The 72,089-nt window shown below is 33.4% G+C and overlaps 3 protein-coding genes across 3 annotated transcripts; all 3 read right to left on the reverse strand.

The window, feature by feature from the left end:
* Nucleotides 1-24,681: 24,681 nt before the first annotated feature.
* LOC120283984 lies at nt 24,682-26,778 on the reverse strand. Its single transcript, XM_039290809.1, has one exon. The coding sequence runs from the start codon at nt 26,776-26,778 to the stop codon at nt 24,682-24,684; it is 2,097 nt and encodes a 698-aa protein (XP_039146743.1).
* A 1,072-nt stretch (nt 26,779-27,850) lies between these two features.
* On the reverse strand, nt 27,851-30,363 carry LOC120283863 (cytochrome P450 71A1-like). The gene is made up of 3 exons (XM_039290631.1): nt 29,875-30,363; nt 29,353-29,783; nt 27,851-28,572 (listed from the first exon to the last, which is right to left on the reverse strand). The coding sequence occupies exons 1-3, from the start codon at nt 30,170-30,172 to the stop codon at nt 27,967-27,969; spliced, it is 1,335 nt and encodes a 444-aa protein (XP_039146565.1). The 5' UTR covers nt 30,173-30,363; the 3' UTR covers nt 27,851-27,966.
* A 13,277-nt stretch (nt 30,364-43,640) lies between these two features.
* On the reverse strand, nt 43,641-52,755 carry LOC120250552 (mRNA cap guanine-N7 methyltransferase 1). Its single transcript, XM_039259379.1, has 13 exons — nt 52,621-52,755; nt 52,326-52,441; nt 49,953-50,021; nt 49,328-49,399; nt 48,259-48,357; nt 46,909-46,965; nt 46,057-46,195; nt 45,478-45,542; nt 45,355-45,405; nt 44,938-45,000; nt 44,250-44,373; nt 44,107-44,168; nt 43,641-44,023 (listed from the first exon to the last, which is right to left on the reverse strand). The coding sequence occupies exons 1-13, from the start codon at nt 52,691-52,693 to the stop codon at nt 43,925-43,927; spliced, it is 1,089 nt and encodes a 362-aa protein (XP_039115313.1). The 5' UTR covers nt 52,694-52,755; the 3' UTR covers nt 43,641-43,924.
* Nucleotides 52,756-72,089: the final 19,334 nt, after the last annotated feature.

The following is a 72,089-nucleotide window of genomic DNA, read 5'->3' on the forward strand; positions in this document are numbered from 1 at the left end:
ATAGTATGAAGGGGTCTACAAGCAAGACTAGCACAATTCCACCATTAGTGGTAACAACAAAGATGTGAGACATGAACATGGAGAAGTAGAATGAATAGCAATATTTAAGAACAGAATGTGAGAGAAATGAAGAGAGAATTACATCTCTTAGCAGAAACGGCAGGTTAAAGCATGCATGTGTGCATAAAAAGCACATGTATGTGGCTGCAGAACTAACCTATATGTATATATATATACTACATTTAGAAGGCTGCAAAGGTCAATATGCAGGCATATATATACTATGTTTACTGGTTGTAGAATCTAAGCAAGACACACTAGAATCTTCAACCATAAGAATGGCAAAATATGAAGTATTATGGGCCTTATTTGAGAAGCACTTTGATATCTAAACATTGGACTACAACTTAGAGGTTTCCAATATTTTGATTTCCATGAAACCCATGCACTTAAGTAAAGCTCAGGAAAGGCAACAAGACCAACATGGCAAACAAAGTGTGTAATATAATCAGTCAACAATAAACTAGTTATGCTAAATAAAGGTTCAAGCCATCTTAACAATCTGTAAACTAAAACAAAAGGCAAGAACAAAACCTTATGTTCACAAACTCTCTACAACCGTATGTGTAGGTACAAGCATGTGAAACCCTTTACAAGGGTGTCTACCCATGCAGGCTTGGATCTTTAAAACATAAATGTATAAATATATGGGTGGTTCCATGAGTAAAACTTTAATGTAGTTTGGAGGCCAAAAAATAATGATATTCAAAAGAAACAAGAGTGCTCTAGCATGCATAAAGGGATGGTTTTCATGCAAGGATAAGCACAACAATAAAAAAAAAAATAGAGCAATCTCATGCAAATATAAGCACAAGCTAACAACAACCATGCATGAAAAAGGGAGTTAGCTTCCGAACACGGTGAACAACCTTTAGCAATTACCTCTAGGTTGCTGACGAGTTGAAGAGCTCCTCCCCAGCTTGATCGTCGCCGTTACAACGCTCTGGTAAAGCTCTACACTCTTGAGGCTTCAGTGGAGAGGAAAATGAGATTAAAGGGTGGAAGGCAGCAAGGGAGGGATAGAGATAAGACAAAGAGATGAGGCATTATTGACAGCCGACAAGGATGGGATGGAATCCGGGAATCCCTCCACAATTTCCTCACTTCGCAAGCTCTTCATAGTAAGAAGCCAAAATAAGGGATTAAAGGGATTATTTACTTGTTTAGTAACTTAAACAGGCTCCAGATTTGGGTGGGGTCCACACTACTATACATCAGCGATAATCAAATACATATTAAATCAGGCTAGAGTTCTCCACAGTTCACATTTTGTCCCAATCATAATATGGTAGCTATGTCATAGTTTTCAATGTTCAAATTAAGACTCATATAGTATAAAAATAACATAATGAGTTAGTTAAATCACCAAAAATAGATTTTATATTTTTCTTTTTCCTTTTTAGTGTCCGCATTTGGATTTTGGTATGGAAAAATTAAGTTTAAAATATAACAGAAGATCATGTGCATTTTTCTTGACATGGTTTTTTCATTAAAATATTATTAAAAATTAATAAAATAATAATAATAAAAGTTGAGTTCGGAATTCAAATCTAGCTTCTAGATCCGAACCGAATCTCACAACACCACTTCTCCACCTCCTTCTCTTCCATACAGCTTTGTTGAAGACCTAAGTCTTTGTGCTCATATTCTGAGAACCTGGCACCATCCTCCTTCTCCATGCATCCCAACCGAAACCTTGAGTCTTTATGCCTGTTTTAATTGAAAGATTGGATTCTTTGTTTTTTTTAGTGGCGAAATGGAGGATTTCAAATAGTGTAGCATTGGAAAAATATAATCTGATTGAACCACCAGAAACTCAAGAAAGAGAAACTGGTCTGATGTTGGAGTAGCTCCTATGACTTGGATGATATGGGTTATAGTAGGGTTAGCTTTGTTGCTGTGTAGTGACAAATTCATAAATCTTTACATCAAGAGCTTCAATTTGAATGGACAAAATTATAATTGGATTAATCATCCTTCAAGTTCTTTGCACGAAAGAGTATTAAAAAGTCTGAAGGCTAACAGCTCAATATAGAGCTTGATTTAATATCTCACATAGTTAGTAAAAAGAATATATATATATATATATATTCTAACTTCCAATAAATAAAATGAGGTAAAATAAAAGAAAACGATGGCTAATGGGACGGAAAACATGAAGTGTTCCTAATATATCGAACTTCCCAGGCAACGGCGCTAAAAACTTGATAGGGACGCAAGTGTACATGCTAATCGTGTAATAAAGTGTGCGTGAAAGCAGGATATCGGTCCACAAGGAAGAATAAAATTACTAGTAGTAACCCTATTCTGAAAATTAGCCTAGACAATCGAGTGATTTGTGTGAACAAAAGAAAGTAAAAGCAAGAAATACGAAATAAAGCAGGAGGTAAACCAGGAGAAGAAAAGATATCCGGGCATAGCATTCCTCCAGGGTTTGATAAAGTGCAGGACAGAAGTTGTATAGGTATGCAATCCTATTAGAACCGAGAGGTTTCCTAAATCATACTGAACTCATCGGTAGAGGGTGAAGAGTAACTTAATCGGTGCAGAGCTAATACAGTTATTCACACAATCACATTAACACTTGATGAAATCTCATTGTGAGCTAATGAGAATCTCTTAAGTAGATAATCTCTCTTATGAGAAAAGATTACCCCTAATCCGAATACAAAGTAGAGATATGATTTCTCTTAAAATCTACTTCACATGATTGCAAAAAGCACGGAGATGCTCATTAGCTCACTCAGGAGAATTGAGCGAGACAGGATTTTCAAAGTACTCTATGTCTAGGCTTAGTCATAATTTCCTCTAATCACGGCATGTATATGGTAGGCGGGAATTTATTCTCGTCACAAAGCACAACAAGTATGATAACTAAGGCTTTTGTTACAATAAAGGTCAAGCATTCAAACACAAATTTAGATTCAAATAGAATGGATTGCAATGAAGAAAACAAGTAAATCACATGAATCTAACAACCAATGTCAAAAGATAAATCCTAGAGTTTACTATTCCTAAACATTTAACTAATTAGCCCTCCATTAAAGAAGAGCAACAATCCAATCCAAATGAAATAAAATACATGAAGAGAATATTAAAACTCTCTCAAAGCTTGCAATCTCTTTGGATGGATGAAGTTCTTCGAAGATTCTTCAATATCAAAGCCAAGATCTCTCCACGAACGGCTTCTTTGAAGCTTTGAACCTTTGTCTAATATCTCCACCTTTGTTTTCTTCACTCCAGACAAGATATGTAATGAAAACCACCCAAATCGCCGTCCAAAGGGTGGCCAGAGAATAGAGAAGAAGATCCCTCCCAAATGCCATAATTTTTGGCTTTCATAATTCAGGAATCGGGGGTTCTTACGGCAGTAAAAGGTATGGCCCGAAGCTTATGACAGTAACAATGCCCGTAAGGTTCTTGGGTTAGGGCTTACGACCGTAGCAATGCCCATAAATAGTAAGTTGCTACAATAACATGACCAGTGCACTATTACAGAAAACGCCCATAATAACACCCTTAAGCTCGCCCGTAACTTAGTCTAAAATCTCTATTTTTCTTCCAAAATTAGCTCAAATCGCCTTAAACTTGTTCCTCTTGATCTGTATGTCTTCATTTTAGCATAAATACAAAATAGAAGTGAATTAAGCACCAAATTCAATCATATATTTACAATTACATACAATTGCTATAAATATTAATAATAATATATATTCATTAAAACACTTATCAAATTCCCATACTCTTAAACTTTTATTTGTCCTCAAGTAAAAAGAAAATATTACAAACCAAGAGGGAAAAGTGCAAGACTTTGGGTGCTAAAGAATTGGGGAGTTTTAAAAATCATCAGGTTTTAACAATACAAGGATGCTAAAAATCTCAAGTTCCAACAATAGTTAACATTCTATTCAAGGTTATCGAATTTAGGAGAAGCTGTGTGCTCTAATTAGATAAATAACCAAAAATAGTCAACAATGTGTGTAAAATAGGTTTAATTACCAGATTGGTCCCTCTATTATAGTGAAAGTTCTCTTTTAATCCCTCTAATATTTTTTGTCCTCAGGGGGTCCCTCTATTGTTTATTTTGGGTAAAACCAGTCCCTCACACTGACGGCCATTCTATTCTCTGTCTTCCCATCTGACGTAGCATGGAATGTGATTAAAATATTAATAAAATATTGCAAAAAATTCTATAAAAAACCCATTAGTCAACTAACAAGTTAATTACGCTATCGGGTTCGGATCCTAAATAACTAAGGTTACAAACCCGAAAGCTAAACCATTCTCCATCTCTTCTAATCCCTTCTCCCCCTCTCCACTCCATGATGATAACAAGGCCGAACAACGCTGCAACCATTCTCCATCTCATCTAATCCCTTCTCCCCTTCTCCACCGCATCCTACGCCTCCCAACGAAGAATTCTTACAACCAGGAGTGAATGAGGTCATTCCCGACGCCACCATCGCCATCGATGACCCAATTTCTAGGGCAACGTCTTCTCTACCCGATAGTCCCTCCAACGCAAAAGTAGTTTATCTCCGTCTTCAATCGGCTAGATTAGGTAACTGTTGTTGATTTTATTAGTAGGATTTAGTCCTCTTGTCATGTCTTTGGTGGGTGAATTTGATTGGGTCTACACTTGTTCCTCTCTATTTAGGGTGTCAAAGTATGTCTGGCAGTTTCGAATACATTGTAAGGTACCATCATGGAGGGAAATTGAAAAAGGAAGAGTACCCAGAATATGAAGATGGGATTGTTGATGAATTTGGAGTGGATCCTGATAAGATTTGCATTTGGGACTTGCTTGGGGATATCAAGATACTGGGTTATGATATTAACAATGCTGTGGATATGTTTTTTGTGGATGGGGATGGAACATTGAAGCAAATTTCTGATGATGCTGGGATGGTAGGTCTAGCAGAACAACTAAGAAACCATACATCAGTGGATGTATTTGTTGAGTCAAGACTTGCTAGCAAAAACATTATTTTGCCAGAAATTTTAAGACCCGGTGTGCAAGAGAAGGTTTTTGCATAATTGTTATCAGCTGATACAAGTGCTACCCATAAGAAGACATTGCCAGATGTGCCCGTGACTAACTTAGTGGGTGAAAGTGATAGCTCAGATGAAAAGCAGAACAATGAGAGTGATAACGAAAGCAAGAAGAATGATTCATGTTCTGTCTCATGGAGTGAAATCCAAGATGAAGTGCAGGACAAGGACACAAACAAAGAAGTGTTAGTGATTGCTTCAGGAGGGTTGGATAATGATCAGGTACTGGAGACAAATTCAGTAAAGTTGGTGACTGATGAGCAAGTCAAAGAAGGGATAAATTCAGGAGTAAACTTGATTGCTTTGAGTAGTGAAAGCACAAATGATGATCATGCAAAAGACAGTGACAATGACTCCAATAGGGATGATGAAGAATTACTGGTTCAAATGTCATTTGCTGAGTATAACTCAGATGAAGATGCTGAAAGAGATGGAGCTAGAGACAAGATGCTAAAATATATTGTGTTGAAGAAAAGCCTACAGCAAGATGGCCAGAATGATGTTGGTGAAAGACCAAATGACAATGTCAGTTATGATGGAGAGGATAGGATCAATGTCAGGAATGGTGTAGGATATGGCAAGGTTAGGGGATATGAAAGTGAATACATCTCATCATCAGATCCAGGGAGCTATGAAGACACTAGTGAAGGCTTAGCAGCAGAAGATGCACAGAGGCACAAGTCTACAAGGAAAGTGTATGACCCTAATATTCATGTGTGAAACATTTAATGGGGTCATCCTAGATGCTAGGAGTAGGCCAATTATAACTATGTTGGAAGACATAAGACAGTATGTAATGACTAGAATAGTTGTTAAGAGAGAGTATGTGAATAAGTGGAGATGTGATTGTGGACCGAATATTATTGCCAAGGTTGAAAAGCCAATGAAAAAGAGTGGAAAATGGCAAGTTGAGTCTAATGGGGGCTCAAGACATGAAGTGTTCTGTGACAACTTGGTTTTACATGTGAGGGAGGCCTATGTGGTTGTGTTAGCAGACCATGTATGTTCTTGTGGAAAATGGGATAAATCTGGAATTCCATGTCAGCATGCAATGGCTTCCATTGCCTTTAGTGGTGCAGACCTACTGAATTATGTATCTGAATGGTTCAGAAAAGACAAGTACCTTAAAGCCTACCAATCTCTTATGAATCCAATAAAGGCAGGGAATTTTGGCCCACAAGTGAGGAGGGTCCTTTGTTGCCTCCAATAGCTAGGAGGATGCCAAGAAGACCTGCTAAAAAAAGGAGGGAACCAATGGAGGGCAAAAACAAGCACAGTACAAAGCTATCAAGAGCAGGGAGAGTCTTTAAGTGCAGGGTCTGTTTGGTTGAAGGTCACAACAGACTTACATGTCCTAAAAGAAAAAAAACAAGTGTAAGTTATTTTACTGCATTGTGTAACTTTATCAATACCGTGTTATTTTTGTTTGTCCTAATAATACCATCTTATTTGTAGGAGAGCACTATAAACCCCCAAGACGATGGAATTCCAGGAATAGAACCCACTGATCACATTGCTAATGAAGGTCAAGTACCACCAGCAAAGAAGAAACCTAAAAGGACTGCACACAAAAAGAAGCAAACATCACCTGTAGGTAGTACTGATCATGTTGAAAATATTACAGTTAGTCAGACAAGAGATGAAGATGAAGCCACACCAAAGGGTAAACAACAAAAGACTACAAGTGCACTCAAATGCAAGAAGAAATTACCTCCTTCCAAAAAATGTCCTATCAAAATTTTCAAGGGAAAGCACACTGGAGGGTTAATAATTAGAAGGGACACTTCCAACTTCTCATCATTTATCACTGCTGCTGAATTGAAGGTATTTATTCATCATCTTACCCCATGCAATCCTATGGCTGACTGACTTTTATATGAAATGGCACAGGAAAGAAGGGACAGCAGGGCTTCGGTAAGAGATTCAAGGCAAAAAGAATTTGTGGATACCATGGAAAGCATCACAGCTGACTCTGAAGCTCCAGAATTTGGCACACAATAGAGCATGACATGTGTTGCAGTTAAAGAGAAGCCACAAGTCTGAAACAATGATGATCTTAGTTAGGAGTTGATATGTGGATAGTCTATAGAATTATGTTTGTATCTGCTACTTATTTGCAACAGTTTTGAGGATGACTATGTTGCATTTTTGTATATTTTCACCATATCAATGCAATTAAAGTATATATCAGCAGTCTACATAATTGTGAATTATAGTTTTGAATAATAATTGTTACCTTTGTATATTGAGCAGAGCAGATATTACAGTTTTTTTTAAAGAGTTTTGAAGAATAATTGTGGTGAATGTTGTGTCTAAAATTATACACCGAAATTCCAGGATGTATATGGTTGTTGCCTTTGTATATTGAGGTGGATGTTTTCAGGATGTTGTCAGGATGTCTAAAATTACAGTTTTGAATAATAGTTGTTGCCTTTGTATATTGAGTAGATATTATAGTTTTTTGTGAAAGAGTTTTGAAGAATAATTGGGGTGGATGTTGTCAGGATGTCTAAAATTATACACCAAAATTTCATGATGTATACTATGGTAAAATTATAGCACTGAATTGGGTAATCATGGAGGAATTTCAGGGAAAGTCTGAGAATAAGGAAGATGAGAGGTTGAGAAAGAAGGATGCCGAGAGAGATAGAAGGAAAGAAAAGATATTTCAGGCCAAAGATGTCTTTCTCCATTCGTCATTCATCTGTTTATATGGAATTATTACAATACTAACAAACTTTGCCACTCTGGCATTTCAATAAGCACCTGTTGTGCCAGGACAGCTAACAATGTAATCACAACCATTCCGAATATTCTACTCCTAATTACATCAATATGCAATCCCAAACAACCATCAATATGCAACCTTTGTAAAATTATACACCGAAATTAAGTGTTCTATTGTTTTTGTTGTTGTTGTTGTTGTTGGGCGCTAGTCAGTAGTGTCGATGGTGATGGTGGCATCGGGAATGACCTCGTTCACTCCTGGTTGTAAGAATTCTTCGTCGGGAGACGTAGGATGCGGTGGAGAGGGGGAGAAGGGATTAGATGAGATGGAGAATGGTTGCAGCATTGTTCGGCCTTGTTATCATCATGGAGTGGAGAGACGGAGAAGGGATTAGAAGAGATGGAGAATGGTTTAGCTTTCGGGTTTGGATCCTTAGTTATTTAGGATCCAAACCCAATAGCGTAATTAACTTGTTAGTTGACTAATGGGTTTTTTATAGAATTTTTTGCAATATTTTATTAATATTTTAATCAAATTCCATGCCACGTCAGATGGGAAGACGGAGAATAGAACGGCCATCAGTGTGAGGGACTGGTTTTACCCAAAATAAACAATAGAGGGATCCCCTGAGGACAAAAAATATTAGAGGGATTAAAAGGGCCCTTTCACTATAATAGAGGGACCAATCTGGTTATTAAACGTGTAAAATATAATGAATCCTAAACCCCTCCCCCACACTTAAATCATACATTGTCCTCAATGTGTGTAAAATATAAATATGCAAGACACTGTAAGCAATGATAGGAGGGGAGTGGAAAATGAGTACTTCCCAGGTTCATATTTGATGATACTTTGAATAATTTAACATCAAGTCTAGTCGTGGGTAACCTTATTCACCCACTCTATAAAGCATAGGTCAAACTTCAACATTTTAGACCAGTCGTCTAATTAAAAGAACTTCATCAATCATCTTTTATTAAAGTTTTACAAGATAAAAGGGATTATTATAGCTCCATAAAAATAAAAAACAAACTACAAAAATAAAAATAAAAAAATAAAGAATTGATAAAAGGAAACTAAGGTGATGATCGCTTGCGCTTCAGGCTACAATGTCCTCGTTCAAAGTATGTTGGTGGTTTTATTTGCTTTTCATGTAGATTTTCTATCGTCGTGACTTGAACATTGTTGTAATAATGTCTATTCAATTTTTGGCCGAGTGCTACATTACTTGCTACATTGAATTTTGAATAGTGTGCTACTACAGTGCTTACAGCGTAAGCCTGCCCGTAAAACCTGGAATTTCCTTACTTATGAGGTTATGGGCCATAAAAGTGCCTATATGATGTTCTGTAATGTATTATGGTCTCTCTTATGACTATAAGGACACTCGTAAGCCCTTCTGTCTTCTTATTATGGCCTCTATTACGAGCATAAGGGTGCCTGTAAACTCCAATTTTCCTATAAATATGCAAAACACACTCCCCTTCCGACATTCTACTGAAATATACACCATGTGTACTCAAAATTAGAGGCTAAACATGCAACAAATCTATCAAATCATAGAGGAACAAAAATGGTAGACACAAGATGATCATCAATTTATTCAAATGAACCTAAACTAAAACTATAACGACCAAAACTAAACTAAGAAGAAAAAGATCAAACAAACATTTGGGTTGCCTACCAAGAAGCATTTATATATATGGAGGCTTGAAAAGGGTGTGCTCCTCCCGACTATAGCTTACATAGCTACTTCCCATAAACACAATTTTATCTTGCCGAGGGTGCACATTTGTTGGAGGCTTGAACAATTTTACTTTAGGCTTCCACGGAAACAATTTGGGTCAGGAATTGTTCAAGCCTAGTGATAGAGATGCAAGTGTACGTGCCGATGCATAATAAAGTGTGCATGAATGCAGAGTGTTGGTCCACATGAAATAAAGTGAATACTAATAATAACCCTAATTCTGAAAAATAGTGTAAATGATCGAATAATGGGCATGTGAACAATAGAAAACTTAAGTAAGAAATACTGAAATAAAGCAGTAGAGAAACCATGGGAAAAAACGATGTTCAGGCATAGAATCCCTCTAGGGTTATAAAGTTCATGACAAAGGTTGTTTAAGTATGCAATTCTATTTGAACCGAGAGATTTTCAAAATTATACTAAACCCTGATTTCTAAGGCGAAAAGTAACTAAATAGGTGTAGAGCTGATACAGACATCCACACAATAGCATTAACACTCAATGAAATCTCACTGTGAGCTAATGACAATCTCTTAAGTAGATAATCTCCCTCGAGGAGAGAGATTACCCCTAAACCGAATACAGAGTAAAAATGCAATTTCTCCTAAAATCTACTCCACATGATTGCATGGAGCACGGAGATTATCACTAAATCACTCGGAAGGATTGAGGGAGACGGAGTCTCCAAAGTACCCTAACCAGAGGTTTGCTCACAATCCCCTCGAATTGCGACATGTCTATGCTAGGTGGGAATTTCTTCTCATCACAAACACATCAAAGGTATGAAAATTAGGGGGCTCTCTCTACAATAGAAATCATTCGATAAAAACACAGAATTAAATTCAAATATAGATGATTGCAATTATTAAAACAACTAAAGCATCAAAGATCCAACAACCAATGTCAATGAAATAAACTCTAGAGTTCAACTATGCCCAAACATCTACAAATTAGCCCTTCATTAAAGGAGGTCAAGCATTGAAGATACAAATAATAGGAGGAAACATGAAAAACCCCTTATCAATTCACTGACAGAGGATCGCCGGAGAAGCCCTAGGAAAGCTTTCACGCACGCCGTCAAGGTGAGCTTGATGGCTATGACCTCCAATCCCCTTGAATATGGATCCAAATATCCCTTCAAATCGTTCCTTGATTGTTGGAGATTCATCTCTTTCCTTCCCTAACTTTGCCTCCAAGAATCGCCCAAAAAGAAAAGAAAAGAATGCCCTAAAAATCTCCATCAGTTTTATTTGTACCCGACTGCTTATGGACTGCTTATAGGCATAAGGACTTTCCCGTAAGGAAGCTAAAAAAGATGGTTAAGAGCTTTACAGGAATACTTACGGCTGTAAGTCTCATCCGTATGGTCTTCTGTTTATGATAAGGTCCAGTTTACGGCCGTAAGCACTAGACCATAAGGTCTTCTATGTTGTTTTTTGTGACCGCCCTTATGGGTATATGCTATGGTTGTAAAGTCCTCTGCATGGTTCTTACGGGCATCCTTACGGGCGTAAGCTATGCCTATAAGGTTCTCTGATTTGGCTCTAAATCCCCCTTATGGGCATAAACATGCCTAAAAGGTTCTCAGGAATCTACTTACGGCCGTAAGGTTAGACGTAAGGTTAGACGTAAGCCACCCATAAGTCACCCAGTTTACCTTATACTTATTCAAATGATGCTGAGAGAGCTCCAACTCCTTCATTTAAGGTCTGGAATGCTTATTTTAGCTCTTTCTCATCTTAAAGTGTTGCCCTAAGCCTGAGAATATAAAACACACTAGATTTAGTATCGAATTCCACTAAATGGTTCTAATATAGAAAAACCGAATGAGTATATAAAATGATATGAAATACATAAATATTCTATACTCATCACTTAATTCAAGTGGGTTCTTAGATGGTTTGAGCCTCCTACCCACATCTCCTCCAATTCCCATAATCTCTTTCTTGCATTTTGTTGGTTGATTAATTCCAAGGAAAACTATTTGTTCCATTGCATTCGGGTTTGTTTATTATACTTTTTTAGCTAGAAAGAGGCATAGCTTCAACAAACCCTCTTATATAGCTTCCTCCTCATAAGCAAGTTTTCCATTCAAGCATTCATGATTCTCAAATTGGGGCTCTTCTCCCTCATTTGATTCTCTACAGCATCTTGTTCTTTCTCCCCCACTTCCTCATTGTTCTCGCACTCTTCATTGTCATTTTCAAAAAGAACTTCCTCAACAAGTCACTCAATTTGATTCTCCAAGTTGTGAATAGAGTCTTGTTGATTTTGCTGTGAAATATCAAAACTTTGATGCTAGCTTCAGTGTTCTGGATAAATTTAGCCAACATATCCTTCAAATTCAAATTTTCCTCTTGAGATTGTTCTTCTAAGGGAGCCTCAAATCTTTGAACATATCTTGCCAATAGATTTTCTACGCTAGGCTCATGCTCTATATATGGTAGAATGTACTCTTCAAATCCGAATTGTGGGTTTTGCCATTGTTGTCCAAACACACCCCATGAGATGTTGGGGTAGCTCCTATGACTTGGCTAATACGTGTTATAGTATGGTTAGCTTTGTTATTGTGTACTGCAAATTCATAAATCTTTGCATTGAGAGCTTCAATTTGAATGGACAAAGCTATAATTGGATCAACCATTTTTCAAGTTCCTTGCACAAAAGAGTATTAAAAAATAAATAAAATGAGGTAAAATAAAAGAAAATGAAAACAAAAGAAAAATAAATGGTTAATGAGATGGAAAAAACGAAGTGTTACTAATATCTCAAACTTCTTCAGCAACGGCGCCAAAAACTTGATAAAGACTCCAGTATACGTGCCGATAGTGTAATAAAATGTACTTGAAAGTAAAATGTCGGTCCACAGGGAAGGATGAGATTACTAGTAGTAACCCTTGTTCCAAAAATTAGCCTAGACAATCGAGTTATGTGTGTGAATAAAAGAAAGTAAAAGCAAGAAATACGAAATAAAAGCAAGAGGGAAATCACTTGTAATTTCGAGGTATATATGACTTCTTTTTAACATCACTATCAATTTTTTCTAAAGATTTTGTTGATCTATGACTCAACTTTAATTTCCAGCAGATATTTTAATAAAACCTAAGTTATAACTTAAGTCATAACTTGAATTATGACTCTAGATCTGAAATTGATGTAGAATCTTAGCAGAAGAGAATACTGCATGATTTCAGTTGATTGATCTTCATCATAAGTTTTCTTTCAAGAGTTTCGTTAGTTTCAATCCCTTCCAGGTGTTTGAGTGATGCAAGTTTTATCTTGAGAGTCGTTATCATTTCTTGTAATTGTTTTCAAGACCTTGGTGTTGGTGATCCGTGTCAACTTTGATTAAAATCAATGGAAGGCAAGAGGATTAATTAAATTTCATGTGTTCATCTATTAAAATATTTATAGATTCAGAGGCTGCAAAATTTGCAAGGGGATTGTATAGTCCTTCAGAATTTGTGTAAGACCATTAACTATTCTTTTCAAGCTAATGAATTGTTTTACTCTGGGCTAGGCCATTCAAATGTAGGCTTTTGGTGCCGAACTAGGTACTCTACCATTTTTCTGTGTCTTTCATTATTTTCTAGTTCTTTTGGATGTTGGAAATTAGTAGCTTAAAATGTTAGTATTTTTTGTTGAAACCGAACAAACACATGCATCTGAATATATATATATATATATATATGCATGTACAAGTGCTTAATTTATATTCTTTTGGAAATATTTATTTTAAGAGTATCATAATGATCACCCTTGAGAACAAGAATGGCAAATGATTTTTGAATAATTAAGTACATTTATCTCAGCTTCTCTCACAGAATTAGAGGACTGAACTCTCTTCGTGTTGAAGGCCGGTTGCAAAACACATAATCATGGGTTTTGCGTATTTGGGAGGCGAGTTCTTGGGAGGAGACGATTAGGGTTAGGATTTGGAAGCCCCATTTCTGGTCTTGGAACGGGGGAAGTCTATGGTTCAAGCACTGTGCAAATACCTACACATATACACCCTATATCTTAAACCCTGAACGTACCTAAAATTTTAAACTTTATAAAATATATAAATTTATATAAGAATAACTTTGAAAAACACTTTAAAACTTCTAATGAAATGCAAAAAAATAAAAAAAATAATTTACAACATAATAAAGTTTCAGACTTTCTTGTATAATTATTATACGCTAGCTTCTTTAGGTTTTATGTTTCTGATATTGAGTTATTATAAATTATGTAAATGAAAATGAACATCTAATTAAATAGTATATTTACTAAAATGACTTTAATCATAATTCTAATTAATTTGTAGTAGCAATCTTTTCCCCATTTCCATGTTTTTTACTTTTATTTTGTATAATATTACCCTTCAATATACACTACAACAAAAAACGCAATTTGCGACACATTTTTGCGACACAAAAGATCAAAAATGTGTCGTAGATCTCAATTTGCAACATAATCTGCGACACAATAAAATGTGTCGCGTTTCAGATGTCGCAAATATTTACGACACTTTTGAAGATTGTGTCGCAGGTTTTGCGACACAAAATAAAAACGTTGCAAATTTCATCGCAATTCATGGATCTTCTGAAACAATATTTGCCATTCAATTTGCAACTATATGCGACAATTTATTGCAACACAATTTCTGTGTCGCAATAAATGTTGCAATTTTTTGAGACTTTTTGCAACATTCTTTGCGACTTATTTTAATTGTCGCAAAACTTTACCCGTCGCAAATTGTGTTGCAAATATTGAGTCTTTTTGCAAAAAAAATTGTTACTTATTTTGTTTGTCGCAAAACTTTTTTATGTCGCAAATTGTGTTGCAAATATGTGCGATGTTTTGCAACAAAATTTGAGACACATTTCGATTGTTGCAAATTGTGTTGCATTTCAGTGAGATATTATGCGACACAATTTTATTGTCGCAAATTATGTCACAAATTAATTATTCATAACCATGATTATTTATAATAATTTTTTAATTATTTCACAAACCTGTTTTAAAGCCTAATTTACAATCCTGAACAATAACTTTTATAATATTTTTCAAAATAACCATTCCGATCGGTAAATATCTAGAATAACAATGAATTACAAAATATAATAGTTCAAACATCCAATACAACAAACAAATACAAAATGTAATAGTCCAAAATGTAATAATCCAAGTATCTAATGTAATAATCCAAAACACGACATTCATTTTGTTGCAATATCATCGATAGGCTGAGGCTGTTCAACATCCTCTAAAGTGTGAGAGGCATGGGAAGCAGACTCTCTGGTCCTGGCAGGAGCATGAGAAGTACGAGCAGTTTTCTCAAAGTTTACCTGAATACCTCGAGATTCTAATAGAGAAATGATGTATTGGTTCTGCTGCTTCTGCTCCTCGTATATTTTCTCTAAAAATTCCAACTTACTCATAACCTCTGGAGGCATAGAAGGCATAGATTGTTGAGTTCCCAAAGTAGACCGCTGCGATTGCGAATGAGAATAATCAGAAGCTATCTCCTCAACAAGGTTTCCCATGCCATAACATCGATTTTTTGCAACCCCGAATATGTCCCACCATAGTTTATCATCATCAATTTGTACCCCCTGGCCTTCTCTAGCCAATACGTCTTGGCGAGCTTTGACAAATTTCTCCTACATAATATAAAGTTAGTCATTATTTATATGTTATGATAAACAAAGTATTAAGTAATTAAGAATAAAATTTAATTTTACACATACATGTGCTAATTGTGCCGCCTTCTCATTCCAACTCCCATCATCCTTTTGATAAACTTCTTTAAAAGCCTCCATCATGGATACCTTGCGGCCTAATTTGGCTTCCTAAAATATATATATATATATACACATGTGTAAATAGTTAGCTAGTAGAAAAATTTTAAATGTATATATTAAGAAAAAAAATGAAAATTTACTGAGCAAAATTGTGAAACCAAGGGCACCATGGTGGTTCCATCTGAATGAAAATTTTTAAATTCATTATCATGCGCACCCTTTCAAGTTTTCTATCAAACAGTATATATATAATAAAATTAGTTTTTTTAATAAAATAATTAAAATCCTTGCATACGCTATCACATGAGCATTTGGAACCTCTCAATTCATTCATGCACTCAATTTCAACTCTCTCTCTCTCTCTTTCTCTCTCTCACTCACTCTCTCACTCAATGTCTAGTGGCAGAATTCATTCCATTCTCTCTATCTTTTAATTTTTATTACTCAATGTCTAGTGGCAAAATTCATTCCATTCTCTCTATCTTTTAATTTTTAGTTTTAGAGTTTCATTTATAGGAATTATAGCTTAGGGAGAATTCCCTACAGGCACTAGTTTTGATCTTATGTGCTCTTACTTGTGCTTTAGAAAGGCTAGGAGGAGATGCACAATGAGCTCATATGGTCCTACCAAGAGAAAACAAAATACCAAAAAAGGGCCACACTTATGACTCATATCCCACTCATCATGCATCAACTTTAAGCTCACATTGTCTTTCAGAATCAAAAATATCTTTCACATAATTAACAATCCCAAAAATAAAAATAAAAATAAAAAGAAACAGGAATGGCAAGCATTAGGCAACAACTCTTGTTGTTTGTTTGGACTTTAAGAGAGCTAAATAATGATAGAACATGTTTTTTATGTACGGTCTTAATGTGAGAAACATGGGACAAGAGTCATACATTAAATCAAACAGTTAATAGATTGCTGAATTATTTGTTTTGCTAAACCATGCACTGTTTTGAGCACCTACTTCTTTGTTTATACTTCATAATGCATTCAATGAAACTTCTAATTATACATGGTAAAGAATTAATTCATCAAGGCATCAATTCAGGAAACAAAATAGCGAGGAAATATATATCATATTATTATCATTCTAGTCTATCTCTATGTTCAATCATAGAGAGCAAAAATGAAAATTTACTGAGCAAAATTTTTTTAATAAAAACTTACTAGTCTATCTCTATGTTCAATCATAGAGATGGAACCACCATGATAAATTGTTGTAGATCCTCGGTTTTCTGATTGCCGGCTCTTTTTATTCTTCTCACAGTATTTTTATATTTTTGCATCATTCCAAATCAATAACAACGCTGCCCCGGACATTGTGCCTAATCCATTACGGTCTTTTTCGCTTCTCCCAAGCACGACCTAGATTTCTCCGCAACCACTCAGCAACCTTCTTGTTAAACATTTTTCCACTTCTCCAACACCATGCGGTTGCCAAGTAAAATGGGACTCTAATAGATAATTAAACTTATAAGAAATTAATAAATTAAAAAAAACTAATTAAAAATACTTAAAAAGATATACCGAAAGCTGTTGCCAATTACATAGGTAACCATCATTGGACACTTCTTTCCATGTGTTCCAAGGTGCGGTGTAGTACTTCTTTATAATTCTTTTCAAGATATCAAGCACAGATTTCTTACTACAAAAGGAAAAATTATAAGGTTTAAATATATCGATAAAGCCTATATAATAATAAAATAATAAATAAGTAATCTTACTGTAGGCTTGACGAGATGATGAAAGTTTTCTGCATCGTGCTACCATCATGTGCCTCTGTACCCTCCTCAAGGGATTCATCTGTTTCCGATTCAGAATCATCTTCAGGATTCATTTGAACATCATCGGGGGCCTCGTCAGTAGGTGGGACCTCATTGTTCGGAGGTGGGACATATTTTGGAATATAGGCTCGTGTATCAACATGTTGCGAGCAGCCTCGAGAACCTGTACGCCCATGAGTAGCTGAAGAATGAGATCCTGAGCTCGTAGTTCGCCGGGGATTTAAAGGTACTTTCCCAGTAGATGGACGAGAAGATGGAGTCGGAGAAGTATTTCGCTTAGAATTAGAATGAAACTATGATGCAACACGCTTTCGTCCCATTTCCCTATATATAAACATAATCAAGTCCAAATGAAGATAATATATACACATACATGCAGATAATATATACAGGAACTTAGCGTGCACACAAGTTCTCAAAGTCAAAGAGTTTAAATCTTAGACTTGAACCAAAATCAATAACCAAACGTTTTTCTTTCATATAAACTAAATAAAACAACCAATCCAAATGAAACATATGATGAACATAGAATATCTTGATTGTAGTTATTCAAAATAGTACAAATAACAATAAAAATTAAGGCTAATATAAAGACAAATATAAAGACACATTGAGGGACAAAGGTCAGTGCAGTCCACACCGAAGAAAGTAGAGGCAAGACAATGATTTTTATTATAAAATAGATAAATCACTACTTCATTAAAAATATACCAAATACATAAAGAGAAGGCAATGCTATATACATATATCGTCCACTGAAAATTAAAAACAACTATAAAATAAGGAGAGAAACAACCTTAAGAACATGTGGCACCATGAAGCCAAACAGCGAAAAAATAATCCATCTATAGCACAATCATAAAGATGTTGAAGTCGTTATTTTCAATGAGACATGTGCACTTTTTTATATTTAAAGAAAACATGGGTTTATTTACTTCATTTCAACCCAATCTAACCTTTATTTACACCTTATTAATTAATTTCGTGCATATATATATATATACTCACAAATAAATAATCCCTTATTAAATAGATAACAATATAAATAACCATGCATGCTAAGATGAGCAAATGAAAGATGAAGATTATAAAGCATATCCAACGAAGTACCTATCAAATATAAGCGCCCTTAAGGGATTCCTAGCAGTATCCTTTGGGGGAGGAATCTTTTTAATAATGGCACTCAGAATCTCTGCTATACCTATTCCTTCCTACAGGAGAGATTAAATCACCAAGAATTCTTACACAATAATATACAACATAATCCAAAAGTTAACATACTTCCTAGAATAAAGATCTTATCCTACAACACATCACACTTTCAATATAGACAAACTAACCTTAGCGAGACATGTATTGCTTCACTATAATCTAACCCAATAATCTGCAGAACATACCGAAAATCGGTCATGAGGGTTATATATGTAAGGAACTAAAGCGTAATGTTGAATAGTTAATTAACAAGCGAGATCCACAATCACTTTAAGTTACACAATAGATCTCCTTGCTTCTTAAGGATTGCATTGAGCATGTGACTTCGGATCATACATTGGGAATGATAACATAACATAAAAATGATACTCAAAAAGTAAATTTCTTGGCTATTAGCCTGAAAAATATGAAGTTTTTAATAATAAATTTAAATAATTAGTTGAAGTCGAAATCATTTGCAATAAACTAAAAATTATCACAAAGATCAAAATGGCCAATTTTTAGTTAGTTCTTTTGAACACAAAAAGGATCGACGAAGGTATTTAAGTGACTACAAAAGAAAAAAAGGTTAAAAATAAATCCACGAGATTCAAATAAGTCATGTCCAGTTCTTTAGTTTACGAGTGATGAAGATAAGTAATGTTAAACAATGGAAATAGTATTAACTATTCATGGTTATTTTTTGTCTTGTCACATACTAGGTGTTTCCCGGTTTAGTTTGAAAGGTAGCCATAATCTTTTTGTTTGCTTTATGATGTGGTAATCTCTATTTTTGTAATTCTATGACTTTTTTTGGGTTTCTAGAATTATCAAATTCCTAGTTCACTTCTTGGGTTGTTGTTTATCTTGCTATGCATCTAACAAGTAAAACTTGAAATCAAAATGAATGCACATTCTCCAAAATAAGAGACACTACCAAAAATATATATAGAAACTAATTTAGAAAAAATTACAGTGCATCATTTATTTCTAACCACCTCCACCAACTGAACATCTTTTACTTCCAAATCCTACTTAACCGGCAACCACAGCATCTTCTTTCCATCTCCTAAGTTTGACTGATTTTAATGGCAATGGCCCATCTAGCTAGTCTCCCCAATACCAGCCACTTCCACCAACTAAACATCCTTCCCTAACCTTTATAATATTCCAATGAATTCCTCTCAAACCATTAGTTGAAATGATTATTTGCCACATGGAGATCAACCATGTAGTTGACAAGGGCTCTATCCCAGGTCAGCAACATCAGCCTAACCAAAATTTCTGACAAATGATTAGGAAATTTTTCCATTAGAACATACTGAAAAGTGTTACAGAATAGGAAGTCCTTCGAATATGCATATATTTAGCTTGTTTACAGCAATTTAATTTATCCCTTTCCTAATTTAGACTCTAGTGTTTTGTGTGTGTGTGCAGGTGCATGTGCATTGTCTAAGTGTGACAAAGAGAAAAAACTTTCACCATTCTCTCTGTTTCACCATTCCATCACGTGTCTTCTTTCACATTATTCTCACTGTTTCAGAAAGTTTGGAGGAAAATGCAATACCCTACAACCTATCCTGAGCAAACATGCCATGGCAGATCACCACCCTATTAGAGATCCTGAGAGATTAGATGTGCCCTTTGGTCCCTCAAACAAAACCTCTCAATGTCTTTGCATTGGTTCCAAACATATCCCTTCAATGTTTTCAATAAGCACATAAAATTCAGCCATGATTCCTATGATAGGATCTCAGAAGTCATAACAGAAAAGGAATAAATCATACCACACAAAAATCACACAACAAAGGGAACCCACCTTGTTGAAGATATACACTCAAATTGCATAGCAACTAAGTAAATCACGGATATATAATGAAAATGGAAATTGAAAAGGACAAATAATAGTAATATGTTATTCACAGGTCAATAATAGAAGAGGAATCAAAATCAGAAAATAATCAGCTAGATGGTTGATTTCCCTCCAAAATTGGTTCGATTAGATAATACAATGAGCACTTCCCAACTGATTTTAACTTGGAAGTCTAACAAAAAAAAAAAAAACAGTCATAGGTGATAAATATTTTTTATAGGTTGTTTAGCATGTCAATGGGTTTCAATTAAAAATTAGAGTAATTAATTATTTGTTACATACATTTATGAGTAATTCAAATCAATGATATCTATCCAAATCCAAAGACCATATGATAACTTGAGCCAAACCATATAATCACAAATCCAAATTAAAAACTATCACCAGACACTCCCTCAATTATAAATATTATCAGTGAAATGCTAATCAAATCATATTGTAATATATATAATACATAACTAATCCGTGATTAGCAACACAATTAACACATTCAGTTACTTAACAAGACTGCAATGGAAACATCATCACACCATAAATTAATTTGTTTATATACTTAATATGTACATGCTCAAAATAACAGAGGAAAATAGATAGACAATTCTATAAGATCATATTAAATTTTAATTAAATGAACATTTGAAAAGAAAAACTAAAAACACAAACTCCCACAGCAAGTTAACTAATCAATCTTGCATCCTTGAGAAACACTTAACTTCATCACTATAACATTTCTAGGAGTTCTATGTAGACAACTATTTAGAACCATTTCACAAATATGCACAATTTATGTGCTGATAAATGAACATTTGAAAAGGAAAAACAAATTATAAAAAAAAACCAAGTAAATTTGCAAGCAAGCCCTTCACAAACTGAAAAATCACAACAAAATTAAAAGTCTAGAGATAAACCCATTCCTTCATTCATCCCACACCATCAAAAACTCTAAAAAAAAAAGGAGAAAATAAAAACCTGGAAATTCTCTAGAAAATATCAAGGATCTCAGCAATGGCGCGGTTGCAGAGAGGACACAACCCTCGATTCAGCCACAAATCTCGGCAACAAACCCTACAAAATGTATGCCCACAAGGTATGAACGCCGCCCCCTTCCGCCGCCATAAGCACACATAGCACGCCTCATCCACCACCACCACCCTAATCACATCACATCGATCAACAATTAAAATGAAAAACAAAAATTGAAAATCTAACCGAAAAAATCCAAAGCGAAAGAATCGAGAAATGAAATCAAAATGCATGATTAGCTCCCCGCTCACCTTCGTCGGATAACAAACCCTAACACCAAATCTCTCTCTCTACGAAAAAGAATAGACGAGAATGGGGAGTGAGGAGGGAAGTGAGGGAGCTAAAGAACCCTAGATCTAGAAAGCGACGTCGCGGGCGCCGACGCCGCCACCGTAATGGAAATTCCGGCGTGGATCTCGGCAAGGGTTTGGGCGAGATTCCGATCCGAATCAAGTGTCCCGCGCGAAATTTATAGGCCCTCGTTTCTAACATCTGTATTTCTTTTTGCACCATATTAAACAACCAAAAATTCACTCCCCTGGTCCCACTTAGAGTGAGTGAGAGGTTAACAAATTAAATGTCAAATACTTTTTGTTAACCTCTCCCATTTTATTTTCTCCAAAAAAAAAATCATATGAAAAACCAATTTTTAATCTTTTGTTTCAATTATATTCCAAAATTTAGTTAGTATCCATCTGGGTACACATAGGATTGAGCTCTTCGTCCCTTATTTACCTTTTATTTTAGTTTAATGAATAGAGGAGAAAATAATCCAATATATATATTTATGATTAAATCCAAAATGAAAGTTAAATCTTGGTTTTAATCTGATAACCACCCTTTCAGCCCCATCATTCATAAATAATCTAAAAATATTTATCATAGACCAAAAGATTAAATGGGTTCCGAGTTCAATAAAACAAACCTGTCTAGCTTCAATAAGAGTTAACATGGCCCATCCAGTGTTGACTGCATGTGGTCGGTTTCCCTCAAAAATTTGTGTATACCTGTTCAGGTTTAAGAAAATGGATGGATTCCCAAATAAAAACCTTTCCTCAATCAAAGTAAAAATAAAATAAAATAAAACAAATAAAAGTGCCCCAGATAAAACAAAGAAGATTAAAGAAAGAAAAAACTCCAAACCATGAACCATCAGGCTTCTGCATCTTTTCAATAAAATTAATAGTTTTTTGACTCCGAAACCATTGCATCGTGCTGCAAAAGTGTTGACATGGCTCAGGTGATAAGAATCACAAAAGTATTGCATTTTCATTGGCAATTATATGTTAATAAATGTTGGCACTCCTAAAACCAAACGAGATGCTTGCTGGCTGCAAAGTTAAGGGAACTATTGCCCCTTCCATTGCCCCGCCAGTACACCCGTTGATTCGAGGTCATACCATAAAGCATGCCTCGATGCATTGTCATAGAATTCTTACAATCATCATTGCCATGTACAAGAAATTAGAGAGTTCTTGCACCCATCATCTACCCTTGCAAGAAAAGAAAAAACAAAAAGTCATATCAAATGCAAGTTAGGCAAAAAATATACATTGGCAAACTATAAATCAGTCCACCAAAATAAGTTATAGAATATAATGCATTTGTTAATACAAGACAAAACGATAAACTTAATTCATAAATAATGTAACTTACATTTTAGGTCTAAAATAATAATTCATCTTCATTGTCATTTTCCTCATCCTCCACATCTTCTTCTTCTTCTTCATTTTGGTCTTCTTCTTCATCTGTTTCATTTTTTTCTTCTTCCATCATAGTTGTAAGAATTGGCTGACTACTTTGAGATGTTAGGTCTACAACATCGGATAGGCCAACAAAGAGATCAATACCATTCAAATTATTATGTAATGATGGAAGAACATCAAATGTAGTAACATCATGTCTAACTTCAACTTCATCCATTTGGTAGGGTGGGATATCCCTTTCTTGCCATTGTGCCTCAATTGTTCTTCTTGCTTTTTATTTTTGCATACAACCATCCAATCGACTTTATCTCGTTTCAAACTTGGATATTCAGAATAATACACTTGAATCGCCCTTTGTTGTGCTAAGATAAAGGGGTCATACTTGTAATAAAAGCGCTTTTCTATTAATGTCGACCATACCATACTTGCGGTGAACCTTCTTTCCATGTATTGGATCAAACCATCGACACTTGAAGAGGACAACAAATTTTGGTGTGCTACTTGGAAACTCCAGCTGAATTATTTCTTCCAATAAGCCATAAAAATCACCACTAGAACTTTGGACGCATACACCACTATTCATAGTTGACTTATTTTCACCATGTCTAAGAGTGTGGAAGTTATAACCATTTATAAGGCAACCTGACCAAGTTTTGACTTGACCAGCTGGACCCCATGCAAGAGTCAACAACAATTGATCAGTAACTTGATTATCTGGGTTTTGAACCTAAAGTGATACTACCAAAATTAGTCAAAGTTAAGAATATCAATATATTTCGTTATTGAATAAGGAAGTATGCAATAAGAAAAATATATCTAAGAAACTCACATAACCAATAAACCATTCGGTGAAATGTAGATCAACCATTTTTTCAATGAGTGTGGCATCTAAGTGTTGAAGGTGTGTGACAAACATCCTACAAAATAAAAAACAGTATTAGTTATGATATTTAATTAACATGCATATTCATTTGAACTCATAAAATCACATACGATACTAAACATACTGGTAAATTGGTTGAGCTTCTTCACAATTTCGTAATATGTATGTATGTGTTGCATGTAACTCTTCTTGAGATAGCCATCTTTCTGTCATTCGGCCTTGACCTCGAATTGGATAGTTGAAGATAGAGCAAGGTAGAATGTTCTTATTGACACCCTCTTCATTTCTTCCAACTCTCATTCTCTTGTAAGGTTGAACATCTTTTTCAAAGAAATGGTTTGCAAAGAATGACATCTCTTCAACAATGTAAGCTTCACATATCGAACCTTCCATATGAGCTTTATTCTTCACTTTTTTCTTTAGACCATGAAGGAACCTAATATATGTGTATATATATAATTCGAATTAATCTATGAGCTTGAATAATTAAATTGATAACATAAACACATACATTAACTCTAGAAAATATGAGAAAAATATTACCTTTCAAAAGGATACATCCATCTTTATTGAACATGGCCCCCAATATAGCCTCATATGGCAAGTGAATAAGTAGATGTTCCATGGAATCAAAGAACGCTGGAGGAAATTTTTTTCCAAGTTGCATAACAATATAGCCACATTTTTCTCCAATTCCTCAAGCTTTTGCAAATCAAGCAGTGCAGAGCATATGATCTGAAAGAGCAAAGTCACTTCAGTTAATGTAGACCATATGAAATCAGGTAATATTTCTCTATATGCAATCGGAATGAGCCTCTGCATGAACACGTGACAATCATGACTCTTCATATTTTTTCAACCGACATTCATTAATGTCAACACATCTACCAAGATTTGATGCATAGCCATCGGGAAACCTTAAAGCCCTCACCCAACTGCAAATCTTAACTTTTTCATTTTTTGTCAATGTATACTTTGCCTTTGGCTTATGAGGCACTGTATTGTCAATAGGAACATGAAGTTCAGGGCGATCACAGAGAATATGAAGATCTTTCCGTACATTCAAATTATCCTTAGTTTTTCCAGGTATATCAAATATTGTGTCCATGATATTATCAAACACATTTTTTTCAATGTGCATAACATCAAGATTGTGTCGAATCATGTTAGTCCTCCAATATGGTAATTCCCAAAAAATACTTTTTTTATTCCATTTGTGATTGTTGCCATAGTGAGGGGTCTTACCTCGAGGATCCTCAATGACAGTTTTATATTGTGACACACGGTTCCAAATCTCATCTCCTGTCAATCTTGGAGGTAGACGACTCATCTCTGCTCTACCTCGAATGAAAGTTGACTTATCCCTTCTATATGAATGATTCATTGGTAAAAATTGCCTGTGACAATCGAAGTAGCTGATTTTTTTACCATGATGTAGATAGAAAGCTTTAGACTTCTCCATGCATATCGGGCACCCAAGCAAACCAGAGGTACTCCATCGAGAAAGCATTCCATAAGTAGGAAAATCATTAATGGTCCACAAAAGTGCAGCTCTCATGTTAAACTTTTTACCTAAGTTGATATCATAAGTTTCAACACCAACCTCCCACAAATGCTTCAACTCCTCAATCAAGGGCTGTAAAAAGACATCTATATTCTTCTTTGGATTTTTAGGCCCCGGACAGATTAAAGATAAAAACATATAAGGGTTCTTCATGCACATCCCTGGAGGAAGATTGTAAGGTGTAGTAATAACTGGCCAACATGAATAAGCTTGCCCATATTGACTGTGAGGGGAAAACCCATCAGCACAAAGGCCTAACCGAATGTTACGAGGTTCTGAAGCAAAACTGGGATGAGTTCTATCAAAATGTTTCCATGCCTCTGCATCAGAAGGATGACACATGACCCCTTGATTTGTTTCATGAGTAGCATGCCATGTCATATGTGGTGCCGTTACCTTTGAAGCATATAACCTCTGCAACCTTGGAGTTAATGGCAAGTACCTCAATATAGCATATGCAACCCTTTTATGCATAGGATTATTAAGTGTCTCTTCCCTTTGCTTATATCTTGGCAACTTACAAAACTTACAAAATTTCTCATGTTCATCACTTTTCCAAAACAACATACATCCATCTCTACAAGCATCAATTTTTACCACAGGCAGACCCAAGTCACGTAGTAACCTTTTATAACCATAAAAATCCTCAGGCAATGTGTTTTCACGAGGCAGTGAGTTCTTAAACACTCTAGCATTCTCATTAAAGTGATTCACAGATTGGTTGTATTCAAACTTCATGCTTAGCATTTTAGCAACCAGAGATAACTGCGTATAAGTTTCACATCCATCATATAGAGGTTTATCAACATCTTTTAGCAAACCAATGAAACTGTCACACAAATCTGTTGTATCATCACATTGAGGACTACGAACTACCTCATCAACATATGGTTTTGCATCTTCACGTGGTTCTTGTATACTTGGGCCAGCTTCATCATGCAGTACAGATGGATTTTCATGACAATAATTACTAGCATCATCATCAAAGTTCGAATGTGCAGCAAAACTACAACCTGTGTCTTCAAAATTTCTAAATCCTTGATCCCACCAATTAGTTTGTTGTGGCAATTGATTAACCACAAATTGTTCTTCTTCATGCCACATTTTTTCTCCATGACATGTCCAGTTGAAATAATTGGCTATGAATCCTTTGCGACAAAGGTGAAGCATCACTTCATCCGGGATAAAAAATTTCAAATTATCACACTTCTTACATGGGCACCTTATTAACGACCCATCCATTTGCTCAGGTTGTGAACTTACATATTTAATGAATTCAGTTACACCCGCAATAAATTCATCATTTAGGGCACCATAACCGGGCAAATTCTTGTTATACATCCATTTCCTTGATTCTCTTAAAGACATTGTTCCTGAAATCAAAAATATTTTTCAAATATAACTAAGTAGGGTAATATGCAGGCAGAAAATTTTGCGACACATTTTGCTGAATTCTGCGACACAAAAACAATCGTGTCGCAAAATTGCAAAAACCGTCGCAAACTTCAGCCCAGTTTTCCAACTCTTGTAAAATCGACAAATGATCCAAACTAAAACAGTAATACTATAATCATCACGAATTTGAAACAATAATATATAATATAAGTCGATTAATAGAACATTCATAACTCAAATCATCATAAATTTACTATATACACTAAATGAAACCCTAAAAGCAAATTCAAAAGAGAAAGGAGAGGAGAGAGAGAGAGAGAGAGAGAGATAGAGAGACATACCAACTTAAATCACTAAGAATAAGGTTTTTGAGGCTCTAATACCTCAATAAATCTAAAAACTTGTGAAGAAAATGGAGAAGAGTAAAGGTTAAGGGGTTGGAGGACTTCTCTTGCATTTTCCCATAGACCAAACTTACCTTTTTGAATGGGAGAAATATTTTTTTTATTATTAAAATTTGCGACACATTTTGCGACAATAATTTATCGTTGCAACTGATGTGTCACAATCTGTGTCGCAAACCAATTTCATGTGCGACAAAGTTTACGACACAGTTTGCAATGCCAAAAAATCGTTGCAAATAATGTGTCGCAATCTATGTCGCAAACCAATTGCATACTAAGTGCCAACATTTGCGACAATGTTTGCGACGCCAATAGATCGTTGCAAATAATGTGTTGCAACCGGTGTCACAACCTGTGTCGCAAACCATTACATGGTAGGTATAAAACATTTGCGACAAAATTGGCGACATTTTTGCATGGTCATTTTTTTGCGACGTAATTTGGTTAAATTTGCAACGTTTTTGGTTTTTTGTCACAAATGGTTGCAATTTGTATCGCAAATCTGCGACACATTTATGTGTCGCAAATATATATGTCGCAAATAGCATTTTTTCTTGTAGTGATATCAATAATGAAAAATTAAATAATTATATTAAATACTTAAATAGTTTTCAATATTTAAAAATAAAATAGTCAGCAATAACAAAAATAGCATTTATTCTTAGAAGAACATAACATGATTACATGAATACGAAGTTTTTCGATACATACAAATGCATGTGATTATTTTATTTTTTATTTATTTTTTGAAACATGCTTAGGTTGAAGTTGCCATTAGTATAAGCGGTAATTTCTTGTGAACACTAATTCCAAAAGATTCCGTCATATCAACATCTATTTCGGATTTCCCTTCGGGTAGCTTCCAATTAAAAAAATATAATAAATTTGCCAGTGCAATATTAATATTAGCTATTGATAATGGCCATCCGGGACACATCCTCAAACCAGAACCAAATGGTATGAATTGAAAGTGACGGCCTTTATAGTTGATGGCACTCCCCTCAAATCTTTCCGGGAAAAAGATTTCAGGATCTTCCCATAAATTCGGATCTCTCATTATTGCCCATGCATTCACAAAGGCTCTTGTCGTCGGTGGAATATCATAACCATCAATCATGCACTCTTTCACACTTTCTCGAGGGATAAGTAGAGGGCCTAGTGGATGTAACCTTAATGTTTCATTTATTACCAACTTAAGGTATCCCATTCCTTGAACATCTCTTTCCTCCACTTTCTCTTTTATCCCTGTAACTCTTTGCACTTCATCTTTTACTTTCTTCATCACTCTTGGGTTTCTCATAAGTTCAGATAATGCCCACTCTAAAGTCGCTGCAGTTGTTTCAGTACCCGCAAAAAACATATCCTATAAAAAATTTAAAGTAATATATCAAAATTTAAAGTAACAAACTTTATAAGGATATTGTTTTTGAAAAAGTTATAAGGATATTGTTTGTTTCACATAATTAATTTTTTAAATAGTTATTATTTTAATAAATCTTTTAAAGAAATATTCCCGTGTGCGTGTGTGTGCACATGTGATTTTATGTGCAAAACTACACTTATTTGGCCACGTTAAAAAAAAGATTCTTAAAGATTTTTATAGATCATTTTGGCAACACAAACATATATGTAAGTATACACAAGCACACACTCAAAGAAATAAAGAAAGATGAAGCAAGAAACTATATATTGAATATATATATATATATATACACACACAAAGTTCAACACATTTTGCCAATAATCCTCACGTTATCTTAATTATTAAGTTAACATATGCTTTAAAAAATACACACAGTTCTAATAAAAATATTTTAATATGAAAATCCATAATAGATTTTTAAACTTTGACCAAATATTTATTTTTATATTTTAATAAGTAATTTGCTCATCTAGTAAGATCTTCTTAGTTTTAAATTTATAAGTGATGCTATCAAAAATCTATAATCAATATATATATATATATATATGTATGGTTTAATTGGACACTAAAGTCACACTAGTTATTTATTCATTCCGAAATGAATATGCATGCGTATAGTGTAAAAACTAAACTATATAACGGTGGATATTCAACTATTTGTTATTTGAAAAAAAAATAAAAAATAAAAAATAGGTAAATAAGAGCAAGTGAGAAACAAACCCCGAGAATAGCTTTGACATGATCCTTTGTGAAAGAAAAGCCAAGATTATCAGTAGAATCCTTGTGTAACTTAAGCAACACATCAAGAAAGTTTTCTTCTCTTTCTTCTTCATGTTCATGATCATCAGTACTACTCAAATGCAAACAATGCCTTTCAATCTCTTTTTCCCAGAGTTCATCAACCTTTTTGAAGCTCCTCTCAAGCTTTCCATGAAACCCAGTGACCACATTGATCAAGTACTGCAAAGAAGGGAAGAAATCTCCAATAGATAACTCACCAACCATCTCAAGGGTCTCCCTCATAAGATCATGGAGCTCACTTCTATTACACTCTCCCTCTTTAGAAAATCTCTTGCCAAAAGTTTGTCTTCCTGTGATATTATTACTCATGCACAAAAGCATCTCACTTAGATTCACCAGTTGATTTTCATCTGACAAAAAAATAAATAAATTAACACAGTCTATATCATTCAGATCAAGTACTGTTTTATTTATTTTAGAGGATCATGATTATGTGATCACCTTGAGAGCAAGAATGTCTTATACTTTGGATCAAGACATGAACTTCATCTTCTCTTACTTTCTTAAAGGACTGCACTCTCTTCTTACTAAAGAGCTCTAACATGCAGAACTTTCTCAGTTGTCTCCAATGGTCGCCGTGCTTTGAGGCGGCGATGTCGAGGCCGCCGTAGGTGAACTTCAAGAAGGCTGGTGTTGAAGGTCGGTTGCAAAACACATGATCATGGGTTTTGAGTATTTGAGAGGCTAGTTCTGGGGAGGAGACGATGATGGTTGGGATTTGGCCGAGCTGGATGTGCATGAGAGGGCCATGCTCGGCGGCGAGTTTGTGGAGAGAGTGGTGGGGGAGAGGGCCAAGTTGGTTGAGGTTTCCAATGATTGGGAACTTCTTTGGACCTGGTGGGAGTTTTATTAAGGTTCTTTTGCTTGTTTTTGTTTTGATGAAGATGATGAGTGTGATTGAAGAGAAGAAGAGGGAGAGGAAAAGGAAGAGATCCATTGCAGAGGAGGTCTGTTTGTTCACACCTTTTGAATTACATTTATAATAAATTGGATGTATTAGTTTTTATTTTATTATTATTTGATAATTTTTACAAGTCACTCACCTTAAGTATTGTAAAAAAAATTTTATCCACCAACCTTTCACTGAGAGTTATCATTCTTCTGTTACAAAAATCACTAAGCAAAGATATCATTCTTCTGTTAGAAAAATGGTACAATATTAATTTTCCTCTTTTATATATATATATATATTTGATCATCTACTGTTTGTTTGTTTTTTTTTTTTAAGATAGGGTGATAAACATCAACCTTCATGGACATACATGGGTGGAGGAATTATCACACGTCTCACTTTTTTGAATCTAGGAAGCACGGTCGAGAGAATTGAACTCGCGTCTTTCCCAAAAGAAATGACTTAGGGTACCGCAAAACTACAAGTCCGTTGGTCATCCACTATTTTTTAAAAAGAGCAAAGAAATAATAAAAATTTTATAAAAACAAATAGACTTGTTTGAAAGGTTTTTGTAGGTAAAGGGATCAAACTAAAGATCATAGCAAAAACAATAGAGATTTTATATTAAAAAAAAAATGCTTTCGACGGAGTTATATATATATATATAGAGAGAGAGAGGGAGAGAGAGGATTCAAATTAAAACTTACTTGATTGAATAATGTAAACTTGTGTCACTTCAACCAATTTTGTTGATAGTTTTCTTATTGTTTTTATTGTTGTATAATATTGAAGATAGGAAGAATGGACCGCAAGTGTTCGAAATTTGCTGGTTTTATCTAGTTCAATTCGAATTAAAGTTTAGAGTTGATAATGATAGCTTTCTGTTGGCTTGAGATATATCTAACCAAGCCTATGGAACATATGTTAATTGAGTGAGTGAGACGTGTGGTAAGTCTTTAATAGCACATTTAATGTAACTAGCATTACCTATAAAATATATTATAAGTTGAATAATGGACGACAAGCGCCCTTTTTATATGAATATAAACAGTACCAAACAGTACTAGAACCCGGATATACAGTACAAAAATAGTATAAGAATCCCGAATGAACAGTATATGAACAGTACGGTGAACAGTGCTATCGGGGGAGGGATTTGAACCCATGACCTCCCCCTTATACTTTGGTGTCATACCATTGGGCTATCCAATGGTTGACAAATATATTATAAGTTATACAAATATTAATTTTTATTAATAAAAAAAATGTATTTAAATTTTTAAACTATTTCTGATAATGTTAATTTTTATTTAAATATAACAAATAAAACTAGCTTTAATTTTCAAAGATATATAAATGTAAAAATTACCTTTAGATATAATGTTGAATTGAGTATAATAATAATAATAATAATAATAATAATATAGATATATAAATGCATTAATTTTAGAAGCATGCCATTATTTTGATGAACAAAATTATTATTATTATTGTTGTTGTTGTTGTTGTTGTTGTTGTTGTGGTGTTGTTGTTATTATTGTTGTTGTTATGTGTTGCTTAAATACATCGTTCATATCAAGTAATAAAATGTGCTATAAATATAAAGTTATCAAGCCTAAGAGGATAAGAAGTATGAGTATTAGCTAATCATCTATTATCTAGCCGATAAGAAATAAAAGCATTGAACATAAACACACATGTATCAAAAGCTATAAAAGACAATATAATTGACAAAGAGATAATTAATCATAGAAGGAATATAACCAGACAAAGAATCTCCCTAGAAAGTCCAATGAACTCTAGCCTAAGATATTAAATTAAATTTGAGTAGATTTGTCACATTTTTTTCACATTGTGATGAGTAACTAATCTCTTACTATGCCAAATTGGAATCTTTTCCCAATGTAAATATTGTTTGATCGCATTAACGCTTTATGAAACCCATGAAAAGGATTAACCGCTAAATTATATTAATCCTTTTCTCAAAGCAATGAGTGAAATCCTAAATTGAGATCTCTCTCTAAACTAGGTTCTTATAATTGTATCAACACTTGATGGAATTTTAAATAGGATAACTCTTATAATCTGGAGAATCGAAGCACTCAACCTTTTATCTTTAGATTTATGCGCAATCTCCTTCAATTGTGGTGGATCTCTGGATAAGGATTTCTCAATCACCTACACATATATCAAGCATAAAATCAAGCTCTCACTATAACGATTCCAGGTAAACCGGTCCGGTCAGGTCCAACCGGTTCACCGATTTCCTGTTCAAAACCGGTTCATAACCAATTCGATCAAAACCCGGTTCAAATTATATGAGTGAACCGGACTGACGGCCGGTTCCCGGTTGAACCGGTTGAACCAGCCGGTCCGGTCTGGTTTTTAAAACCTTGCCATTCAGTCTCCTCCTCTCCATTTTTCGGGTCTTCTTTAACCTTCCAATCCCCCCTCACTTCGTCCGCTACACCTATGCTCTCACAGGCATCAAGCACATCATCAACGACAACATTCCTTCTCCACCATCTCCAGGCTCTCCCGGGGCCCTCCTCATCACCAACCACTGTACCGCTCTTGATCCAATCATCATCTCCATCGCCCTCGGCCGCCAGATCTCCTGCGTCACCTATAGCATTTCCTCCTTCTCTGAGCGCATCTCCCCCATCCCCGTCGTTGATTTGTCTTGTGATTAAGTAAAAGGAAGTTTATCCATCTACCTTTCACTAAGTAAAGATATCATTCTTCTGTTACAAAGATGGTACAATATTAGTTTTCCTCTTATATATATAATAATCTTTTGATCATCCATTGGTTTTTGAGGTAGGGTAATAAACACCGACCTTTAGGGGCGTACACTAGCAGGGGAGCGTGGTCAGGAGAAATTGAACTCGCGTCTCTCCCAAATGAGGGGACCCAGGGTACCGCTGGGCTACAAGCCCGTGTTGCTTGTGAGGAAGCGCAGAACTAGTGTGGCAATTCGTCGAACACTTGGTGTATAATATCACAATACCTAGCAATAACACAATGAATGGGCAATGCAAAGATAACATACAACTAATCTCATAAGAATAAAGTAAAAGACACCAATTTAACGTGGTTCGACTAAGAACAAGCCTACATCCACGGGAGAACAATGCTTCCCTATATCATGGGGAATAACAAGATTACATGAGTACAACAAATATGCATAAAGCTATAATATATAGGGTTACCAAGCTCTAAGAACTAGCCTTACCTCAAAAACAAGGGTCTTGCCTTGCTTTAATGAGATCAAGCAAAAACAAGAGTTCTCATCTACACCTTCACTCTTTTCACTCTCCAAATATAAGAGAACTCACCCTCTCTATCTTTCTTTCTTTTCTCTCATTGCACAACACCCAACAAACATAACTATATATAAACAATAGAGCAATCTAGACCGTTGGTTTAAAAGAGATCAAGATTTGGCTTCAACCCAAGGATATCAAACCAATATTTAACAATCCCCCACTTGAAGACAAATCTTCAATCAAGCATCAATAAAGCATTAAGCATTGTCCCCCAAACATATGGATTATGTCTCCACTAACCCAGAAAGCCCCCTACAATGAGAAGTCTTCTCCGTAGGCATAACCTTTATCAACAAATCTGCAAGGTTGTCATTTGTGTGGGATCTTCTTAACATGTAAATATCCACACTCCAAAGCAAGATAAATAAAGTGGTACCGCACATCAATGTGCTTTGTTCTAGAATGAAAAACCGCATTCTTAGCAAGATGTATCGCACTTTAACTATCATAATGCAACACATATTTTTCTTGTACCACTTCAAATTGATTAAGTACATGCTTCAACCAAATCATTTCCTTTGCTCCTTTGGTCAAGGCAATATACTCCGCTTCTATAATAGACAAGGCAACAATATCTTGAAGTTTAGACATCCAACTCACCGCACCACCACCAAATGTGAAAACATAACCCGTAGTGGACTTTCTTGTCTCTCTACAAACAGCATAATCGGAATCAACATAACTATTAACCACCAATGAAGAACCTCCAAAGCACAAGCATAAATTTGTGTACCCTTCAAGTAATGAAGAATCCACTTGACGGCTTGCCAATGCTCCAAACCAGCACAAGACATATACCTTAAAACAACCCCCACTACATAAGTAATATCCGGCCTTGTGCATATCATAGCATACATCAAGCTACCAACCGCGGAGGTATAAGGAACATTTTCAAATTTATCATCCTTTGGAGAACCCTTCTTGGATAGATTAAAATGTGCTGCTAAAGGTGTAGAAACCGGTTTGCAATAAACCATTCCAAACCTCTCAAGAACTTTGGCAATGTATTTGGATTGACTCAACCACAACTTCCCATGCTCTTTATCTCGGTGAATGCGTATGCCTAGAATCTTTTTTGCGACGTCAAATCTTTAGTAGAAAACCTCCTTGACATATGGAGCTTCAAGGACTTAATCTCTTTCCAATCATTGATAGCTATCAACATATCATTCACATAAGTAACAAACAATTAAATATGCCACATGTGGAACACTTGAAGTAAACACAATTATCAAAATTACATCTAGAATAACCCACATCTTGCATAAAAAGTGTCAAACTTCTTGTACCATTGTCGAGAAGCTTGTTTCAAACCATACAACCCCTTCTTTAACTTGCACACCAAGTTAGGATTAGACTTGTTAGCAAAGCCTCTGGTTGAGACATATAAATTTTTTCTTCAAGGTCACCATGCAAGAAAGCCGTCTTGATGTCAAGTTGTTCAAGCTCCAAATCAAGATTAGCCACCAAAGATAGAATAACTCTTATGGAGCTGTGCTTCACCACCGAAGCAAATATTTCATTGAAATCAATACCATGCTTTTGAACATAGTCCTTCACCACTAGTCTTGCCTTGTACCTTTTTGATCCATCGGCTTCATACTTTATCACATACACCCATCTATTCTTTAATGCTTTCTTTCCACTTGGAAGCTTTACCAAGTCCTAAGTTTGGTTATGATGTAAAGAGTTCATCTCTTCATCCATAGCCTTTTGCCACCTAGATTTCTCAAGATAATTTTGTGCTTCCTGAAAAGAATCAGGCTCACCTGCATCAATAAATAAAGCATAATATAAGGATAGAGAATACCTTTGCATAGGTTAAGGAGTCCTTATAGATCTCCTTAAAATTTGTGGAGACTCAAATTCTTGTTCTTCCTCATCAACATGAGCATCTTCTTGCTCAGTCACCTCCAGCTATCATCATGGCCACCAAATTCACTATGGTCATCTCCATCATCATGATGTTGAGAATGAATTTCTTCTAGTTGTCGAGGAGGAACACATGAATCAACTTGCATGCGAACAAGTTTCTCATCCTTTTGCCCTTCATGATGGCTTTCTTTAAACATCACATTCTCATGAAATATGATATCATGGCTTCTAATTGTCTTTCTTTCAATTGGATCCCACAACATATAGCCTCTATCATCACCATCATAATCAAGAAAAGCACATCTCCTTGATTTCAAATCAAGCTCACTTCTCTTTTCGGAAGGCACATGCACATAAGATTCACAACCAAAAACTCTTAAATGATTATAAGAGATTTTCTTACCACTCCATAAAATTTTCGGAACATCACCATCCAATGAAGCACTTGGTGATCTATTGATGAGGTATACCGTTGTATTTGTCACTTCCGCCCAAAAGAACTTCAGAAGACCGGAGTGAGACAACATACTTCTTACTCTTTCCATAATGGTCTTATTTATTCTTTCAATAACACCATTTTGTTGTGCGGTGTAAGGGGTTGTCTTCACTCTCTTGATGCCATTTTCGGCACAAAAACCATCAAAAGCACTAGAGAAAAAATCTCCACCATTGTCGGCTTGAAAGTATTTTATAAACCTTTTACTTTCTTTCTCAACACAAGCCTTGAACTTTTTGAAAGTTTCAAAACTTGATTTTTGGATGCTAATGAATAAAGCCAACACTTTCTAGAATAATCATCTATGAAAGTAACAAAATAAGGAGCACCACCAAGGGACTTGACATTCATAGGGCCACAAACATCGGAATAAACCAACTCCAATGCCTTCAACTTTTTATAAGATTCATGCCTCTTAAAATTTACTCTATGTTCCTTGCCCATGATGCAATGCACACATAATTCAAGAGATGAATTCTCAAATAAAGGAATAAGCGTTTTATCTTACAATACCTTCATTCCATGCTCACTAATATGGCCAAGCCCACTGTACCAAACATGCACATCATCATGTCCATTAGCCGACATACATCTTTGAGGTGAACCAAGAAAAGTATATAAGCTTCCATCCTTTTACCCCTTCAATACCGTCATACAACCCTTGGAGATTTTCCACGATCCATTACCAAAAGTAACCACATAACCAGTCTCATCAAGTTGCCTCGCCAAAATAAGATTCTTTGTTATCTCGGGAACATGCCTCACATTAGTCAATGTATGCTCCTTCCCATTTGCTTGTTTAATAACCATATCACCAATGCCCAAAATTTTACAAGCATGATCATTCCCGAGGTAGACATTACCACAATCAACTTCTTTATAAGTGGAGAAAAATGATTGATTTGAATGTTAAATAAAGCACCGAAGTCCAACACTCAAGTATCTATGGAAGAAGATACCATACAAGCAATGCTTAATGTGACTCCATCATCACTTTGAGATGCTATACTTGCTTCACCATCAACTTGCTTCCCCTTTCGCTTGCTCTTCAAAAGATTACAATCATTCCTCACATAACCTTGTTTCTTGCAATACCAACAAGTGACAACCCGGCCCCGTGACTTTAATCTTCCCTTTGTTTGTGACTTGCCTTTGCTAGCCAAAACATCATCCCTTTGTTGAGACCTTCCTCTTTTACCGACCGCTTGTGCTTGACTTGAGTCACTAGACATTTGTAAAGAAGCCCTTCTAGTCTATTCACTACTCAATGAAGAAACAACATCATTCAACTTAAACTTGTTCCCATTGTATTTGCCATGGTAGTAACAAGAGTATCCCAACTTAAAGGCAAAGAGCTCAAAAGTAGCAAGCATAAGACCTTTTCATCAAGATTTACCTTTAGAGCCTTTAATTGTGCCACAATAGAGTTAAACTCATTCACATGCTTTCGCACCGTGACACTATCCTTCATTTTCAAGAGAAATAATCTCTTCATGGCATGCGTCTTATTGATACACGATGGTTGCTTAAAAGATTGGTCCAGAGTTTAATGAGCCGTCTTACATTGATAAACATCAAACAAGATGGATGGTGAAATACATGGTCTTATCATCGACAAGCATTTTTGATTAAGAACCTTCCATTGTTCATCACTCATAGATGAGGGTTTAACATCATTCCCCAATAGAGGTAGATCTAACTCCTTATAGATAAGGTGATCCTCCATCATTATCTTTCATATTAGTCAATTGTTCTCTTTGAGCTTTTCAAACTCCATTGCCTTATCCATTGCTATGAAATCAAATCACCACCAATACAAGTCCCAATTCTTTCAATTGCAAGCTTAGACAACCTCCACAGTTCTAGAACGAAGCTCTGATACCAATTGTTGCGTGTGAGGAAGCGTGTAACTAGTGTGATAATTCGTCGAACACTTAGTGTGTAATATCACAATACCTAACAATAACACAATGAATAGGCAATGCAAGAATAACATACAACCAATCTCACAAGAATAAAGTAAGAGACACCAATTTAACGTGGTTCGGCTAAGAACAAGCCTATACATCCACGGGAGAACAATGCTTCACTATATCATGAAGAATAACAAGAGTACAAGAGTACAAAAAATAGGCATAAAGCCAGAAGAGGGTTACCAAGCTCTAAGAACTAGCCTTACCTAAAAACCAAATGGCTTACCTTGCTTTAATAAAATCAAACAAGAACAAAAAGCTCTCCTCTACACCTTCACTTTTTCCACTCTCCAAATACAAAAGAACTCACCCTCTCTATCTTTCTCTCTTTCCTTTCATTACACAACACACAACAAACATAACCCTATATAAACAATAGAGCAATCTAAATTGTTGGATTAAAAGAGATCAAGATTTGGCTTCATCCCAAGGATATCAAGCTAATATTTAACAGCCCCTTGGTCATCCACTATTTTTTTTTTGAAAGAGCAAAGTGATAATAGAATTCTATAAAAAAATAGATGTATGTAAAGGAATCGAACTAAAGATCATAGTAGAAACAATAAAGATTTTTATAAAAATGACTTTTTGATAGAGTTATATATATATATATATATATATAGAGAGAGAGAGAGGGGGGATTCAAATCAAAAAAATTACTTGATTGAATGATGTAAACTTGTGTCACTTAACCAATTTTGTTGATAGTTTTCCTATTGTTTTTACTGTTTTATAATATTGAAGATGGGAAGAATGGACCGAAAGTGTTCGAAATTCTGTTGGTTTTATCTGGTTCAATTCGAATTAAAGTTTAAAGTTGACAATGATAGCTTTCTGTTGGCTTGAGATATATCTAACCAAGCCTATGGCACATATGTTAATAGAGTGAGTGAGACGTGTGGTAAGGCTTTTATAGCACATTTAATGTAACTAGTATTACCTGTAAAATATATTATAAGTTATACAAATATTAATTTTTTATTAATCAAAAAATTGTATTTAAATTTTTAAACTATTTCTGATAATGTTAATTTTTATTTAAATATAACAAATAAAACTAGCTTTAATTTTTCAAAGATATATAAATGCAAAAATTACCTTTAGATATTTTTAAGATTTAGATATGTAATTAAATGAATTGAGTTTAATGTTTTTTTAAGGGTGTATATAAAAATTTTAAGTTAATGACTATTAAAAAATTTTAGTAAAATAATGCACATGTTTTTTAAGTCATTTGGCATGTAATAATATATTTTAATAGTATATATATGGGGTAAAGGAGTATTACAACCTTAGGATTTATTGAGTATGTAAATAATAAGTAAATTTCTAGGCGTATGTATACAAAAAATCAAAAAACTTCTTAAAAAAATAAAATATTCTTCACTCTTTCTCTTCATTTGATATAGGAAATAAATAAATTGTAAGTTTTCAACTATAAAATATATAAGCAAATAAAAATATTTTAAATGGGTCAATAAATAAATATAATTATAGAAGGATGCATTAATGATCTTTGGGTTGGGTTGGGATGTTGCTTTATCAAGTATAGTAATGGTCACATGGCCGTCACAGACATATGTCATTATTTTGATGAACTAAATTATCATTATTGTTGTTGTTATTTGATGTGTTGTTTTGCAAGTGCATCACATCACAGTAAAGTGTGTCATAAACATAAAATTGTCAATCTTAAGAGGATAAAAAGCACTAGTATTAGCTAATCATCTATTATCTAGTCGATAAGAAATAAAGGTGTTGACAACATAATTGGCAATATAATTGGCAAAGAGGTAATTAATCATAGAAGGGAGGTAACTAGACAAAAAATTCTCTAGAAAGTTCAATGAACTCTAGCCTAAAATATCATATTAAATTTGAGTAGATTGGCCCCCTTTTCATGTTGTGATGAGTAATTAGTCCCTTATTGGGCCAAATTGGAATCTTTTCCTAATGTAAACATTGTTTGATCGCATTAATGCTTTATGAACTCATGAAAAGGATTAACTTCTAAATTATATTAATCTCTTTCTTAAAGCAATGGGTGAAATCCTAAATTGAGATCTCTCTCTGATCTAGGTTCTTATAATTACATGAACACTTGATGGAATTCGGAGTAGGATAACCCTTATAATCTGGAGAATCAAAGCACTCAACCTTCTATCTCTAGATTTATGCGCAATTTCCTTCAATTGTGATGGATCTCTGGATAAGGATTTCTCAATCTCCTACACATATATCAAGCATGAAATCGAGCTCTCACTATAACAAAATCATGCCATTCAAACATGCTGTTAGGTCTAACGACATGGATTGGCATTATGTGACAAGCCAAGAGGTGACATGGCAAAGGAATATGATGTGGCAATGATGACTTGGCAAAAAGGAGAAGTGACTAGGATGATGATGTGCCTAAAACTTGGTGTCATGGCATATGAAGATATGAAGCTTAGAAGATCATGTTTGGAGACTTTGTTTAGAAGAAATTCCTCTCAATGGTTCATGTGATAATTAACTAATTTTGGAAAGCGCATCAAGTTAGAAGGATCTTCAAGAAGGGTAAGTTTTATTATAGGAATGTTTATCTATTCTTGGTAAGATCCGGGATGATAAATTATATCCTTGGTAAAACTCCTTTTAGGAATGATCTACCTTAAAGAGAGTGAGAGGAATGTTCTATTGTTAGCAAAAATAAAGATCATTATGGAGATTGTATAAAGCTTAGTTTGATGTAAAGCTATTTGAAGACACAAACTAAGTTAGGCTAGGGAAAGCCAATGCGATTATCAAGACCATATTTAGCAACACAATTTGAAGGAAGTTCTAAGAGCTTATTATGGGCGGAGCTATTCAAGGAGACTAATCATGTATGGAGCTAATTATAGGCGGACTAAAGGAACCGAGAAGGTTGAAGGTCGCAGATTCAGGTGTAATTAGATAGAACTCAGTCATGTTCAGTAAGGTGGGCAGTGTTGCAACTGGGTGTTGCAACATCTAACTTTGGAAGATGTCCAAGTTAGGAAGCCGCGGAGAATTCTAAAAGAGGAAGGATCACGTGTACGTAGGTGCGCCTATATAAGATATCCTGCTTGAAGATTTAGTATGATTAACAAGTGAGAGACCCTTCGGTGAGGGTTGAGGAGAGTGGCCATTGGGCAATCTTAAGAGGATATTTTTTGTCTTGAGTGAGTAAGGGAGTATTGTACTCTTTATTCTATAACCTCTTTTAGTGGATTGTTTCTCTGAGCTTGGCCCCCCAGATGTAGGCAAGGTTGCGCTGAACTGGGTAACCAACTTGTGTGTCTTCTTTCTCTTGCTTAATTGTGTGTGTGTGTGTGTGTGTGTGTGCTTTATATTCTTGTGAGATCGAGTGGCTCCCCAAAACACACTAACCCAAGAGAACTATCACACACAATTAAGTCACAACCAAAATGAACTCAATATACGGTTGATATCCATGTCAAATGTAAAATCATATCCTAAGGTTCATTAATGTCCGGATACCCTAAGAGGTTAGTTCCTCATGTAAAGAAAGTGTGAAATATAATAAAAGATAAATAAAATAACATCAAAAACATGATTAAGAAAATCCCCTTATGTTTCAAACTTCCTTGCCAAAATATCTTGTCTATATCTTCTATTTAAAACACCATGAAGGATCTCTCCTCTATAGTGGCAATGTCAATATCCTAAAGAAGACAAGTCAAAATTTCTTCCAAGAAATTACTAGGAAACCTCTTGAATTGCTGCCAAAAATCTAACAAAATTCTAGAAAAAAAGGTTGGAAGAAGCATAGAGGAAGTGCCCTTGAAACCCCCCATGTTGCCCTTTTTACAATCCGAGTATCGGATCAATACACAAGGTCAATCACCAGCGTGACTAGGCCATGTGATCTCCTTTGAATCAAAACCCTAACAAGCCTTGGGATTACATAACCTATACCCCAAATTATACAGGATAGTGTAAATTTTACACTGGTCATGTGAGAAGCGCACGATGGTCAACATGAGGTTGTGTCACTGCTCTAAAGCACACTTTGAACTTTGAACTTTTCATAAAGTTATATATCTCGGTCCATGTGAGGTAAAGTGAACGCCCATGTAGTCCTCAAGTTTCTTTGAAATTAGGGGGAAAATTGTGTTCTTCACTGTGTCGTTTACATTAGAATGTTTATACCCCGTGTAATCCTTTGAAACTTTATTTCTTGATTAGTTTTCACTCGGATCATTTATTTTTTTGCTCATTTTACTTCAAGCTCATGATCAAGAGCCTACATATTCAACCAAAAAAAAAAAAATTGAAGTACCTGTTAACATAAAATTCAAAATATATATATATATATATATGATAACCTAAGTGTATCAGTTTGTAATGGAAAAACATATACATTCAATCACATATCATCATTAGTATTATTATTATTATTACATGGAAAATCAAAACCAGAGAAAATACAATGCTGATCTGTAATATATTATTTTATGATAAAAATACTAATGATAGTACTTTTTTTAGTGATAATTTGTAACATGTTAATTATTTTATGATAATAATACTGGCAACAAAAAGTTGTTGCTCATTAGTGCGCAGCGAATAGAGTTATACCCTTTTTTTTCTTGTATGAACATTAATTGGATAATTCTTTTATATAGTTTTGGATGGTAAAAAATCTTCAAAAATATTTTTTTATTTATTAAAGTTTGTCTGCAAAACAAAATATGCTTAAATAATTAATTAAAAAATTTTAATAAAAAATTTGCTCATTTTATCTTAGCCTTTTTTTCATAAAACTATTTTTATAATTGAAAAGTTATTTCGCTTGCTAAAAATTTCCCAACTCAACTTGCATTTTCTTTTAATTTTGAATATATAGTATATGTATATTGTAATTTAATTAGAGAAGCAGAAAAATAAAACCCTTATACATTGATAAAAAGTAAAACTACAGAAATGCCACTTAAAGCATGAGACCTAGTTATAAAATCATTTAGGTTTTGCATTTACTGAGAGAATTAAATGTACCAACCCTAGCGACCAGAATTGAACTCCCCATAAATGGATTGGTTGATTGGGATGACAGATTGACAGTATCCAGAACATTCACTTCCAATATTTAATATTTAAAAATTACACTAATATTTTTATTATATATATATATATATTTATTTTCTCTTGCTCCTCCTGTCCCAGACTCTCAGGATGGCAGTGTCCAGAACTATCTCTTCCAATATTTAATATTTAAAAATTACACTAATATTCTTATTAAATATTTTTTTATTATCTTTTGCTCCTCCTGCCTCAGGATGACAGTGTCTAGAACAATCTCTTCCAATATTTAATATTTTAAAACTACACTGATATTTTATTAAATATTTTTGTGATTATCTCTTACTCTTTCTGTCTCAAACCTGAATTGTTTAATAAAAAATTAAAAACATAATTATAAATTTTCATGAGTTACAGTGATTGAAAAATAAGTAAATTTTTTTAAAAAAAAAAACTGTCTAAACTGCAGATGATATTTGAAAAACTGCAAAAACTAATAAATATTTTTTTCTTAAAAATATTTAATAATAATTAACTAAAAATATTATTAGCAACCAATCCAACTAACAAAAATCACAGTTATAAATGCATCAAACTATTAAATTCCCAACATTTCATTTATGTTTTCTGGCATAAAAAATTAGCAAGAACAATAGTAACAATCTATTTAGGGCTATATATCAATACATTTGGTGAGTAGAAAGGTACAACATAAATAATATATGACTTCTCTCAATTTCATTGATTTCAAATAAAATTCAAGAAAGGAATCCTTCTAAACTTATTTCAACACCTCTAATAAAATCAGATCTGTAAAACAGTCATCATTTTCGCCGCAGAAATGCAGCGAACCGAAGCCAAGAACCGGGCAACATTCAGTTCACATGTCTGATCTAATGAACTCGATGTCCTCGTCCTTTATAAGCATCTTCCCTTTGTTGATATTGTTGCTCCGCCGATGCGAACCAGGTTGGCCTCGCTGAGACAATGAAGTACATGTTATCGATAAATACTCGGCGTAGTCCATTCATTAAAAACACTAGAAACTTGCAGTTTATTTACCTTCCGAAGCACATAAGCCAAGTACAAGTATGCGACGTCCCATTCCTCCTGTGACAATGTGGCTGTGTATAAAGGAAATTAGTTGTTAAGAACCTGAGAGATGGAAGGCGAACTTAGATATAGAGATAGAGGCGGGAACCGACTTTGATCTTGGTTTCCATCACCAAGTGCACCGAGTCTTCTCATGAGTTCTGTGTACACTGGTTTTTTCAAGTACTCTCGGACAAATTCATGGGAGTTCTTCACAAAGACTAGCTCCAAATCATACTACAAATCGAAAAGATGTTAGTTTTATTATTGTTAAGGAAAAAAAAAATGAGAAATGTTACAGTATCAGTAGTTGAAACAAAGAATACTTGTAAGTGATAGTGTGTTTACTTAAAGATGAGGATAAGAATGTATTAGTTTGATGTGATAGAATACACATGCACAAACAATGATCAAAAGATGTGATTAAATATAAATAGGTATATTTGATTAAGGTAGACGGATAAGAACTGGCTGTTCACAAGGGAAAAAAAAAGGAAAAATAAATAAATGCATCTTCATGGACAGATGATATAGGTTGCATGATTTTTCTCGCGTTCTCTGGAGTAAATGGTTGAACTACATCCCATATACACTCAGGATCAGTTTCCCAATGAGCTAAAATTCCAGAACAAATCATAATGATCATAGTTAATATAAAAATGTTAATTAATATTATGTATATATGCATGATCATGGAGCTACCAGATATAAAAGCTGCATCATAGTAACAGAAATCGGAATATGATCATGACACATACATAAACAAAAAAATAGAGTAAAAGAATGCTATGTATCTTGTACCTCCTCGGCTAGAGACTTGAAAACCGGAAAAGGAACAATCCATTCTGGACAGTCCACTGCATCCTGCAGACAACAAACCAAAGTGCAAAGTCATGCGGTACTCCTAGTTTGCATTTACAAAGAGATATCTAGCAAGTACAACATAGTGATGTAAATATGAATATCGCCAGATCAACAATTTTGCAAACAATCACAAGGTTGGCTATCACAATCAAGGTCGCAAGTCTTTCACATATTAACAAGCATGAGAAGACACTACAATGGCACACAGAACAAGGTATGAGATCATAAATATTCATGATAAAATCAATTTCATAAACCAAAAAATGAAGAAAAATGAAGAAACTAACCAAAGAATACCAATATTGGCATAATAATGAATAAGTTCAATAACAAATCAATGTGGCCCAATTGTACCTCCAAGTGAAACTGGTATCTTATTCCGAAAGGACTGGATGATCTGAATTTCTGAACCAGGAAAGTAAAAAGGCCATAAGGTACCAGGAAAGGTGAATGCTGATTAACAATATGAACTGTTACCTTCTCACTGAAATCATCATCAAAGCAAATCCAATAAACATTATTGCCGAATGACAAACCATCAGCTGCGTAGTCCACAATGTTTAATTTTCCAAATGTTAAAAATGCTCCAATAAATGTATGCATAAAACAAAAGGACAAGATATCAAAGTTAACGATAACAAAAGTTGCAAGAGAAGATGAGGGCATAACAAATGGCTACTTAGTAGGGTAGGTCAGAGCGCACACATATTTACATGGAAATCTCTCCAATTGCAAATGTAGTTCACTAGATAGTTCTTTTCACGCAGTTCAATTCCATAAAATGTTAGTGTTCATGTCTCAAACCAAATACAAGGGAACTCTTGACGATAACGAAAAAAGAGGAAAAAGAACAGCATGATAAAATTTATCAACTGAATGGCATACTCTGATGCCAATGCAGTTAAGAGAATATCATCAACTTCTGACTGAAATTTTCGCTTAGTAAATAATGTACAGGAATTTTCAAATAAAAAAAGAAGAGTGCACCAAATGTAAATCATGTGCATCACAATATCCAAAATCAAACGACTGACATCATAAATATAAGATGAGCACCTTCTCTGAGTTTCTTGATGATGACATTTGCATCAGGCATGGTCCCTACGAAGATGCCACCAGGTCTGAGCAATGCAGATATGTTTGCCAGGGCTCGTCTTGCACGAGCCTCAGTTGACCATGAATAATGCAAGGCAAACTGCAAAAACAAAAATCAACAAGAAAGTGAGATTAGGTGGACAAAACAAAAAGAAACATAAAGCACTGGTTTTTTTACCACTGTGCATGAACTTCGAGTTATTTATGCTAAGTAACTGCAAGAAATAAATTGTAACTTTTGCTCAAATATTGCTTTTTTATTATTATTACTATCTTCCAACAATCATATGCCACTCCAAGAATTTCACTATGTAAAGGATGTTGATTTTTCCTAAACCCAGAGCTGTTGCTAAAAATAACACATCGACTGCAATGTTTTTTGAACCAATCAAATGTCAATTATTACCTCAACATTCAAAATTACAGATTTGTCTCCCAACCCCTTTTGTTTGACAAGAACAGGAGTTGTCTAAGAGCCAGCATGGTTATAGCATTATCAACAAATATCTCGATATTGAGGTTGTTTCCTAACAATAGGAGTAGAGGGTAGAAACTCAGTAGATCAATTCAAACAAAGCTTAAAAGTCAAGATTTTACAAACTATCAGCAAAAATACCTACATCTCAACTTTTAGCATTCTATTCACAAGATCCACTTACTAATATCAGTAGGATAGAATTGCTGAAGCTACAGTTATAAGATGGTTTTCCTAAATTGTTACAACAGCACAAAAATTTTTCTTTGGTTTACATGTTTAGAAACCCAATATACTTAAATACAAAAGACTGAGACAGAGAAAATGCAGGAACTGACCTGGCAGCTGCAAATGTCATATGGTCCATCATCTTCCAAATACTTATCTAACCTTGCCTAAGATAAAATAAAAATGCTCACATATTAGAATAGCATTCTAAACAACAAATTGAGTATTAGTTAGCAAAGTTCAATGCAAAAGTCAATTAATCAGCAACCCAATGTACCCAAACTACAATATAATGATTGCATAAATGCTGGCAACTTTTAATAAAAATAACAACAATTTGATGATTATAGAGATATAATAATACTGAGAATAAGAATAATCTTATTATTATTGTTGTTGTTGTTGTTGTTGTTGTTGTTAAAAATAGCAGCAGTAATCATAGTACAATAATGTGAATATAAGGGCATCTTTATTTTATAAAAAAAAATTCTTCACTTACATTCCTTTAAGAAAATTCTCGTTTAGATTATATTACAAAACTTGTTTTAAAAATGCATACAAGAAAATGCATTGTTACAAAGCAATTAATTAACATGTGCTTCTTGTAGACTGTTATGAAAACCAAACAATTGGTGTAAGATGATTCAGATAGTGTGTTGCTATAGAGGTCATTAGATGGGAAGTTAAATTACATCACACATAATCATATTCACTTATACACCCTTACAAGCTTTAAAGACTTGTTTATATGCCCCCATGATCAACAAATGAAATTTCTTGGAAGAACAAATAATTTTAGCCCGGTTGATACTTGCTTATGTATTCAAACAATGCCAATTTGAGGGGGTATGTAAGTACACATGGTTTTTACGAGTATATACACGATTACCCACTTCTGAATCGATACATATGCAAATTTCTCTTGTCTATATGCGTGCGCACACACATATATTTTTGGTTTTTTTTTTAAATGAGATCACACACATGAACAAGCAAAGTGTAATGTAAACAAATTAGTAAAGCGATATATTCCACTCTTGCTGATAGTTAAAATTAAACAAAATTAAGATTTATCAGTATAAAATATTTATATAAAGATCGAAGCATGTCTGTCATAAAGAATGTGTTTGGGCTTTATAAATATAGAAGTTAAACATACAGTCTTAATCAGAATAATATTTGCAATTTTTTTCGTCGAAGTAAAGAGAAGAAGGGTGAGAGAATCCAGATGCAAATAAGCAAATTAGAGGACCTGTGATATATTTTTTAAAAACGATTTTTTTGGGGCATTTTCTAGAAAAAGGAGAAAAGGAGATAGATTTAAAATTAAAAAAAAAAAAAGTTTGCAAACATGTTCTCTAAAGTTTCTTGTTTTAAATTGGGAAAAAAACTAAAATTGAGTGCTAACAAACAGGTATGATTATTTAAGTCTCACTAAAAGGACAAGGATCTCCAGTCACCTCATAGCAATCTGCACATATAAGGCGTGCAGGAAAGCTGAACTTTTTCCTGCGTTGTTGTTCTGCATCACCATTGTAGCGTGTCTTGCAGTCTCTTATCTAAACACAGATCTAAGAGTCATAAAATATGCTAGAAAAAAAAAGCACATGAAGACATTCTCAAGCAATATAAGATGAACTCAAATATGTGTACATTGTACTTCTATAAAAGGAAAAAAGTATACAAAAGCTTGCTATACCTCTCTTATCATGCATGGAAAGAATATAAACTATTCCTAAAAGCCAGGAGTAAGAATGAGTTGGAGCAGGAGTGTGATCAGGCAATATTCTGCAAACTATTTTTTCTTAACGTAAACATCTGATGAGGGAAAAAGTGAAAGACTGCTCATTTCAAGCCTTACAAGCTCATTCTTGCAACTAAACTTCCTTGGCAAACAACAAAGCACCAATCTTTTGTGTTTGAAATCTAATTGATATATCCTAGTAAATTATTATTCATTTTATGGATCGACATCAACTTCAAGTTTTTCTTCATTACCAAAACCATCATGACAACAATATTAAGAAAACTAATGACTTGGCCATCAAAATATTGAACTAAACATTAGCTCATTTCATGACCAACAGGGACGACCTTACATAAATTAATCATGCCACAATCTGTCAACTAGTTGTTAAATTTGTTCACATCACTGAGTACAAGCTAGCGAGTACAATCACAACCATGTAATATTATTGTACACATTTGTAGTGCACAAACCATTCTAAAAATACAAAGGCTCTTTGAATTAAACATCTTCGTAGTGATTAAACAAAAAGATGGAATCACCACAAACCTGATTCCTTTTTTACCAGAAGATCATACATCACAAGCCATAAACAACAAAGCATTACTCACTGCCATCACAAAAAGTTCCAAATGATGGCATTAATTTGAAAAGGCAAAATAGTTAACAGATTGATCAGTGAAACGACGACAATGTAAGTACAACTTATGAATTTAGTTTAAGCTAAACCACTACACACTACAGAGAAGAAAAAAAAAAGTGAATGACTGGAATGCTCTTACCGAGCCTTCTGCTATATCAACACCAACATAGTAACCAATCTGTGCCTTTTCCCACTTGATCAGATCTCCACCCTTGACAATATCAATCAACAAGATGCATCATTAGTAAATTGATACAATGGGTAGGAAATGAATTTGAATATTAGCATGTTTTACTCTGATAATCTGATAAAGAGCAGATATTGAAATAGCTATTGAAATACAAGTCTCATAATGGGGGTAGGGTAAACCTTATTAGTAATTACTTAACAGTTAAAATATAAAAATCAGTATCCTGTGTACTCAATGTCAGCTATATCGAATTCTATGAAATATACTAGGGTTTCTTTATAAAATCAGAGGCAGATTCTTGACACAATGGCAAGAATTGTTAGCTTGACGGAGGGAATGAAACAAAACAAATGTTAATTGTTAGATTTAAGGTACAACCCACGACAATGAAGCATAAACAAAACCTGGTCAGAATGCAATCTAGTTAACATTACAAGGATATTTACTCAACTGTGATTGATATCCACATGCAACTCACATTTGGCCAACAAGTAATCAAATTAAAAAGGAAATCAATCTGCATGCCCTTTTCGGAGCTATGACTGGAGGAACAAACTATCTGTATCCAACAAACCTTTCCACAAGCAAAATCAAGAACAGCATCTCCCTTCTGAGCATAGAGCTGAATAAGAACACTTTTAATCTGTTCAGAGAAAGTATGAGATCAGATGCCCATCAGACAAGATTATTAGTTATAAGCTGATGATGTAAATAATTCTAAGTGATATGGATACAACAGTGGCAAGGAAACTTATGAAGCAGAACACTTATAACAAAGGTCACTAAATATGCTCTTCTAAAACAAAAAATCCTCCAGAAGATTTTCATGAATATATGATTTTTACATGCAAAGAACAAAAGGACTGGAAAATAGATTGGCAGGAAATCAATTTTATATCACTAACGGGTTTGAACTGAACCAGAAAAGAAAAAAGCAGTCTAAGTTGTATGGGATATATGATTTTTCCCCTTGAATTTTGGCTAGATCAAATTAAGAGATAATCGTGATTAGATAGATAATGAAAGCTCTCAAAGTTGCAAAAGAAAAAATAAGTCAATAGAAACTTTCAGTCACTAACTTAAACTTAATGGTTCGACACCAAACATTAATGTTAGGAAAAAAATCATCATCAATAACAGCCATAGTTAAAGATATTGGAAAGTTGGGCATGGACGGGCAGGTATGAAAAAACAGTTAAAGTTGTGTTTGGAAGGAATAGTGTAATTACCATACTGTGGTAATTCACATAAAACTAATTAGATGCTCTAGTAGTAATTTGGAATTTAAAGTACATGGCACATTTGGAAATAAATATGTGTTTAAATCTAAATTCAGAATGGCATGTTTGGAAGGCCATAGTTATTACATAAGATCTTTTAATAAGAATTCCTAATGAAAAAATAATACATTAAAATATTAACAAAAATATTTTAATTTCTTAATTTTAATTTTTGAACTCATTTTGTAATCATTGAAAGAAAACAAACATCATAAATAATTACAATAAAATTGAATTATAAACTTGTTGCAATTTGTGAATTAATTTCATCTATATTATCATAAAAAAACAAACAAAACAATTTCACAATAACAGTGGAGAAAATAGCTTTTTATTCTATTATTTTAATATCGCCACTTTTTTTACACTTTTATTGTAATTTATATATCCAACCAATATTTAATAAGAAAACCCATCTTATGTCTTTGCATGTGTGTATATATATATATGTATATTTCAAATAAGCCCATCAAATCAACTAATGGGGATGTGTAAAATGGCAAAATTAAGATATTCTTTTAGAATAGTTTGATTATTTTATATTTCTAAAGATTTTTTAACATATTTTTGCTCGTTGTTAATGATCAATACCTAAGCATAGTTTGGTATAATTTGCTTTCTATGTACGGCAGAGGAAAGGGGTGTAGGTTATGGAGCATTCTACTTCTTAAGGCGTTGAAATTGTTCCTGTGTTCAGGCATGACAATTAATATAGATGAAAGAAACATGAGCCAATGGGCTTGAACCAAGACCTATTCTCTTAATAGGCGGCAAGCAAAGCAGGATAGGAAAGAGAGTTGAGCTTAATGACGAGTGTCTATATATATATATATATATATATATTTTAAATTATAATTTATGAATTAATATAAAGCAAAAACTATTTCCAAAATATTCTCTTAACGGAAGCGAGGGAGTGACAAAAGGATTATTTGCAACATAATCATATAACAGAAGAAGATTTTTATTAAAATATTGATATGATAAGTATTAACTCAAAATAAATGTAAAAAATAAACATGAAAAAGATTGTGCATGGGTTTTTCAATTTTTCTCAATAAATGATCCACTACAAAAGGATTTTTTTTCCTTTTAGTGTTCATGTCACAGAAAATTACTCCTTTAGTTTTTACACTTTTAAGAATGGCGTTCTATGTTCAATATCTTGACCTAATAAGGTAAGAATAAATATAAATACAATAATGATGAATGGGGAAAGAGAAAATCCTTTAGCTAGGGTTGATGTAGCCAAGTGAATTAAGGCAGTGGATTGTGAATCTACGTTTTCTACCATAACCCAAGGGGTTGTGGTTGCTTCCTCATTGAATAGTGTAATTGACTTCAATTACCATCAATTCCTAATAAAAATGTGTAGTTATCACAAATTACACACACATCCACTTACAAAGTACACACCCTAAAAGATATGGAAGATCTAAATGTGCACAAACCTATATCAAGTTTGTATATTTTCAATTTCTACGGTATCAAAAATACTATTGATAAGAACTTTCTCTCGTTCCTAAGTAAGGTATGACATTGTTCTCATGCTTCCTAATCAATACAAATATAAAACAACATGATCGGGGATAAAAGAGCCCGAAAAAAGAATTCAACTTTCAAATTAATGCATGAACTATACCAAACCAAAGTGAAACACAGCATACCCAATTGTTGAGCTTCTTCAGATGGATAATAGGGCTTGCCTCGCGTTCCTCCAGAGTCTGATTTGACCTAGCACTATAATGATCTGCCACTCGCTGTGCATTCCTAAAGCTATCATCTTTAAACCCAAAAAACAAAGGAAAATCAACACAAAAAGAATCCAAACCAGCAAAAGCCCAAATCATCAACAAATGGAAAAAAAGAAAACATTGGCAAAAAAAAAACCTTAATCCCATCCAAAACAATGAAATTGCTAAAGAAAAACACAAATTGAAGAGAGTAATTAATCAAGCGCACCATATGAAGGTGATTTATGCTTCCCCGGGGGGTTGTACGAGGGTGATGCGATTTCGTCGTGCCCTCGCTTCATGATCTTCGTTGAGGCGAAGAAGCCAGCACTCCACTGCGAACCTCATACGGGCTTTTGGAACATAATTTTACTTGCCACCCCCTGAAAAATAGCAAAATTATTTACTTTGTTTTTAAAAAAATTATTTTATTTATCACCAGGAGGTCCAGGACAACATTTGATTAAGTTTTTATTTTAATTAAAATAATTTAATTTACCTCTTTATTTGTATAAAAAAAAGTATTAATTTAAATTAAAGCATTTTTATTTGTTTATTTATATAAAATCCTTTTATAATATATGTAAATTGATAAGATATTAAAAAATGGAAATATTTTTCATTTTCAATAGTAGTACTCATGATTTTTTTTCATTAATATCATGTCTTTTTAATTTTAAAACAGGTTCATTATTTATTTATTAAATTAACTATATATATGTTTACATAGATTTTTAGTAATAAAAAATTATATAAAAAAATTTTCTTTGAAAAAATTCAATTTCAAATTTTTTGTTTTTTTTTTGAAAATAAAATTTTAAAAAAAAAGAAAAATATTATAAAATCCCGCAATAAAAAAAAATTAACGCGTAGAGGAAAAGAAAGAGAGATAAAGAGAAGAAACAGAAGACCCAGAGAAAACAAAAAAAAACAAAAGAAAAGACAAGAGAGAAGGCAACAGAAGGATCAAGGAAGAATAGCATTGATGAAGAGCTTGGATATTGGGTGGTGATAAAATATGTATTACATGATCCATATCCATGAAGTAGAAGCTTTTGGATGTCATGCTTGAAAACCCCGTAGCATATATGATGCTTCATGTCATACCTCAGTCTTCTATCATGTGAATGCTTTGTAGGTCCATTTCCTCTAGAGGTGCAAGATGGCCTGGCCCGGCCCGGGCACGGTGCGGCCCGAGCACTACAGTGCTCGGGCCGATCCGGCCCGGATTGCAATCGTCGCGGTGCCCGGCACGCCCACCGTACAGGGGGTCACCCGACCCAGACTAGAGTGAGCCGTGCTGAGCCCGGGTCGGCCCTGTTTTTTAAATTAATTTAAAAATATAAAAATTTGTAAATTCTTTAAAAATATTGTAAAAATTGTAAAAAAAAAACTTAAAAAATACTAAAAATTAAGGAATTTTTTTTAAAAAAAATCTAAATATCATAAAATATAAGTTTCTTGATTGTAAAAAATATACAACACATAAAGACTATAGAAAAAATAATTAAAAAATATGCAAAAAATTTAAATTTACATGAATAGAAAATTACATAGACAAAATAGAGATAAATTAAAAATAAATTACAAATAGATATAGGAAAAAAATTTCCATTTATTTAAAAACTATGAAAACAACTTAGAAAATTTCAAACTTCGAAACAATTTAGAAAAAATTTCAAACTTCGAAAACAATTTAGAAAATTACAAACTTCAAACTTCATTTGATTAATCTATTTCTTCATCAATACGGGTTGAAGTTGAACTCTCGGATGGTGTAAGGCCCTCTCCGATATCACTACCTTCTTCATGTATTTGTTGTTCTTGTAACCTATCTTCTGCTTCTAACCAATCCTTCAGACATATGCACATTTGCATTGTTTCTTGGTTCATGCGGCTCCTCTTATCATCGAGTACCCTTTTTTCTGCACTAAAACAAGACTCCGACGCTAATGTAGACATCGGTGGAGTTAATAGATCACATACCATGGTGGCTAGCACGGGATAGTTATGTTCTTGTTGTTTCCACCATGAGAAAATATTAAAGTTATTAATTTCTTCGGTAGTAAGAAAATCATTAAAATTATTATTTAAAAAAAGATTTAATTCATGCAAAGAACTAGTACTAGAAGAAGAAGAAGAAGAAGAAGAAGCACAATTATTTTTTCTTCTAATCATATTTACAAGATCGGCCGGAGATTTAGTCTTGGAAAGTGAAGAAGAATTTTCAAAATCTCCGGCAAAAGTAGAAGCTCGTCGATTTCCATATGTATGGTTATATTCATTATACATATCATGAAGCAAAGAACGATATTCATCTTTGAAAATTGATTTATCAAGTCCCATGTTTTCATCATAAGAATCAAGCATACAATAAGTACCATCAATTTTAAAACGGGGATCAAGAAACATAGATAAAACCAGAAGAGGGTTGATTTTTGCAAAATATTTTTTAAATTTTAATTCCATAGGAGCAACAATGGGAGCAAAATTAGGATCACATCTATATTTTGCAAAAATTCACTAATATAACATAAATGTGAAATAGTTATAAAAGCAGTAGGATAATAAATACCGGAAAAAAAATTTGTTGCGGAATTAAAAATTTCCAAAAACTCCTTTATCATATAGCAAACTTCCCAATCATAATTAGTAATTCCAAGGTCGGGAAAAAACTCACGGCAATACATTGTAAGAATATCTTTATAATCTTAAGCACAATTCAACATATTATAAGTTGAATTCCACCTATGAGGAACATCGGAAATAAATTTTTTATATTTTTTCCCCATTTGTCTACAAAATCTTTTGAATTCATGCCTTCGTGAAGAAGCTTTTGTTGCATATAAAATAGCTCCTCTAACTTTATGAATATGAGGATCAATAATTTTTAGACCATCTCTAACACATAAATTTAATATAAGGCATATACAACGAACATGAAAAAAATTTCCGGAAAACATAGGCTCTAAATGCAATTGTAACATATCAACGGCACAATTATTTGCCGAAGCATTGTCAAGAGTGATTGAAAATACAAATTTCTCAATTTTGTACTCATTAATAGTACGCATGATGTAACCGGCAATATTACATGCGGTATGTTGGTATTCTAACTCAATAAAACTCAAAATACGTTTTTGCAATGTCCAATTATTATCAATATAATGAGCGGTAACACAAAGATAATCGGAATTAATTGGAGTAGACCAAATATCGGAAGTAAGAGAAATTTTAAATAAACCTTTAGATATTTCGGAAATTAATTTTTCTTTATATTCTTCATAAATAATAAGACAATACTTTCTCATAGTAGTCCTTGAAACGGATTTAAAATTCGGATTAAAACCCTTAACTTGCATTTTTATAAACGCGAGATTTTCAACAAGATAAAAAGGTTGTTCATTTTGAACAATAAATTTTGCAACCCATTTTCTTGCATTTTCATTGGAAAAAACAAAAGTTCCAATACTTGAATTTGCAAAACTAATTTGTGTTTGTGAAGGATCATTTTGACTAGAATTATGTTTGTCGGCATGCCTTTTCAAATGACCCATTCCACCTGAAGTTTGACAAGAAAATTCTTTTTTCCATTTTTTACAAATGGCACGAGTCCCTTTGTTTGGAATTTTAACAATATTATAAAATTTCCATACACCCGAAGTTCTTTTTCTTGTGCTTGTTGGAGGCTTGCTACTGGATGCTCCCATATTAGGGGATTCAGTAACAGGCTCATGCTCAGGTTGTGAATCATCAAAATTTTCGGAGTTGTTTTCATTAAAAAAAATGGTGTATCCAAAGGAAAATTGGGAGAGCCGGCCATTATAAAAAATAAAAAAAGGTTTAGGGTTACCTCAACCTTGATGATGTAAATTTAATTCGTCATTTTCTTGAAAAGTCCGAATTGATGAATTGATGAAAAGGTGGGGGAATTTCCGGATTGATGAAACACTTGAGCCGGATTTGACAAACTTCAAATCTTGAACTTGAAGACACTACAACAAAATTGATGATTAGTGACAATTTTAATTTTGACATATTGGTTTTTTGTCACAAAATAAATACATAACGTGACGAAATCATTATTTAGTCACTCATTTCGCTTGTTTGATAATTTTATGTGACAATACTTTGAATTGTCACATGATATTGTCACAAAAAGATTAGTTCTAAATGCACTCGTACTTTTAGTGACGGTTTAAATATTAAGTGACAAATATAGTACGTCACTAATATAATATTTTTTTCGTGACAAATTTTAAAATTTCTTGTTTTTAAACTAAATTTAAATAATGTTACTAATATTAACATACATTATCAATGACAATTTGAATTTTTTTTATGTATCTTAATTTATTTTTGTGACACATAGGTTCGTCACCAAAATATAAGTAATATTGACACAAATAATATCGCATTACTTGATGATATTGGATAATGTCACTATTTGTTACTAAATTTAATGACATTAATCATCTCTCACTAATAATTTTTTTTTTGTAGTCAAATGTTAAATATTGAAAGATAAAATACTAAATGACATAAACATTTTTTTATGATTTACAATTAATTTCGGAAAAAAATATAACAAAGTTATTTGCATAAATTGACATAGATATGAGTAAGGACATAACAATAAATTTTTTAGGTGGGTCACACAAAATGTTAATAAACCAAACAACAATTTTCTTTTGTAAATATTTTTATTAAATATAATTTTCACTATCATGCATACCAATTTGTCGAATGTAAAGCAAATAATAGACTTTTCCAAATATTTTTCTAAAATCATATATTTTTACACAATATAAATAGCTTTTGCAAATAAAAAAAAACTTGAGAAAGCAAAACAATATATTTTTTGCAAAAGAATATAAATTTTTTCATGTTATATAAGCCAATTTAATACCTAGGAGCAAGGGGATTAAAAAAAAAATTGCAAATATTTTTCCTAAAAATATAATTTTTTAAACTATATTTATCAATTTATACATTGTTTATTTTCAAAAAAAAAATTGTGAAGATAGGGTTGTAGCATCCCCATATTAGTTTTATATTATATTGATTTATTTTAAATTATTTATTTATTTATTCAAATAACTCTCTTTATCTCTTTTTGAATTTTTTTTATTTTTAAAGATTTTATTAGAGATATTTTATATTAACACATTCATATATATTATAATTTATTTTATTAATAAGGACTAAATTATAAAAGGCCTTTATATTATTGAAGTAATTTTATATAGATATTAGAGAAGTTTTTATAACTACAGTAATAATTTAAAATTCAAATTTCATTGGTTTAAATTTGTTAAAAAAAAATTTAAAAAAAAAAATTATTGGGAAATATATTTAAACGGTAATTTAAAATTCAAGTTTCATTAGTTTAAATTTGTTAATAATTGTTTTAAAAAATTATTGCGAATTTAATTAAAAAAATATAAAAATATGTTAGTTTTATATAGAATTTGAAAAGATTTTCATTCAATAAAAAGATATATCCTATAAAATTTTTTAAATAATTTTAATTTATCTAAATTTAATTTAAATTTGTTAATAATTTTTTTTTTAAATTTATTGCGAATTTAATTATAAAAATAAAAATATTTTAGTTTTTATATAGACTTTGAACAGATTTTCATTCAATAAAAAGATATATTCTATAAAAATTTCTAAATAATTTTAATTTATCTAAATTTAGTTTAAATTTTATAAAAATTTTAAAACAAAATTCTATATAAATCTCTATCTCAATCTCAATCTTTCTTTCTCTCTCATCATGGCTAGGGTACATTATATTTCTCTTTCTCAATGTCTATACTACAGTCTATTTTTTGTTTTAGTGTTACTTCCATCTTAAGGCACACTTTCAGCTTTTTTTTAGTTCTTAATAATTTTTTTTTATAATGCTTATGTAAGTTCCTACTTCATCAAAGATCTCCTGAATCTTTAAGTATTTGTATTAGTGTTCCAATGCACTTAGTTCATAAATTTTTTATAATTGCTTGATTTGCTTCTATTTTTATGGGTTTTTGTAGTGATGATGGTTACGTTGGAGAAGGGAATATTTGAATGAGAAAGAGATTGACATCGGCTACAATCATTAGATTAAAGTTTTCTTTCCAAAGGTTTGTTAACAATATTGACTCTTGTGTTTTTTTTTATTAATTTATGTATTTTTTAATTATCATTATTTTATAATGGAATTATTGTTATAATTTCTATAGTTGTTTGATTAGAACTTTAAATTGTTAAAGTTTGTCATTAATCAATTAATTTTTTTTATGACTATTTATTGTGCTTATTATTAATTTTTTGGATGCATATTAGCATATATGTATATGTATATATAATTATATTTTTGAGCTTTACTTTTTGTTAATTTACTCTTCTTATAAATTAATATTTATTATTTTAAAAAAATATTTATTTCAGGGTTTTAATGAGGCAAGCTCTCCATCAACAAAAACACCATAAACGCTGAACAACACAAGAGTTGCATGAAGAATAGTTATCTATTTTGATATGATTTACTTAGGATTATAAGTTTTTTTAATGTTATTGAAATTTTCTACGAAATTGAAATTTGTTAGTCCATAAGGTTAACTATAAATTCGATAATTGTGTTATTTTTTTCTTTTTTTGCAATAATAATATTGATTTAATATTATTTATGATATATTATCAAAAATTAAATTTTTGATAATTTATATAATTTATTAAAAAATATTCACTAAAATATGTCACAAATTACAAATACATCATAAAAACATGATTGATTGTGACATTATGAAAATATTACAAATTATATAATATTCAATTAATTGTGACATTACAAAAAAATTTAATTTATGGTATATTTTTTTAACAATTATGCATGTCACAAAGTATTAATTTTGTTGTGACATTTATATTTTTGTCATCTTAATTAAATGGTCAATGTATTTAATGATGAAAATATTTTTCATTAGTGACGCATTTTCATTATCCCGAAAATAGACTTTTGTCACTAAATATTACATTTTTTAACAATATATAGTGACGTTTCTATTTAAAAGGGTAACAAATATTTTTGTTATTTATTATTTGAAAATCAATGGAATGTCACAAATGATAAAACTTTACCTCATATTTAGTGACAATTCATAACATTTTATGACAGTTTGGCACAACATTTAGTGATAAAAATGCATGTCATTAATGATTATAAAATAGGTAAAATATGATAATTTTGTCACATAAAAGGTGTTATTGTGTGACAAACGTGTAAATCGTCACATTAACCCTTTAGCGACGGAGCAAAGGCGACAAAATGTGGTGACGGCAACAAAGCGTCACAAAATATTTTTAGTGATAAAAATATATTATTTTATGACATTATCGCATATGTCAATAATTGACAAATTTGTTGTAGATTGAGAACTAAGAGAGCTTGGAGTCTTCAATGCTTGAGAGATTATAACAAGAATGAGTAATTTGGTGTGGAGAAATATGTAAGTGTTTGAGGGTATTTATAGATTTTTTAAATTTTTTTAATTCCCAAGATACCCTTGTAAACTAGCCATTTATTGTTGTTAAAAAGGGTAAAAAAGTAATTATATTTCAAAGTCTAAAATAGCCTTAAAAACTAGCCGTTTTATAGTTGTTAGACGGGCTATAAATGTCATTTTCTTGTATTTAAATAGTTGGAGAAACAAATAATAAAAAAAATGGTGGGCGGGGGCATAGCGGCTAATGTGAGCCGTCTTTGGTGCAGCCCAGCGTGCTTGAGCCGGCCAGCCCAGCGGCGGCAGGCCGTCTTGCGGCCCGCAGACCTCAACACGTGGCTACCGCATGGTAGTCCGTGCCGGGCCGAGCCGCGACAAACCCGTCTTTGGGGCCGTCTTGCAGGGGCTCAGCCCGGCACGCCCGGTTCTAACTCTAATTTCCTCTGCTATGCTATATGTAATCTCCCATCCCTCATGTATGCATGTTGTGAGTGAATATTGTTTTTATGACAAATTCATATTTGCCCTTGTGACCACATGCATGCAAGTTGCCCTGCTTGCAAAATTTCTAGAAAAAAAAAATAGGAAAGTAAAAAATTCTGTTTTATTTGCAAAAAATTGAAGAAAAATGTCCGTGGTTTATTTGCAAAAAAAAAAAAGGAAAAAATGTGAAAAAAGAAGTTCATGGTTTATTTGCCAAAAAATGAAAAAAAAAATGTAAATAAAAAAAAAGGAAATTTGGGTTGTATTGCAAAATATAGAGAAAAATGTGAAATTTTGGGTTTTGTTGCTAATTTTAAGGAAAATGTGAAAAGTGAAAATTTTAAGGTCTTATTTGCATTATTGTACCATATCCTTAATTGTCGATTTTTTAAAATTTTTATGCATGTATTAGGGGTAAAATAGTCATTTAGCACTAGTGACTCCTTACATGTTTGCATAGTAGCTTTTGTGTGAAAACCAACGAAAACAGGGGCAATTTTGTCATTTGGATTTATTTTCTTTAATTCTTTCTTTTAGAAGGGTATTTTGGTCTTTTCCCTTATTTTTTAAAAAAAGTGAGAGGATAAGAAGCGATGTGGTTGCTTCTCTTTCTCTTGTTCTTCTTTTCTTCTTTTTGTTTTCATTCTTTATTTCATTTTGGCCGAGCACCAACCTTGGAAAAAAAATTTCTTCCATGAGCTTTTTCGGCGAATCAAAGCTTCTACTCTCTTCCTCTCATCCTCTTGAGCTTGGTAAGGCTTCCATCCAAGGTTCTTTTTTGTATTTTTCTCGTATTTAATCGTTTTTGAAAATCTTGGAAAACCTAGAAATACCGCATGGATTAGGTTGTTTTTAGGCTCAAACCGAAGCCAGTGTCGTTGTTATTCATTTGTGTAAATGTTTGTAAAAAAATTTCTTGATTTGGTGTTGTAAATCGGCAAGAAACCATTGTTTAAGCCGGTTACTGTAGCAAGTTCTTGGTTACTGTAGCACCATTTTTGGCTTTTTTCTTGTATTTCTTTGGTCTAAATTGAAACCCTTCTTACTTGGAATTCATTGGAGCTGAGTTTATTCCAGTTTGAGGTCGTTTGGGGTCCAAAATGACGTTGTTTTCCACTAAAACCCTAGAGTTACATGTGTCAACATGTAACATTGCATTCGCATGTATTTTAGTTTCCATTCTTGTGTTTACTGGTTCTTGGTTTCCCTGCTTGTATCTAGGTGACAAAACATCCTCCAAGGGGAGGGAAATTGCAGATCAGTGAGAGCGTCTCAAGGCTAGACGACTGGTTCTGTTAATGGTTTAATTTATAATTGCATAGATTTAATAAGAGTATTATAGTATTTTTTTATGTGTCCTATAACATAAATTTGATGATAAATCAAATTTCATTCGATATATATATAGATATTTTGAGTATGGAGTTATTTGGCAAAGATGATTCTAGTATACTTATGCGTATTTATCTCGAAAGAAGCATGTTTACATGTATATATATTTACATGCGAATGGAATATGATTTGATGTATATATATATATATTTATTTGGACATTTGGATAGTAAATTCCTTGAGTTGGAAGTGGAAGAAATTACATTGTAACATTTGGTTTTGATGGTGACGGTGGACTTTAGTCCGCACTGAAATGGGGTTTCACGGTCCGACATGATGAGAGACAGCTTGATCAACCCTGAGTTTACCCTGGTCAAGAGGTGCGTGGAACCATTAATAGGGGGTTCTTATATGTGAGAAACCCGGGGTCACCACACGGGATCTCAGTGGCCAACACCAAGGAAAGCAGTACTTTGAATTTTAACAATTTTAAAACACCTTGGTGGTCCCATAGCTAGTCGCGGCCACGATTAGCTCGGGAATAGTTTGAGGCCATCCTATATTTTGAGTTGTGCTCAATGTGTTGGAAAATGTTACTTACCTGTACAATTTATAAATCATTGTGTTAACTATTAATCTGTTAAATACTTGGAGCTATCTTTTTATATTATTATTATGGTAATTATTATTTGAAATGCTTTATTACTCTGTTATATCTATGCTATTACCACTCACTGGGTAACATCTGTTACTCACCACTCTCTTTTTTTTTTTCTCAGACTGCGACGTTGGACTGGGTTGTGCTGAGCAGGCAATAGATTGCCTTATCTATTTCCTTGTCTAGGTTAGTTGCAGTGCGCATGTAAACTTTATGGATCCACTAGATTTGATCTTATGTGTGTTATTCCTGCATTTTGTATTTGTACTTTCTGGTTGTATTTAGAACCCAGACTGGTTCTGTTATTGTTATTGTCTCCTTCTTTAGTAAGTTGTGTTAGCAGTTTGTTTTAAGCCTTACGGTGACTAAGAGGTGGGACGTTTTAGGGTCCACTCCTTGTTGTCGTGGCGATTGCCACGTGCCCGTCTAGGGTTGGGCGTGACATGCATAAACTATAAGAAAATTATGAAAAGTGAAGAAAATAGAGTTGATCTGAAAAAATGACTTTGGAAAGGTTAAAATGCAAAAAAAAAAAGGGAGAAAAATGGGATTTTAGTAAAAGCCAAAGGTATTTTTGTAATTTTGTAGGTTGAAGGACCTTCTGAACTTACTTTGATGTCATGAACTCTCTTAGGAGCAGAGAATTTCTAATGCTCACTTTGAGATCATTGACACTCACAGGAGTAATGTAGGGATTCTAAAGTTAATGAAATTTTCTCAAACTCAGAAGGTCGTTAACTCTTTTAGAAGTCAAAGAATTTCCAATGCTCTCATTAAGGTCACAGACGCTTATTGGAGTGGGAAATTCTCTCAAACTCACTTTGAGGTCATCGACACTCTCAAGAGTGATGGAGAGATTTCAAAGATAAAGATATTTTTTCAAACTCAGTTTGAGGTCGTGAACTCTCTTATGAATCAGAGAATTTCTAATGCCCTCATTGAGGTCACAGATGCTCATTGGAGTGGGAATTTTCTCAAACTCACTTTGAGGTCATAGACACTCTTAGAGAAGTGATAAAGAAATTTCAGAGATATAGACATTTGCTAAAACTCACTTTGATATTGTAAATCCTCTTAAGAGTCAGAGAATTTCTATTGCTCACTTTAAGGTCATAGATGCTCATTGGAATGAAAAATTTCTCTTAAACTCACTTTGAGGTCATAAACACTCATTGGGGTTGGAAAACAAAATTCTAAAACTCATTTTGAGATCATGGGAAATTATGAAATTATGAAACCCACTTTGAGGACTTGGCACTTACAAGTAATAAAAAAAAAAAATCAAGTCCATTATTATGTCCTAAAAGAAAAAAATTAAATGAATCGACAATTGAACTCAGCAGCCTCAAGACAGAAGTCAAAGACTCAATGTAATACCTTGAACCGGTAGAAAATTATATTCAGGGTATTATCATAGTTGCAATAAGATTTTTTTGCAGAGCAATTTTGTTGAAAAACCCTAAGTGGAAAGAACAAGGACCTAAGTGTGAAAATTTCTATAAGATTTTGAATTCATGAGTAATGAAAAAGGATTGGCATGAAATGTTTTTGGAAACCAAAGACTAGAAGGGAAGGCGGCAGGGACATTTTTGTAATACTGTGATATCATCTAGGGACCGTTGGACAGTTTGTGAGAACTTTTTGAAATATTATTTTATGATTTAGGGACCATTGGTGACTTTTCAGAAACCTTTTTGTAAGAAATTTTATTTTTAGGGACTGACTGTGAATTTTGGCAGACTTTTAAATAAAGATATAAGGTTGGAATCTTCTAGTTTTTGTGGCTTTTCATTTTCTTCTTCTTCATGGCTACTATAGTAACCCCGAGAGAAGAAGAAGGAGAAGAAGAATAAGGAATGAAAAAGAAAGAGAAAGAAGAGGGAAGAAGAAGGAGCTTGGAGATTTGAGAGAAGAAGGAACTTGGTGTTTGATTGGTAAGGGTTTTAAATAATTTTGTTTTAAGATGTATGGGTGTAGGTTTGTATGTTTGTATGTGTGGTTGGTTGATGGAGAAGAAGATGTCTGATGGAGAAGAAGATGTCTGTAGGTGTTGTTGATTGATGAAGGAGAAGATAGTTGATGAAGAAGGAGATGTTTGTATGTGTGGTTAGTTGATGAAGAAGATGAGGGTTTGGAAGAAAGATTGATGGAGAGGATGAAGAATGAATATTAGATGATTTTATGTGAAAAATATTTGTATTGGAGATGGATTTTTGTATGGAATGGAGGATGAATTCTCGGTTTTTACTGTAGCGTTACTGTAACACCGAGATTAGGGTTTTGTTTGGGTAATTAAGTTGATGATGATGGTGGTTAAGTTGATGGTAATGATGGTTAAGTTGATGATAATTATTAAGATGGTGATGATAATGGTTGGGAATGTATTGGTTGAGTTGAATTGGTTTGGTTGAGTTGGTTTGATTAAATCAAATTAAATTGGTTGGGAATTAAGTGGTTGGTTTAATTGATTTGGTTGAATTTGAAGTTGGGTTGGATGAGAATTGTTGTGATTGGGTTTAATTGAATAGATTTGGTCTAGGTTTAATCAAATCAAGATGAATTGTGGTTGGGCTTGAATTGTTTTGGCTAGGTTAAGTTGGTTGAGGTTGATTTGGACTTGGTTGAGATTTTGGGCTAATGACTTTGTGATGAATCAATTCAAAAAAAAATTGGGTTCAGTTGAACCAAGCTGGTTCAAGAGACTTTGTATAACAATTGAACTTGGTTCATTGGAATTGAGATTGGTTCAGGTTGGTTCAGGATGGTTTAGCCTAACTTGAGTTGGTTTGAGTGCAATTGGAGACCGATTTGATTATGCAAGATCGGGGTTTAACTGGTTGGAGTGAGTGGGCCCAATTAGAGAGTCAGTTATTTATTTCTTGTATTTTCTTTTGGGGTTAAATTCTGTTAATAGGCTGCATTTCATTTACTTTTATTTCGTTTTCCTGTTAGGTGTTGTTCAGGCTTGAGAGGGAGTTCCAGGTCTAGTTAGAAACCCAATGGAGACCAGGTGAGTTGGTAGTGGCTATTATTTTGCATAATTGGTTAATTGATACTATTTTTAAATAATTATTTAATGGCTAATCTTTGGAGATAATTGTTTAATTATTCCATTTTATATATTTAATGATTTATATTGTTAAAGCTTACTGATATTTATTTGCAGTTTGCTATGCTTTAGCAATCGTATGAGTATATCTGGTTTTGACAATTAAATTATGCGCAATTCTTCTAAGAGAATGCCTATGACTGTTCTACATTGCTTAAGTAAATTTTTATTGGTTATTACACTGGCATTAAGACTTTATTGGATTTGAAATGAGTTATTTGCGTATATTTCATACTTGGAAGCATTATTGTTCAAAGGCGAGGATTTCTGAATTATTACGTGATTCACAAATTGTGCGTTAATTTATATTAAAATCTTTGGATATGCTTGTGCTTATCATTTCCATGCGGAAATGGCAGATATTTTGCATATTGATTTTTGTCCTGGCTATGGACTCCTTGTTGTGAGATGTATGTTTGTTGAGTTTGAATGGTGACCCTACTGCAGTAGACGACCTCCAAAGCCAGCCTGTTGAGGTGGCGTGGTAGATCGACTGACTTCTACGAGTGCCAATTCAGGTGGGAGTGTAGAGCCCTGATTGGATATTAATTGGGTAGCTGGGGTCACCTACTGGTAAACCGATGGGTCAACGTTAAGGACATGAATTCCTTGACGGCTCTGAATCTAGCTGCGGCCACGACGAAGGTTTAGAGAGGTTTCTAGACCATGTTATGCTAGGTGAGTGTTGGGTATTGCTTTTTACTGAATTTGAGATTTATGTTATTTTGGATTATGATGAGGGGGCGAAGCTAGTTGTCGCTCTTAGGAGGGCAGTCTCTCACAAAATTTGTGTTTTCTGAGAAAATTGATTTGATCTTGATTTATGTTGAATTTATGTTTCAAAAGCTCTTTAAAGAGGTATTTTGCCAAATTTCAGGTCTTTGTGAGAGTTTGGAAGTTATTTGGGAAAATTGATCTTTATATATGGTATACGCTACATTTAGTTATTTGAAATTATTGAGCCACTATCGACCAACTAAATGTGTTGCAGTTGCAGGAGTAAGACCCTTCTAGTTTGCTTGTGCGAGTATGGAGCCAGTCAAGGCTGAGTTGATGGTTACAGTGGATCTCTTTTCTTTCTTCTTCCAGTGTCGTGATTGTGTAGCGGTTGTACCCACATGTTGGATTAATCGTGCAAATTGTATCTGTGTATTTGAACCCTGTCACTGTGTAAAGTTGGTATTATGCCCTGTTAGTCTGAAAGTTTCAGGTGTGTTAGTTTTCCAACTAAAATGGGTTTTTAACTGATGGGTGCCACATTTACTTGGTAGAAGGGGTAGGTGTGACACTCAAAGAGTTTCACAAGTAAAGACCTGAAAAAAATTAAATAAATCCACAATTGAAGTCAGTAGTCTCAAGACATCAGAAGTCAAGACTCAAAGAGTTTCACAATTCAAGACCTTAAAAAAAACTAAATGAATCAACAATTGAACTCAGCAGTCTCAAGACATCATGAGTCAAAGACTCAAAGAGTATCACAAGTCAAGACCTGAAGAAAAATAATCAAATAAATCAACAATTGAACTCAGTAGTCTCAAGATATCATAAGTCAAAGACTCCAAGAGTTTCACAAGTAAAGACTTGAAGAAAGTATCACAAGCATGAAGGCTGAAGATTTTGAAAAATAAAATCAAGTTTGTGATTTATCAACATAGAGAATGCGCAACTTGAAATCCAAATCAAATCCTAGATACAAACTCAAATGTCCAAGATAAAATCAAATGTACAAGACAAGCTCAAATATCCAAGATAAAATCAAATGTCTAAGATACAAGTTTCAAATGAATCAACAATGAGCTCAACAATCTTAAGGCTAAAACGTTGAAGAGTTCATAAGTTGCAAAAAGTTTCACAAGCATGAAAGCTGAAGCTTATGAAAAATCAAAGCAAGTCTGTGATTCATCAATATAGAGAATCCACAACTTGAAATCCAAATCAAATCTATGATGCAAACTCAAATATCCAAGATAAGTTCAAATGTTCATGAGAAATTCAAATGTCCAAGACACAAGTTTCAAATGAATTAACAAATGAGCTCAGCAGACTCAAGTCATCAAAAGTTAAAAAGGTTGAAGAGTTCACAAGTTGCAAAAAAGTTTCATAAGCACAAAATGGAGAAGTTACTAAATCATGTTTGAGATGCAAAATTTGATGAAGACTAAAAGTCAACAAAAGTCAAAGCATGCTTTTCAGCAAAATAATCGAAAGGAGATGAAATGCTACAATCATTGTTTACTTAGGCCCATAAGCCTAAGTGGCGTCAAGATGATTTCAAATTCCTTATACTTTCAATATAGTCTATGAATTTATGTTTATTGAAATGAATGAAATTGATTGTCACAAAGTGTTTCTTTGTTCACACTTATTTCTTAATCGAAGGTTCCTATGACAATGTCCAGGGTAATTAACATTAGGGGCTTGCCCCTAATGGAAGTCATAAACCTACAATCCCTTATAGACTAAAAAAAGATTAAAATTTGATTTGTGATCCGTCATTTTTAGCCGTTCGACCCTAAATAAAGAATGTATGAGAAAAAAGGAGCCCATAGTATATTTACAATATAATAATATATACTTAAAAAACAATATTACATGATCAAAAAGGTTAAAATTCACTTCATTTCTAACTAAAACATGAATTCAATTCTTTTTAATAAATAAATAGTATACAGTCAAAAAAATTTTTCAATAATAAAATTTTGCATATGTACATAAAAATCTTTTTTATATTAGCATTGCTCAACATCCGTGCTATTGAGTGAGGGTGCATTACCACATAGTCAATTTTCGGTTATGCATAAGTACAAAAAACAAACAAAAACAAAAATGTTCTTTCTTACACAAGTTATTACTCATCCAAGAATCCAACTAAACACCCATTTCAATATATTGACTTATTATTTATTAAAAAGTATATTAATATTATTAAACAATTATTAAAATATTTAATTTAATTAATATTAATGAAATCATCATCCTATAAATATCTTTTCCCCACCACCCCACCAAGCACATCCAAAGAAATTTGAGACTTTTAAAGGGCCCATATAAAAAAAAACCTAAAAAGAAAGAAGTTTAAAATAATTTTCTTTTTACGAGCACTTATTACAAATTTTCCCAAATCCCAACTTCTCTTTCTACTTTGCTTGGATGAAGGTTTTAGAGGGTTTCATAAAATATGGCAGAGTAAGGTTAAGTAAAGAAAAGATGGTTTTCAACTATACCTTGTTTGGGGCAAAGGTAAAGTAAAAGAAAGTTATTAAACCATATAGTGTGCGTTTGGTTGGCAGTAATGGTTCTCCCTTGGGGAAATCATTGTTTACGCATTCCCATGCGCATGTTTGGTTGGGTTTTTTGGGAGGTAATCATTAACTTTAGGGGTGGGGGATCACCATTAACCCCCAAAGGGTAATGAACCATACCCCCCTTGGAAATAACTATTATGCCCTTGTAAAACACTAAAAAGACATAAAAATTATAACCAAACCCTAGCCCCCATCAAAAGCTTGCAATCATCATCTGTGAGCTACATGCCCCTGCAATCAGTCAAGCTCTGCAATCAGTCAAGCTCCTTGAGCTTTCCTTCTTGCGGTCATCACTGCCACCGGCACATGTTCGTCCGACGTCGGCATCACTGGGGCCGCCATCACGGATTTAACCGAGGTCACCATCCAATCACGTCGGCGCCGACGCATAGTTTTTTTTGGATGTTTGTATTTGGTTGTTTTGATTTTGTGGAATTTTCTCATCAGGATGTAAACAAGGAGAGATTTTGAAGTTTACACATTTGGAGAATTCATTTGGGATTAGTTCTTTTATTCAGGTATGTATTCCGAGAATGAGAAAATTTCAAAAATGTTATTCTGATTTTTGTTACACTTTTCTTAATCCCACAATTCATTTGAAATTTGTTCTTAGTTTGAAGTATTTCTTTCTTTGATTTCTTATGTTTTAATCAAACTATGAATTAATGAGATTGAGATAAAAAAATTGTCATTTTTTCATATGAAATTGTACCAAAGTTTCACTGATGTTTGTGTATTTTTTTATCTCCCAATTCTGCATTTTTTTTTACCTGGGAAAAACTTAGACTTGTTTGAGATTTGAATGTGCATTGTTATGGATCCTTTTACTAAGTCCTCAGAAGACAACAATAAGATTCTTCTTTATTAGTCTTCTTTGATAGAGAAGTAAATTCTTGAACAAGTCTATGACCTTTTTTGGTTAAGCTTTGGGAACATTTGTCCGACAAATGGCTGAAGCTAGAACATCTTGCTCTGATGAAAACATAAACTTGTTCATTCATCTTGTATTGAAGAGTATAGTCCCAAGAGAATAGTTTTTTTCATACTCCATAGTCCATTGTTGAATGTGTTAAATGTTACATTACATTCTTGTCTAAGATAAAACCATTTTGAAATTTGTAAATTCTTGATTTGCTTTCACTATTTAGATACAAATAGATTTGCTTAAATTCTATTTTTTTTTCTTGTTAAATGCATCCAATCACCCTTGACTAGCTTGTGATAGAACTTTTGCATATGATGCCTTTAACAGACATGAAAAACTATAATTGCTAAGTCAAGGTTTAATGATGATGTGATGATGATGCACCTAAAGAAAGGTTTATTAATGATTTAAAAGGGAGTAAGTTAATGTCTAAAGTGCAAGAAAATGACCTATTAGTTGATATGGTTTACTAGATTGCCTTTGAATAACCACAGTGAGCTTTAGCATTGACCATCTATTATCAGTGAAGTCCAGAAAACTTCACATTTACTCTGCATCAGATACTGGAAAGGTGAATTTAGTAAAGAAGTTTCTTAATCTTTTTTTGTAGCAACAACATCAACTTCGCAAGTTTACTACCAAGAAAAATGGCATGGAAATATAACCCCATTTGCAACAGAAGAATGTGAATGTTATTTACATATATATGAATTATAGGCATTTACTTAGTGGTTAATGGTACTACTAGTTTCAAAACTATTTTTGTGTTATGATGCTAATTTTTTGTACGTTCTCTTGATGGGATGTTTATGAGATGTGGCTTGAGTGTAATTGTTTTGTTCAAAGTTTATGAATTGTCATGTTGAATACAAACTTGTTCATGTTGTGAATTATGTCCATGTTGTTTAATGTGAATCATTCCTTGTTTGTTTTTAAGTATGGAGACAGAACAATAACCAAAAGATGGGAGGGGGGGGAGGGAGGAGGAGGAGGTCAAAACAAACGATATTAAACCCTAAGGAGGATAGAGCCCTCATTGATGCTTTGGTTGATCTTTCCACAAGCGCTTTTTGGCAGGCTAAAAATGGCTTCCGGAGTGGATATCTCATGTGCTTTTGCTGGGTTTTCTTGTCAAGGATGTCATATTGCCTACCTAATGCTTCACTCATCTTGGTAAGAATTTAACATTGTAGTTATGTAACTTGGATGATTAATTAATATTCATTACATGTATATTTTGGTAGCACATATGTTCTTGTCTCGAGAAAATTTGGCCGTTGGTTTATTTGCTTGAAGATTTGCTTGTGGTTGATATGTATATTGGATTTCATTTTTTCCCATTAAAAAAAATCAACTAACTATTTTCCATTCCGATATCCTTTCTTTGTAGGCTTATCCATTTGATAGGAAAGTATTAGAATGAGGAGATGAGTATGGGAAGGAGTTGCTTTTTGTTTGATGTTGTTACCAGTTAAATGGTGCATCTTATAATTTTGAATAAAACTTTGTGGAAGAACCTGAAAGTCTTGGACCCATGATCATATTTGCCGTTTGTGATGTTTTTCTTTTTAGGGGTTGGTGAATTGTTTGTGCAACTTTGGTGGTTGGAGTTTTTTTTTAATGTTTTCTAGTACTCTTTGCTTTATGAATGACATTGAAGAACAATGAGCTAGCATTGTGAATGCATGTTGGAAAATTGCAATCAAAATTGGACATGCACCTGGATTTATTCATCAGTTCAGTTTATGTTGCCTGTGCAGTTTGCTCATCTATTTTACTCTATAGTTGATTGTTTGTTCATATATATAGTGTTGGTTGTGCTATCTGCTCAGTTGTGATTGGTGTATGTATAATATGTCGAATAATTTAGGGTATATGTACAGTCCCATCATTTGTGCTTGTGATGTGTGAATGATCGCACTTGCATCATGTGTGTTTGGTATTAGTTTAGCATGATGATGAAATATGGTAGAGTAGAATTAAAGTGTTTCTTAGTTTAAGGATGTTTTTGTTGTAAAAACAGGTGATGTATTTGGCATAGTGGCCACACAGGGGTAGTTGATTTGTTGTTGTTTAAACAGTAAATGAAGAGAAAATTAAAATGTATGTTGATAGGTGGAGAAAGGAAAAAGCAGTAGACAAGACAAGCTTGCATTTTCAACGATTACCATTTCAGTTCACAAACTGAACTGGTAATTCAGCTCAATTTTTGGGTCCCACAATATTAAAATTAGTAATCATAATAGAAAATTAGTAAATAATTATAAAAATTAAAATGTTAAATAAAATTTGTATGTATAGGACCAAAATATTTTATTTAGTTCAACCAATAACCATAATATAAAAATTTATATAATTAATTAAAAAATTGTAAGTACGGAGTGAAATTAATAGTT

This window comes from Dioscorea cayenensis, chromosome 19 (assembly GCF_009730915.1).
Source record: "Dioscorea cayenensis subsp. rotundata cultivar TDr96_F1 chromosome 19, TDr96_F1_v2_PseudoChromosome.rev07_lg8_w22 25.fasta, whole genome shotgun sequence".
Lineage (NCBI taxonomy): Eukaryota > Viridiplantae > Streptophyta > Magnoliopsida > Dioscoreales > Dioscoreaceae > Dioscorea > Dioscorea cayenensis.

Excerpts from the sequence above, each read along its gene's own strand:
- LOC120283984 (XM_039290809.1), bottom strand. The coding sequence starts at position 26,778 with ATGTCTTTAAGAGAATCAAGGAAATGGATGTATAACAAGAATTTGCCC.
- LOC120283863 (XM_039290631.1), bottom strand. The coding sequence starts at position 30,172 with ATGCACATCCAGCTCGGCCAAATCCCAACCATCATCGTCTCCTCCCCA. Across the intron at positions 29,784-29,874 it reads AAGACATTCTTGCTCTCAAG|ATGAAAATCAACTGGTGAAT; the intron begins GTGATCACATAA and ends TTTTTTTGTCAG. Across the intron at positions 28,573-29,352 it reads ATGTCAAAGCTATTCTCGGG|GATATGTTTTTTGCGGGTAC; the intron begins GTTTGTTTCTCA and ends AATTTTTTATAG.
- LOC120250552 (XM_039259379.1), bottom strand. The coding sequence starts at position 52,693 with ATGAAGCGAGGGCACGACGAAATCGCATCACCCTCGTACAACCCCCCG. Across the intron at positions 45,543-46,056 it reads CATCAAGAAACTCAGAGAAG|CTGATGGTTTGTCATTCGGC; the intron begins GTGCTCATCTTA and ends TGGACTACGCAG. Across the intron at positions 44,169-44,249 it reads TGATGGAAACCAAGATCAAA|CCACATTGTCACAGGAGGAA; the intron begins GTCGGTTCCCGC and ends CTTTATACACAG.